Source organism: Mercenaria mercenaria, chromosome 16 (assembly GCF_021730395.1).
Source record: "Mercenaria mercenaria strain notata chromosome 16, MADL_Memer_1, whole genome shotgun sequence".
In the NCBI taxonomy this organism is placed as follows: domain Eukaryota; kingdom Metazoa; phylum Mollusca; class Bivalvia; order Venerida; family Veneridae; genus Mercenaria; species Mercenaria mercenaria.
In genome coordinates, this window is record NC_069376.1 from 58,390,840 (window position 1) to 58,462,928 (window position 72,089).

Sequence of the window (72,089 nt, forward strand, 5' to 3'; positions counted from 1 at the left end):
TTTATCCATTTTGTTCGTTCGTAACAGATGCACGTAATTTTGCGAGAGCTATGGTCAGAAAATTGGCCCGAAAAAAAAAACTGCTGGCAATGTTCTGTCGTATAGGTCGCAGGAACTTTTTCAGGCAGCAGAATGGGTAGAAAAAGTGCGACCTATACACATTGAAATACGGTAAATAAGCCATTGCTGCATGGGTGACCCCATGCTATCCCAGCAGAAATTGAAAGTAAAATTGTCGCCTCCGTTAAGATGGCTGCAAAATTGGGCATTGGATTAAGCAGGAAACATATTGTAGCTAGGACCAAAGTACTTTGCAAAACAAAATGGCCAAGATGGCCGAAGGTCTCTCACCAGAGTAACACACCATAACAATGTAAACATATCTGACCTAGTGACCCAATTTTTGACCCCATAGCACTATTTAATCATAATAACTGGGAATTTATTGAAAGAAACCAATCAAGAGAGTTAGGCGAAAACAGTGGTGAATTAGCTCAAGGTCATCAAAAAATAGAGCAGACAATGTCCAGTTCTCAGGAAAGAGATATAAATAATGAATCGGATGATGATGAAGGAATATGTAAGGAGTGTTTTGTTCACCCTGTGTGACAACAAATGAACAAGCATGGCTGGGAAGGGAAAGGCATCTCATGAAAATAATAGGATTGCAAGAAAAATCCCCTTTAAACATTTTTGGTCAATGCTGGATCATCCTAATGCTTGGCGCAGTAAAAAATATTTATCAAGAAAGGCAAAGGTTATGAAAAAAGACAATCTAAGTGTTGACACCGTAAGGGTACATCGTGAAATTATGCCAGACTGTGTTCTTGAACTTATATACTCTCACGATATCCAAAGCCCCTGTAGGAGTACCATACATTCCTGTACTAATACATGTATATGTAATAGTGTAAATAACTATAATCTATATTTGAGCCGTGCCATGGGAAAACCAACATAGTGGGTATGCGACCAGCAAGGATCCAGACCAGCCTGCGCATCTGCGCAGTCTGGTCAGGCTCCATGCTGTTCCCCAACAGTTTCTCCAATTCCAATAGGCTTTAAAAGCGAACAGCATGGAGCCTGACCAGACTGCGCGGATGCGCAGGCTGGTCTGGATCCATGCTGGTCGCACACCCACTATGTTGGTTTTGTCATGGCACGGATCATTTATATATTATTCATCTGTACATATACACTGCAAAATGAAAAGGATTATGTTCTTACTTTAATATATCCTATAAAGAAAAAATACCTTACAAAAATAATGTTACATCATAAAATACTAATACAATATACTGGAATAATATGAAGTGTATAAATGAGCTGTGCCATTAGAAAACCAACATAGTGGCTTTGCGACCAGCATGGATCCAGAGCAGCCTGCGCATCCACGCAGTCTGCTAAGGATCCATGCTGTTTGCTAACAGTTTCTCTAATTCCAATAGGCTTTGAAAGCGAACAGCATAAATACTGACCAGACTGCGCGGATGCGCAGGCTAGTCTGGATCCATGCAGGTCGCAAAGACACTATGTTGATTTTCTAATGACATGGCTCAAATGAATTTTATGTCTTTTGGCTAATCAATTGGATTTACAATACTTTATGTTGCTGTCTCTAAACACTGGCAAGTTCTGCATGATTTGTGCCTGTGTTTACATTTTGCTCTATACCATGTGCTACTGTTTAAAAACATAGATCACATGATCATTAATTATTCTGACTCCTCCCACAAAGTTCAAATTTCAAACTGTCAGTGCAATATTTTTCTGCTCAATGAATTGTGAAATGACAGTTTATTACTCACATAGGAATAAGAATAGGCTAAAGTGTATGTTCAATTTTTTAAAAAAATTTTATTCATGATTAAGGTTAAAATTGATAAAAAACCATCATTGAACTGAAACATGTTCAAAATGTAAGGGAAACAACCCATCCGTCATTGCCTCCCTTTTATATTCTTGTTGGGGGTTTAAGCGACAACACCTGGAAATTACGATCAGAAAACCAGAGAAACTATCAACTGTCTGGGCAAGGATGCTGAACCCAGTAGTAAATTTAGTATACAGACTACAATATATCTGTATTAATGCTTCTACCCTAAGTCCTATTTACTATCATCTTTCATGTTATGATTTTTCTGTGTCTGGTTGTGGTTGCTATGCTTAATGCTTTCTGAGGATTTCTTAAAGTTTCTGAGTTCCTAGCAGGTGTTAAGGCTTTAGCACTAATAAGTAAATTTGTAACCTGCCCTCTATGGTGTGTGTTGGAGGACAAGCAAGTGTCATTAATGGACATGAACAATAAATATCTGGAACTTGTTATTTTTTTAGAAGATGCATCAGGCAATATTGCCCAGTTTATGTCAGGGAATATGCTTCTGTTTGAAGAACATGTACAGAAAGATAGTGTTTTAGAATTTCTGCTTATACCTAGACAATATGATGACATTGTTGAAAGCTATTTGCAAGTTATTTCAGGAACACTGTGTCAGTTGGGTAAAATGCTCTACAAAGAGCATCTACCAGGTTGAAAAATAACTGTTATATATCCTGAAAAAATCAAAGGGAACCCCAAAACTTCCTGTTTTGCTGAAAATATTTTTGGTCAGTTGGACAAGTTAATGCAGACAAAGCCAAACGTTAGTACATTGGCAGCAGAATCTTGTATAATGCAGGGTACCAGATAAGATGCGTATTAGCGTAAATTACGCTTTGAAATAATGCATATACGCATGTCTGCTATTTTTTTTATCGTATAAAAACGTACATGAAATTACAGAAACGCATGACTTTTTACTAGCATAAAAATCGTAATCTGAATCATATGGATGCTTTACATAACAGAGCACGATCGGCATTCATTCTGCCACATTGAACAGACACAGGCATGAATATTACTCTATAAACCTAGGTTAAACTATATTATACACTCAATGCATGCGTAAATCAAATTGCTTGGAATTAATATTGATGGTAAGGTAGTGTATTTTAAAGCGGTGTCGATTTAAAATATCAACTTCCGGTGTGGAGTAAACAACAACATGTCTCTTTCTAAGAATGTATGAAGTGAACAAATGTGCTACGCATTCTGTAAACCAACAAAAAAATGATTCCCAAAACATCGTTAAAGGTATATTGAATAATCTATTGGATTTGGCAGTGAGTGTGAAGCCTAAGGAAGCCAATGGAAAAAAAGAAGCAAAAACTTGAATGCTGTATTGAAACTGAACTGCAAACAAATTCATTGGTGTTACACCCAATAAATATGTTATAAAACTGATTTCTGTTTTTTCTCATTTACAAATTTTCAGGAGTAAAATTACTCCTAGTCAGTTTCAGATTTTACCATTTTACTCATTCGCAAGAATTACGATGAGTAAATACTCATAGGCCAAAAAAATTATCTGGAGCCCTGATAATGTTTATTAATAACGGGACTATGGAATGGTTAAAATCAATGGAGGAAGGAGAGAGAAATAAGTTGATATTAGATGCATCAAGTCAAATAAAAAAGTACAAAATCAATTACAAAACAAGGCTGCAAGAAATTTAAGACAGAAGACGAGAAAAAATTCAGGAAAAAATAAAACTGAAAGAAAGACAGGAAGGAGAGAAACTTAGAAAACAAACAGAACTAGAAAATGCTTTTGTAAAAAAGCGCATGTCTCCCCCAATTCAAAGTCCTATAGGCAAGAAGTCAATAGGGGTCAGGAGCAAAAGTCAAAGAGACACTGATGGTTGGCAGCAATAGGGATCATCTACTCGGCATGTCCAGTCATCCTGCTAAATTTCAACACTCTTGGCCTAGTGGTTCTCAAGTCACTGTTCAGGCTCGTGTGACCTTGACCTTTGATCAAGTGACCTCAAAATAAATAGGGGTCATCTACTCTGCATGTCCAATCATCCTATTAAGTTTCAACATTGTAGGTCAAGTGGTTATCAAGTTATTTCCAAAAAATGATTTTACATGAACAGGCCACTGTGACCTTGACCTTTAATAGACTGACCCAAAAATCAATAGGGGTCATCTACTCTGCATGTTCAATCATCCTATGAAGTTTCAACATTCTGGGTCAAGTGGTTCTCAAGTTATTGATCGGAACTGGTTATCAATGTTCAGGCCCCTGTGACCTTGACCTTTAACGGAGTGACCCCAAAAACAATAGGGGTCATTTACTCTGCATGAACAATCATCCTATGAAGTTTCAACATTCTGGGTCGAGAGGTTCTCAAGTTATTGAATGGAAATGGTTTTCCATGTTCAGGCCCCTGTGGCCTTGACCTTTAACATAGTGACCCTAAAATCGTTAGGGGTCATCTACTCTGCATGACCAATCATCCTATGAAGTTTCATCATTCTGGGTCAAGTGGTTCTCAAGTTACTGACCAGAAATGGTTTTCAATGTTCAGGCCCCTGTGACCTTGACCTTTCACAGAGTGACCCCAAAATCATTAGGGGTCATAATACTCTGCATGACCAATCATCCTATTAAGTTTCAACATTCTGGGTCAAGTGGTTCTCAAGTTACTGACCGGGAATGGTTTTCAATGTTCAGGCCCCTGTGACCTTGACCTTTAATGGAGTGACCCCAAAATCGACAGAGGTCATCTACTTTGCATGTACAATCATCCTATGAAGTTTCAACATTCTGGGTCAAGTGGTTCTCTAGTTATTAATCGGAAATGGTTTTTACAGAAGATAATGAAAGAGAAAATAAAAGTGACAGTGATGAAAATGATGAAACTAGTGACAGCACTGTTGAAAATGTTTCTAAAAATGACAAAGCAGATGAAAGCATTGCTGCAGATGAAAATAACAATGACATTGTTAGTTATGAGGAATCAGAAATTGATATTTATAGCGACGTAAGCTTGGAATTTGCAAATTATCATAATACTGAAATGGACGATTTATATGATAGTTTCTATGCAAGGAACTCCAGAGAAGACGAGCTGAATAGAACCGCTGGTGATGATGATGATGATAATGACGACGTCATTATCCTTGACGAAGCTTGGCCTGAGCCACGGTCGCTGAGAACAACCGTTGAAGTCTGGACAAGGACAGGGCTGAGATATACCACCTATAGAGATGGGGAACCAATCTACAGTCGGGTAGAATATGAAGATGACTTTTGGACACATGAAATGAAAAATTAAATGAAAAGTGATTGATAAACATTTGGGAATACATTTGATGGATAAAATTTAACTTGAGTAGAAGTATACTAAGACTGTAACTTTTAGTGTTTCTTTTTTTTTTTGATTAATGTCGTTCTCCTGGTCGGAGTGTCGCAGAGTTGCGAAAGGTTTGTGTAATTGTAATTGTTTTAAGTCTCCATCCATTGTAATTGTTTAAGCCTCCGTTCATTGTACTTCTTATATGCCTCCGTTCATTGTTATTGTAATGAGCATATGTAATATGGCATGTATAATATGTGTAACACATTTTCTTACTCGTATTTCATGTAATTCTCGTGATTATCAGGAAAGTCCGTTTTTAACACCTCGATGGTCGTAAGAGGGTTGATCAGTAATTATTGTGTTCGTATTCTAAGGTCTTTTTACTTATGATTTTAAAACTATTTAATGTAGATTACGAACATTTGATACATCCCAGCATTTTGGCGAGAAAACTCACAATATAAGCTTGTAAAATATGTAAAATGGGTGGTTTGAAATGTGGACATTAAAAGGAAAAGATATATGTAAAAATTAAAGTGGAATATTCGAAACACGTGTTATTTATTAATGTGAAAAGGTGTAAAGTTATACAAAAGAGTGGCACAGGCATGCAGGCTAATCATGATCTACACTGGTCGCAAAGACAGAATCAATCATGTCCAGCATGATAAGGGTTAGAAAACAGTCAACATCAGCTAGGTAATGATCAAAATCAGTTATATGCAATCTGAAGGCCATCACAAGGTGGTATCCATACATGAAAGTGTAACGAAGAGGACTTTCTTGTTGATTTGCATCATGAAACAAGAGTGCAAGAATGTCACAATATACGCCCGTCACAGCAAATTTCTTTACTCTAGCACCTGTATTTGCAAATGGAATTTTAATTTTGTGGTTGTTTAGTAATAACTAAGTGTTTTGTTTTTCTAAGTCCACAAAAAAACTCCTTACCAGGTAGAGATACCTTAAAATACACCTAAAATTGGAAAGTAACATCTATGTTGTACCACAGAAAAGTGGTCTTGGTTTTTCCCTACGGTCAATTATAAAAAAGTTACAATATAAGTTATTTATAGTAAAAACTAAGGGAAGTTAATCTTAAAAAAAAAAAAAAAAAAAAAAAATCAAAAAAAAAAATTGTAAGTCCTCACAAAAATCTTTACCAGGTAGAGACTGGTCAAAATACACCTCAAAATTGGATGTAGCATGCATGTTGTACTACAGAAAAGTGGTCTCGATTTTTCCCTACGACTAGTAATGAAAAAGTTACAATATAAGCTATTTATAGTAACAACAAAGGGAAGTAATTCGAAAGAAGGGAACTGCGCATGACACTTCGTCTCATGATGGTGTATAATTGTGTCAAGTTACATCAAAATCCCTCCATGCATGAAGAAGAAATGCTTCGGACAAAGTCATTCTTGTATCTGACCTTTGGCCTCTAAGTGTGACCTTGACCTTAGACCTAGGGACCTGGTTCTTGCGCATGACACTACGTCTCGTGGTGGTGAACATTTGTGCCAAGTTATATCAAAATCCCTCTATGCATGAAGAAGAAATGCTCCGGACAAGGTTTTCATTCTTGTACCCTTTGACCTCTTAAGTGTGACCTTGACCTTAGACCTAGAGACCTGGTTCTTGCGCATGACACTCCGCCTCATGGTGGTGAACATTTGTGCCAAGTTATATCAAAATCCCTCTATGCATGAAGAAGAAATGCTCCGGACAAAGTTTTCATTCTTGTATCCTTTGACCTCTAAGTGTGACCTTGACCTTAGACCTAGGGACCTGGTTCTTGCGCATGACACTCCTTCTCATGATGATGAACAATTGTGCCAACTTTCATCAAAATCCCTCTATGCATGTAGAAGATATGGTCCGGACAAAGTCATTCTTGAATTTGACCTTTGACCTCTAAGTGTGACCTTGACCTTAGACCTAGGGACCTGGTTCTTGCGCATGACACTCCGTCTCATGATGGTGAACAACTGTGCCAAGTTTCATCAAAATCCCTTCATGCATGTAGAAGATATGCTCCGGACAAGGTCTGTGGACGCCGCCCGCCCGCCCGCCAGGGGCGTTCCCATAATACGTCCCGTTTTTCAAACGGGCGTATAAAAATGATCAGTTTACACGCACAAAGAACCATAGTCTGTTATGGACAGCTATAAGTTAAGATGTAAACAAGAAAAGTCTACTAAGAAACGACACTGCAACATAACTCCCACTTAGGTGATGAACAAGTACTTCAGTTTAAACAAGAGCTGTCTCTATTGGATGACAAATGCCCCCCATGGCACTTTGAATGAATAGTTATGGCCGATGTTAGAGTTTAGGACCTTTAACCTACGGACCTGGGTCTTGGGCGCGACACGTCGTCTTACTGTGCCACACATTCATGCGTAGTTACTTTAAAATCCATGCATGAATGACAAAGATATGGACCAGAGACGCCCATCAATGCACTATCATGAAATATGACCTTTAACGTCTAAGTGTAATCTTGACCTTTGAGCTACGGACCTGGGACTTGCGCGCGACACGTCATCTTACTGTGGTACACATTCATGCCAAGTTATTTGAAAATCCATCCATGGATGACAAAGATATGGACCGGACACGAATGCACTATCATGAAAAATGACCTTTAACGTCTAAGTGTGACCTTGACCTTTGAGCTACGGACCTGGGTCTTGCGCGCGACACGTCGTCTTACTGTGGTACACATTCATGCCAAGTTATTTGAAAATCCATCCATGGATGACAAAGATATGGACCGGACACGAATGCACTATCATGAAAAATGACCTTTAATGTCTTAGTCTGACCTTGACCTTTGAGCTACGGACCTGGGTCTTGCGCGCGACATGTCGTCTTACTATGGTACACATTCATGCCAAGTTATTTGAAAATCCATCCATCGATGACAAAGATATGGACCGGACACGAAAATTGTGGACAGACTGACAGACCGACAGACGGTTCAAAAACTATAAGCCTCCCTTTGGGGGCATAAAAAAAAACGTGGATGAAGCTAAATCATTTAGGCAGAAACATCAGTTTGATCAGGGTATCCAGAAGTTTTACATGCGTGAAGATGTGGGTTGATTGACCAGTCGCCAAATGTCTGATCGCTCCGCCTCTTAGGTCTATGGTCTGGAAATGCGAAACCTTCGACAAACAAGCTTCAAAATGACAGATACGATGATGCTGAAATGATGTCCATTACGATGTTGGCTAATATTTCTTTACTTACAAAAGATCATTATAACTAATAAGTTCGCATATCGTATTTTGGTATATTTCTCAAATTTGAACTTCTATACTGTATTTTCATATGTTCTCAAATTCTACACTTCATTTCAACTATGTAACCCTCTAAAAGAAAATATTATGCATATTTAACACAATATGAACTTCTTGAACAAATTTACATGAGGATTAGTATACTTTCTGTCACTTTATTAACATTTTGTTAATTGTTCTAAATTCTTGATATCATTTATTTATTCATTCAACTTTACTTGTGTTAATTCATTTCGGGTATACAAACGGTTGAAAGAGTTTCAAGCCTATAAGACATGCAGATTAATTAGGAACTGGTTAGATAGATACTGGTTACCAGAACATAAGGTATTTTTTCTTTTTCAATGCTATACAAGTTTTTATTGCCTGTATCTGTGTAAGAGAGGGGGAGAGAGTGGAGGGGAGGGGAAGCAGGAAGAGTGGGGTTGGGGAGAGTAGAGGAGACCTGGAGATTGCTTTATTTGGTATCTTTAATAGTTACTGGTTTTCAAAGTTATTGAAATGATTGCATGCAGCAATGTACCACTGTTATATATTTAAAACTTATTTAAATTGATTGCTCAATACGTTTATTCATCAAAAATCTTTGTGTACATGGGCAAGACACAAGATGGTACATCTGCGTCGGTCTACATACACATTTTGTGAAAGTGATTAAATTGCTTCTTAATGTGGATATCAAAGTATATCGTAATAATTATGTGATATTACATTTATTTCAAGAGATGGGTGTTCTGCTTCTGGCAAACACTTTTGAATGTGTCCATCAACACTACCAATGGTGTTGAAAGGCAGCATTGCTTGCTGAAACAGCAATATCTGAAGGAACATGGTTTTGGCGGAACATCAGCTTCACTCATTACAATTTTGATGAAGAAGTTTCTTCCTGACATGAAGAATAGGTTTGTGCTATTAAATGATGCTCATTTATGTGACCACTAGATTGTTTTATGTGAAATAAAAAATAGCAGATAAACTTTTGCTTGTAAGGCACCTAGCCTTTATCAGTCTCACACTAGCTGCATTTCTTTCCTATGAACGTAGTTGTTATTTGATCAACTGCGTTGGCATTGGTAAATATTTTTAGCTTGACTATATTTGGAGAGGTAAGAGCTATTGCTCTCACCTGGGCATTGGCGCCACACATAGTTTAACTTGCAAGTTGATATCTCAGGAACTTGAATGTATTGGATTGAAACTTTAAATAAGGCTTCCAGGTCTCGGACCCTACTAAAATAACCAAGTCAGAAAAGTCTTGATTGAATTTGATACCAATTACGGCTTATTCAAATTGGAAAATTTGATTTAAAGTTTTGCGTACAATATGTAATTTGAGTCAGAGCAACAACTAGCTTTATGTATTATCAGCAGTAAATAGCAACATATAGACTAAAGAAAATAGTGTAACAAAATTAAAAAGAACACTTGTAATGCCAAGCCATTGCAATATTTTCTTACTGCAGATATATCCAAAAGAATGTACAAGCTCTTGATCAGTGCAAGCAGTTTTCACAACACATGCCAGAGTTCCTCAAAAACAGGCCAAGGAAATTTGTCACTCACTGTCTTGATAGAATTCCTCCAAAGGTAGAAGAAATTGATGGTAATAAAATGCAGAAGCAGAATTCAACTCCACTGCAGTTCTTGGCCTCCAACCCATCTGGTAATGATTACACAGTTACCTATGAGTGTGATATTCCTGTATGCTCTTGTCCAGACTTTTCAAGTTTCACTGGCCTTGTAAGCATGTTTTAGCTGTGTTCTCAAAGTTTCCAGAACATGGTTGGGAAAGCTTAAATGGACTGTACACTAGTAATCCATCTTTCAATCTGGATTTCGAGATTATTATTATTATTATTATTATTATTATAAACTAAATAATATTTTGACGCAGTCTACTTTCGCTTTTGAATATCCGGTAATTGGCGTTAATTTTTTTGTTTACTGGTATTTTTATTTATTGAGAAGGTCGAGCAAACACTCGTGTTGTTGATACTAGTCATTTTACTCATTTTTAATTGAATAAATTTGAAAAAGACAGTATGATTCGTCATGCTTTTGTTCATTAAATAACTGGTACAATATATCGCAGTATATTGCAATATCCGCATACAATATTGCAATATATCGCAATACCAATTTTTGTGGCAATACCCACCCCTAGTTTAGTTACACCTTGGTTATAAGCTATGTTCAGCTTAACTAAAAATTCCTATACTTTGTATGAAATCAGGGAAGTTTCAAATCTTCCTATGCAGTACTCTGAAGACATTTGAAATTCTGCAAGACAAGTAAGTAACTTTGGCTGCCTCTTGGTGGCCTGCCACAGAAATGGTAGAAAGATAGTGACACTTTCAATCATCTACCTGTACAGACTCCGGAAGTAAATCAGTATGATGTGTGTTATGATCCAATAAATGAATGGATCCAAACATCAACCTATCCAGTGTGGAGCCAGAAATAAACCAGTATGTGATGTATTACATCAAATGAATGTACAGATTTAAACATCAACCTGTCCAGTGCAGAGCCACAAATAAACCAGTACGTGATGTGTTACATCAAATGAATGTACAGAATTAAACATCAACCTGTTCGGTGTGCACACTTGAAATAAACCAGTATTTGAAGTGGTCTGATCAAATGAATGTATCTATATAAACATCTCTTCTGTAAATAAGTATAATCAACAGTGGTCACAATGGCAATTACACCATTATCTTCTCAATAATCTTGAAAGCTGTAGTTAGTCAGCTGATTTTACTATGCAAATTCCTTTATAAAACCTGGTTGTGCCTACTGCTGTACATCATCAACTCTTCTCTGAAGTATGACCAAATCTATTATACATGTATCTAAGAATATATACATGTATCTAAGAATATATAATACATGTATCTAAAAATATATACATGATACATGTATATAAGAAAATATACATGATACATTATTTTACGTAATCTGCCTACTGTGAAATCATTAATATTCGTGGGGGACTAATTTTCATGGATTTTGTGGTTGAGTCAATCCGCGAAATTTAATCCCAATGAACAAGTAAAATTCCCATTCATTTTATGTTCAAAAGTTGAAATCCACGAATTCATATCCCCACGAAATTGCCGTTTTGACCAAAACCACAAAAATTCATGCCCACGAAATGAAATGGTTTTACAGTAGTTCTAATTCTAAAAATATAACATTAAAATATACTGCATCCACTGACAAAAATCTCTACAACAGTAACATTCTACTGTTATCTATTGCATAGTGTTTGAAATATTAGATTTCCTAAATAGTACAAAATCTACAACTTTCAAAGTACATTTATGTAGAACGAACTTAAATCTATGTCTATAAGACAATGTTCCAAATGTATTCAGATGTTCACACAGCTGTATAAATAAAATATTGTTAAAAAAACAAACTGTTGTTTCATTTTACCAAGTCAAGTAGTTAACATTCCATGTAACCTCAATACAGCATTATCACTTTAGAAATGAGCTGCGCCATGAGAAAACCAACATAGGGCATTTGCGACCAACATGGATCCAAACCAGCCTGCGCATCAGTACAGTCTGATCAGGATCCATGCTGTTCGCATATAAATTCTCTAACTGCAATACGCTTTGAAAGCCAACAGCATGGATCCTGACCACACTGCACGGATGCGCTGGCTGGCCTGGATCCATGCTTGTCACAAATGCATGTTGGTTTTCTCACGGTGTGGCTCAATACAATTTATGCACCTTAGTAACTCCAGACTATAATCAACACAACTTGTGCAAAAAGATAGTTAACAACACTGTAACATTTATACTACTGGTAAGTACAGTAGTCATGTTGCTGCATGTCTGGTGTGCATGGCATGTTTGAATCTAAATCTAATTCCAAGATCTTCCAGTTAGTGTTGCAACAGCAAAAACTGACTTTCAGCACTTGACTAACAACTGATTAACACATTTTTCAAACAAGTAAAAAGGCATAGAATGCTGTCAATCATCAAAATAGATGGGTACCTATTTTTGTGGATTTCACAAATCATTAATATAAATTTCCAGTTAATTTTATGCTCAAAAGTTGAAACTGACAAATTATAAGTCATGAAATATCTGCTTTAGCAAAAAGTGTGAAATTTTTGCCCACGAAATGAAATGATTTCACAGCATAACTAACATATATATCTGTTTACAACAAAGATCAACTTATCTTTCACTTGTGACTACCATGGTGATTGAAGTTGTCAAGTCTGTGAAAGATATTTCAATCCATACTGAAACAAACACATTTTGTCTATATATCTACAAACTTACCTTTTTCTCACATTGGAGACTATTAACACTGTGTCTAAAGCAGTCCTGCTATACTTTTCACTTACTTCTTACAAGTTCCTTATAAAAATGAATTTATTTTCTGCTGAAAGTTGTCAAAACTGTCCATCCTGAAGAATTCATCCCACATCAACAACATGTAGAGCAGTCTCTCCTCTTCAAGTTTAAAGCATTTCCACTTAAAACATTTACATTCAATGCATCAATGCAGACAAATCCTACAAACCTATCAAGTCATGTTTCAAACTTTCACTGCTAAGACATTCTGTGAGTTTATCTTAATAATAACTTTAAATTTTTTCTACAACTAACTTTTCATTTATATTTACTTTCGAGAAAGAAAGATAAAGTTTGGCCCTGATTCAATTGCTTTTTTATTATCTTGGCCTTTATGATTGAATCCTGATCTAATGTTTGAATACTTTGTTTTTTGTTGTACACATTTCTGTTTCTTGGTATTTACAGACACTTTATTCATCTTCTTTCTCTTTTTCTTACATGTAACACCTTTCACCAGGAACATTGCAGCCTGTATACATAATGCACTTACTCATATTTACCATTTATACAGTTTTTGTTCTTGCACATCGTCTGTTCAATGCCTGATCCATCATCCTACATCTACAAAGAGCTGTTCTTGCTCAGCTACTTTACGTAAAAGAATGTTCAACATAATTACAGACTGACTATATGTCTGAAATCCGACTGATTCTGTGTGTCAGAATACTTCATGGATTCCATGTATGACTGAATTAGGATATCATTAAAAGTTCCATTATGTTAATCATTTATATCTTCAACCTTGATCTGTGTTTCAAGGTACTGCTTTTACAGTGTGTTTTAACAACTGTTTTTCTAAAACTAAAAATCAGAAGTACCTGTTTCATTTTAACAACGCTAAAGAATCTGAGCTTTCCAATGCATGCATGTTTGATATAATTTCCAGTTCCTGTATATCCTCATCTGTTATGTTTTAAAAATTGTTTTGTCTTTTGATCAGAACTACCTGTTTCATTTTTAACAACGCTAAAGAATCTGAGCTTTCCAATGCATGCATGTTTGATATAATTTCCAGTTCCTATATATTCTCGTCTGTTGTTTTGAGTGCAAGAATCTTCTGGTTCAACTTCGACATTTTCAACAACATGCAATTCTCCAGACCCAATGCCCTAGCCTGTTTTCTCAGCTGAATCTATAAGCTGTTCTAATTTGCAATTTGATATTTCTTCTCAGTTCATTCTATTGACATTTTCACTAATCTATGTTACCTTTTCAAAATTACTCTTTTCTAGTGTTGTATCTAATATATCTTACATAAATTCTTCCTTAACACTTGCTGTTTCCAAACCATCTCCACCTGTTCCGTTTTTCCCCTTTTATTTACTATTTCTTATTCAAACTTCTTGGGTCAAAACTTTCGTTTTTACCACCTTTCTGAAAACTTGCAGCTCTTTCTTCATTTACATTGTCTATTGTGAAAATTTTATAATGCTCCTCAATTGCATTTTCATTCATTTATGGGAATAAGACTTTCAACAGAACAAGCTGCCAGAGTTTTTGGTGTAACAATGGACTGGTTATAGTTTTCTTTGTGATGTGCTTTATAACTGGACACAGTCACAATTTTGTATCTTCATCATCAATCAGGTTTACTACTCACGACAGTTGTCAAGCCTTATTTTGTAATGACAAAACACTGGCATGTAATGATCTCCTCTGAGCAAACAGCATAATAGCCAGATCCTCAGACAGGAAAGAAATAGCCATTTCTCCAACCTGTAATAGAAAATTGAGAGTATAAAATGTCAGCATGTAAACCTTACTCTGTGTTTGTATACATGTGTACATAATGTAAGAGATCCATAGTTGCCTTATATTCCTCACAAAAGTTTTACATTCAATTATCTTGGAAGAAGATCACCAATGGAACATTTCTTTGAAGAAATCTCAAGAATCAAACCAACCATGTAGGTGATGTTGCTTGCAGAATTCTTTATTTTTAGCTCTGGCAGAATAATTTGAACAATACCAAATAAACATTTGTGTGGCATTATTTTAAAAGTATGGACTTTCAGACAAGATTTTATCTTAAGTTTCTGCTATATATTTAAAGAGAAAAGTGACTCCATGCACTCTGAGAGGTCATGTTTTTGTTAAATTTGATTACCAGTAATTTTCAAACTTGAGAGAGGTCCATGCCAGTATATAACAGACCAAGTCTGATTTAATTCTGACCAGTAGTTTTAGAGAAGATATTAAAGTATAATTGTTGACACTGACAGATGGACAATAGACAATGGTGACAACACAAACTTACAAGTGCTCAGGTAATAAAGGGATCTAACTCAGTGTAATGGCTCTTCCTTTTGCTTGACAGAATATGGAAAGGTGAAAAATGTCAGAAAATATTGTCCAGCAGTTTTTGACAAGAAAATACTGTGAAATCATTTAATTTTGTCAGCACGAAATTACATAGTTTTGGCCAAAACAGCTGTTTTGTGAGGATGTAAATTTGTGATTTTTAAAAAAATAATTTCCACAGGACTAGATCAAGTATATCATTTTGTTCTCACATGTGAAACCTACACATGTCAAACAGCGCTACCATGGTTACCGAATCTGCAATCTACGCCGCAGGAGATTGCGAGTGATCATATGCCAATTAACAACCGCTTTATCTTATACGACCTCTAATTTGCAAAACTTAATAAAACTGTGAAATATTCAAAAAGTTGGTGCCAATTAAAGTGTCAAAACCATAGCACCTGGGATATAGTCTTGTTACAAAAGGAATGGTTTAGAATCAGAAAAGAAGGTTCCGTACATGGCTGTTGTTTTTATACATTAGTACAAGTATAATCATGAAAATGAAGTTTGCATCTAAAATTACAAGCTGTTGGACTGGTGCTAGCCTGGGAAGCAGTTGATAATATTTGTGCTTTGTCAGAAGAAATAATACATAATATCTATGCACTAAAGATCCGACTTAATTTGCACTAATTAGTGTTAATTGGCATTCATCGAGTTTCTGATATTTTCAACGCCTGGAGAAATCTGAAGTATTTCATTGACACAACTGATTATCGATTTTCTATAATTAACCTAATTAACATGTGATCATATAATGCGCTTGTTTGAAATGAAAACGAGGCAATGCTGCCGAAAATTCATCAATATTTGTAGATCACTAAGTCTGCATTTATATAACATTTTGATGGCTTTGACGCAAACTTACGTTTACTGACCCATTTAAAAGTTATTACAAAAAGCTGGAAAAGCTATGGGAGGTACAAACTGGTATTTGTCTATGATCCGGAAATGTTCGGAAACCTTCGGAAGTACACGATTCCAATCTGGTTTTTTTTCCGTGAGAATTCCGTTTCTATTTTTAACCATGGATTATTGCTTTCAGAAGTTATTGTTCTTTATCAAACACCCGCATATTTCGAAAGTAATATAGATACGCGCTACGGTCGGAAAACAGGTTTCCCCAGGCTGTCAATTTGCAGGTAGAAAAAAGTTAGAAATTGTCAGACTGGATTCCCAGGCTAGACTGATGCATGTGTTATTTCCTGCCGAGAAACTTGTAATGTGAATTGGGTAATAATGCATCAGATGCAAATCTAGCAAGTAATTTATAATATTTAATAGTTCCAAAGAACTTGTAGTTTACTACATGTTAGTAAAAACAAGTGAATGAAGTATTGTCATGCAATACAAAATCCCCTACTAGAAGGCACTTAATTTTCTCTATTGTTATTTATAGTAACAACAAAGGGAAGTTAATCATAATAAAAACAAGAGGGCCGTGATGGCCCTATATCGCTCACCTGAGTACCATTGCACTTAATGATAAGATAAAGTTTTGACATAGATCACATAGGCATATACATTAAATAGCATCAGGATAAATATTTTCTTGTAACAGTCCCTTTTGACCTATGGGTCACATACCAGTCAGGGCCAATCTCCATACCAAGTTTGAGGGTCCTAGGCTCAAATGCTGCATTTTTGTACTAGCATGACTATTCCTTACCCTGGAAGACTTAAATAACATTTAAAACCAATCTCATTAGATGCTGCTGAGGTATATTCATTTACATAAAATAAAGGGAGGTAATTTAACATAAATTCAGTCAAAAGTTATCTACCCTGATTGTCCGAGTCCATCTGATGGCATAAATGACATTTCAAATCAGTATCTTCATTGGTTACTGAGATAACCCATTTTAATTTGAAACAAAGGGAGGTAATTTGACATAAAATCAGTCCATAGTTATCTACCCTGATAGTCTCAGTCCAACTAATGACAATAATGAAATTTCAAATGAGTCCTATAAATACTTACTGAGATAAATCCATTTTTATTAAAATGAGGGGAGGCAATCATGCATTGGTATATGCATGTAGAAGATACAGAGCAATATATTAGAAAAGAAAGTAAAAGTAGAAACTTCTTACCATGGAAGACATAAATAACGTTTCAAACCAATCTCAATAGAAGCTACTAGGTATATTCATTTACATAAAAAAACAAAGGGAGGTAATTTGTCATAAATTCAGTCAATATCATGTATCTTCACTGATTGTCCAAGTCAATTTGATGGCATAAATGAAATTTCAGATCAGTATCTTCATTAGTTAGTAATATGGAGATATACCAATTTTAATTTGAAACAAGAGGGTCATGATGACCCTGGATCGCTCACCTGAGTAATATGAGCTACATGTTTCAAAAGTCAAACTGATGATAAAATATTAAAAAGGTCAGTAGGTCACATTCTAAGTCTATATAAAACTTCGGACCCCCAGGGCAGGCTTCTTTTCACCCAAGGAGTACAATTTGAACAATTTTGGTTGAGGACCATAAGACAATGCTACATTACAAATATCAAAGGTCTAAGTGTTGTGGTTTCAGACAAGAAAATTTCTAAACTTTTTTTCCTATACAAGTCTATGTAAAACTTGGGACCCCTGGGGCTGGGCCATATTTGACCCTAGGGGAATAATTTGAACAATCTTAGTAGAGGACCACTAGATGATGCTACATACCAAATATCAAAGCCCTAGGCCATATGGTTCTGTACAAGAAGATTTTCAAAGTTTTCCCTATTTAAGTCTATATAAACCATGTGACCCCCGGGGCGGGGCCATATTTGACCCTAGGGGAATAATTTGAACAATCTTGGTAGAAGACCACTAGATAATGCTACATACCAATTATCAAAGCCCTAGGCCATATTGTTCTGTACAAGAAGATTTTCAAAGTTTTCCCTATATAAGTCTATATAAACCATTTGACCCCCGGGGCGGGGCCATATTTGACCCTAGGGGGATAATTTAAACAATTTTGGTAGAGGACCTTTAGATGATGCTGCACACCAGATATCAAAGCCCTAGGCCCTGTGGTTTTGGGCAAGAAGATTTTTAAAGTTTTTCCTTTTGGTTGCCATGACAACCAGAGTTCTGCATGGAATGAAATTCTTTGAACAATTTTGAAAGGGGACGACCCAAGGATCATTCCTGTGAAGTTTGGTGTAATTCTGCAAAGTGGTTTTCAAGAAGAAGATCTTTTTTAGAAAATGTTGACGGACAAACGACACACGACGCACGTCACACGACGGACATTGAGCGGTCACAATAGCTCACCATGAGCCTTTGGCTCAGGCGAGCTAATAAAGGGAGGTACTTTGACATAAAATCAGTCCATAGTTATCTACCCTGATTGTCTGAGTCCAACTAATGACAATAACGAAATTTTAAATGAGTCCTATCAGTACTGACTGATATAAATCCATTTGATTAAAATCAGGGGAGGTAATCAGATATAAAATAACTCTAGAACTATGACTGGATCTGACAGATTCATCATGTAATCCAAGATTTATTGTTGTTGAAGATATCAGATACACAAATCAAACCATAAATGAACTCTCTATATGGCTGCAAAAGCCAAAATAGCAAATTTTGGACCTTTAAGGAGCCATATCTCTGAAATCCATGATGGGATCTGGCCAGTTTTTGCAAGTTTGTTTGTTTGTTTGTTTTGGGTTTAACGCCGTTTTTCAACAGTATTTCAGTTATGTAACGGTGGGCAGTTAACCTAACCAGTTTTCCTGGATTCTCTACAAGTACAAACCTGTTATCCGCAAGTAACTGCCAACTTCCCCACATGAACGATCAGAGGTGGAGGACTAATGATTTCAGACACAATGTCGTTTATCAAATAGTCACGGAGAATATACGCCCCTCCCGAGGATCGAACTTGCGACCCCGCAATCCGTAGACCAACGCTCTTACCTACTGAGCTAAGCGGGCGGGTTAGTTTTTGAAAGTAATTGAGATATTATGCCTATACAAATTGTGTGCAAGTTTGATTAAAGTTGATTGCAAAAAGTTGTCTCTATCGTGTTCACAAGCACAAAATAGCGGATTCTGGCCATTTAAGGGGCCATAACTCTGAAACCCATTACAGGATCTGGCCAGTTTTTGAAAGGAACTGAGATATTATGTCAATACAAGTTGTGTGCAAGTCTGATTAAAGCTGACTGCAAAATGTTGTCTCTATCGGGTTCACAAGCCAAAAATAGCAAATTTTGGCCCTTTCAGGGGCCATAACTCTTGAGCCCATACTGGGATCTGGCCAGTTTTCTAAAGGAACCAAGACATTATGCCAGTACAAGTTGTGTGCAAGTTTTATTTAGGTATTGGACCCGTAATAGAGTACCTCCTTTTTGAAGAGTATTCAATTCCTACCATAAACCTACGTAGACTGCAATTTTCAGGGGGGCGTAGGTTCAAGCCCCACTGGGACCAAAATTTTTTTCCCCATATTTTTCTTTTTTTCTAGTAAGTTTTTACTTCTTTCAAGACTTATTACGGATGTATTGTACAAAAGTAGAAAATTTTCATTTTATAAGCGATTTCTTCTTGTTAAAAGTGAATTTACCTCTGAATCAGGAGGGGTAGAGTTAGACATCTTTAAAAATACTGAGTTACATGCGGTAAAAGTTCTCTCTTTTGCATTCATTCTTTAGATTACATATTGTAGAAGAAATGCAGGTAGATTTTACTTCTGCCCCAAGGTTTTCTTTGAATGAAGTGAGCAAAATTCAAAACAGTCCCACAGGATTCAACCTTAATTTTTCACTGTTTGAGTTAGAATTCTGTCTCATTAAATCTGTTTACTTGAGACACCCTAGAAAAAATAATATTTACAGTCTTATTTTGTGTTTTATAATTGTTTAACAATAGTTTGATGTTTCTTTTATCAAAATTAATGCTATAATGAATTCTCTGCAAATGTTTTAGATAGTGGCCATCACATTGAAATTTTTCTCTACTTGAGCTGGAGAAATACCATAAATTAATCAAAATTTACTAAAAATGGCATGGTAAAAGTTGTTTAAAATTTGCAACATAGTGCAAAACATGGTCAATTTTAAGAATATACCAAGCAAATGCCATTTTTTAAACATTACTATTAGGGGTCCAATACCTTTTAAAGTTGATAGCAAAATGTTGTCTCTATTGTGATCACAAGCCAAAAATAGCAAATTTTGGCCCTTTGCCCTTTAAGGGTCCATAACTCTGGAACCCATGATGGGATCTAGCCAGTTTTTGAAAGGAACCAAGATATTATGCCCATACAAGTTGAGTGCAAGTTGGACTAAAATCATTCAAATACAAAATGTGGTCTCTATCGTGTTCACAAGGAAATTGTGGACGGACTGACGGACGACGATCACGAAAGCTCACCTTGTCACGTGACAGGTGAGCTAAAAATCTAAAGTTCTAAAAACAAGGGTGCCTCATGGTGGTGAACATTTGTGCCAAGTTACATCAAAATCCCTCCATGCATAAAGAAGAAATGCTCCGGACAATGTCATTCTTGAATTTGACCTTTGACCTCTAAGTGTGACTTTGACCTAGGGACCTGGTTCTTGAGCAAGACAATCCCTCTAATGGTGGTGAACATTTGTGCCAAGTCACATCAAAATCCCTCCACGTATGAAGAAGAAATTCTCCAGACAAAGTCGAGGAGTGTGACCTTGACCTTAGACCTAGGGACCTTCTTCTTGCGCATGACACTCCATCTCATGGTGTTGAACATTTGTGTCAAGCAATATTAAAATCCCTTTTAAAGATTGTTGAGTTACAGAAGTGACAGGAAAAAAACCCTTTTGGCCTTTGACTTCCAAATGTGACCTTGACCTTTCAGCTATGGGCCCAGGTTTTGTGCATGACATGTCTCATCCTTGGGAACATTTGTGTCAATTGATATTTAAATCCTGTGTTGCATGACAAAGTTATAGACCGGACAAGAAAAAATTCCTATTGATCTTTGTTTTCCAAATGTGACCTTGACCTTTAAGCTAGGGTTTTTGGTGTTGCACATGACAGGTCATCTCATCATGGGGAACATTTATGCCAAGTAATATTGTAATCCTTTGATGGATGACAAAGTTACTGACTGGACAGGTAAAAAATATGTTGACCACTGACCTCCAATTGTGACCTTGTCCTTTGAGCTAGGGGTCCTGGTTTTAAACCTCACAAGTCGTCTCATCATGGGGATATTTGTGCCAAGTAATATCTAAATCCTTTAGGAATGACAGAGTTATGGACCAGACATGAAACAGACCCTGTTCATGCCATATAAACATTTGACTGCCAAGTGTGACCTTGACCTTTGAGCTAGGCGTCTGAAAGTTTGGCACGACACATCATCTTATTATAAGGTATATTTGTGGAAAGTAATATTAAAATCACTTCATGGATGGCAGAGTTATGGACCGGACAGGAAAAAAAGTCCTCAACGTAGACCTTCGACCTCCAATTGTGACCTTGACCTTTAAGCCAGGGGTCTGGGTCTTGCGCATGACATGTCCTGTCATCATGGTGAACATTTGTGCCAAGTTATATTAAAATCCCTTCATGAATGACAGAGTAATGGACCGGACAGGAAATTGTGGCCAGACGGACGAATGGAATGACAACGGAAAAGTGCATTCCTATAGTCCCCAAAACTGGTTTTCAACCTGTAGGGGACAACTAACGACTAGTGTATAAACATTTTAGAGCAGGTTCGAATAAATGCAAATAACAGCTGCAGCATATATTGTGTGGTCTGTCACGTGAAGCTACGTCAAACTACTATTTTTAGTATCTACTTTTACCTTGACGAGCATTGTCGTAAACAAACCACGTGTAAATAAAACGGTTTTGTTCCAACGCATACCTATCTTTATCGTTGATGGAGCCTCCATAAACTGCACGAAAGCTGCAGGTCAGTTGTAACTGCCACATGCACACAACTATGGATCAGATCAGACATCTATGGCGACTTTTTTGGCGACGTAATACAATTTACATTATCTTTGGCAGTTTGTTCATTGGTGACTTAATTTCGTGGTTGGGCTGAGTCACAAAATCCACGAATTTCAAAATTAATCCTCCACAAATAATAATGATTTCACAGTATTTATAAGTGGCTATTCCCTCTGCTGGCCTTATCTTTGATAATTTCAAAGTTTTTGTACAGGGTCTCCAGACGATAATTGAAACTATGTTATTTCGAAATCCAGTCAGTATAGTATTTCATATAGGTAATGATAAGAAAGATTTCACTCAAATAAATAAATACAGCTAAGAAATATACCTTTGCGACATTTTTGGTTTGGCTAAAAGCTGTCCGTGGCTTCACAATCATAAATGCTGTATCCCTTGACAACAGTCTACTAAATTCATAGCTTGGGTCATATTTCCAACATTTTTCTGTTTATCAATTATTTTGAAGAAATGTAGGGTATCTTCTGTCCAGTACTAAAAAATAGAACAAACAGCATGACCAGATGCAAGTTCCAATTTGCACAAAAATAAGCATACAAAAAAACTTATTTCAAATTATTTTTTGCCATTCACTTGACAAGATATATGAAAATAAATCTGTCACAAAATGATTGACCACTTTTGTATAGAAGACAAATTAGATATTGAATTTACACAGCATCTGCTGCATAAATATCATACCTGGTGTTCACTTTGTTAAATATGTTTTGATCATTATACTGAAACAAATATTCACTATAGATCTAAACATACTTGATTAAAAGTTATGCTCAACAAGAGGGACACTATGGCCCTATGTCGCTCACCTGAGATAAACTGCTTGCTTCAACAGTTTTGAAAGATAATTATGCAAGGAAAATGTCTGTGAAAATATGAAACAGTTATATTTGTACAATCTTTGTAATGGGCCAGCAATTTCTGACAACGATTTTAAAATCAGGCCTGCTGTTTCTGACAAGAACATTTTTAAAGTTTGCAATATACACATATAGGGAAGACGTGACCACATCCCCTAGCAACCATGTTTTTTGACGAATCAGAAAAATTTGAACAAACTTTGTAGAGGGTCAAACAATTACCTTTTATGTGATATCATTTTAAAATCGGGCCAGCAGTTTCCTAAAAGAAGATTTTTAAAGTTTCCACCATAAACATACAGGGAAAAGTGACCACACACCCTGGCGGCCATGTTTTTGACAAATCAAAATAATCTGAATATTCTTGGAAGAGCGTCACACAAGGACATTTTGTGTGAAATTATTTTATAATCGGGTCCGAAGTTTAATACAAGAAGATTTTAAAATTTCCACTATATACATATAGGGAAAAGCAGCCACGCCCTCTGGCGGTCATGTTTTTTTAAGAATCCCAAAAAATTGAACAATCTTGGTAGAGGGTCACATAAGGACCATTTGTGTGAAATTAATTTAAAATCTAGTCAGCAGTTTCATACTATATACAAATGGTGAAAGTAACCAAGCCCTCTGGTGGCCATGTTTTTTGACAAATCAAAATTATCTGAACAACCTTGTTAGACAGTCACACAAAGACCATTCTATATTATATCATGTCATGTATTATTTTCATCATGTGCTTTTATCTTTACATTTTGTGCATCTTTTAATATATTTTGTCCTAATTTTTTTTTTATTATATTCTGTCAATACAGTCTTATATTTTGTAATGAAGTTATTATATCAAAACTGTGCAAACTTTGTAATGTAGTGGTAATTTTAACTTTATTACGATGTAGTGGATATTTTAATTTTACCGTGGTGAGGCAGGTTATCATCCCTCTCCTAGATTTTCAATTCCTTAATCCATATTTTGATACCACATTTACTTTCTAATAATAATTTGTAACTGTAATTTTATATTAATTTCTAAATTCTCCTTTCTAGCCTAAACAGTCCGAAACCTTATTAAAAACCAAATCTTACAAACTTTCCACCAAAACCTTAATCCCGCCTTCCTAACATGCCTGCCAAACTCTCCTGTCCAATCAAAACTCTTATTTAAACTGATACTCCTAATGATCTATATTAATTACTTTATTACCCAATGTGCAAGACTACAAGATCAAAGATAGTAACACCTACTTGATATCTCTTTTCAAGTTGACCAACATTATGTATAAACAGACTGGATGCTGTGTTCTTGCAGACACCAGTTTATGCATGTGTTTGACCAGTAAGAAGCATCTAATATTATTAATTATAACTAATTATACAACAGTACCTTAAATTTCGAGGGCTCAGAGTGAAACTAGTATAAGTGTATATAGAAATAGAAGCAGATAGACTAGCTTCCCTCTGAGCCCTCGCTTTACCCATGAGGTATCCAGCCCATAGATAATTAAGCTATAAAGTGTATGATTACTGAATATATATAACCCTTTCTTAAAATATTGTATTATAAAAAGAAATTCACAATTAAAATCATATCAAAATCAATCAACATATTCATTACTCTGTTACATTACTATGAAAACACAACATAGAACGATATAATACATAACACACAGTACATATCCATATTGGCAGGCTCTTTGTGAAATCTGCTATATCGGCAGTTTCATTGCATAGGCACTGACTATTCTTTGCTATAAACAATGTCCAGTTTGCTAAAAAAGGTGAACTAGATGCCAATGGGCAACATGTCGAGCCCGCCCTTTAACCCATAACTGTGTCCTTGACCTTTGAGATAGAGTCAGTCTCATTCAGTTAAATGTTCATGCAAAATATAAACAAGATTCCTCAACGCATGTCAAAGTTATGGGCTGGATAAGATCTGACATGACCTTTGACCTCAAACTGTGACCTTGACCTTTGAGACAGGAACCTAGGGTTTGCGCATGACACTCCATCTCACTGAGGTTAACATTCATTCCAAATATAAACAGCAAATTCAATGAATTGGTATCCCCCGCCGAAAGGGTTTGTGGTGAGGAATGGCAAAAAAATATACTCGTCAAAAAGTTAAGGATGTTACTAAGAAGCAAATAATTTCAGTAGTTAAAATCATTCTAACAGAAAACAAATGCCTTTGGGGCTGGGTGTGGGGGGGGATAGCGGGGATGACTGGGTGAGGGTATAAAACTTCACATGTTGATTATGAACATTGATGGAAAAATAAAAATGAAAAAAAAATGGCGGGGGGGGGGGGGGGGGGGGGGGGGGGATGCATGATCGGGATGGTGGGCATGACTGAGTGGAGAGTGAGGTGGGGAAAAGGTACAACTTTGCATGTTAAGATATTCATGGATGGTTTGAGGTGGGAGGGGGAGGGGGTGTGACCAAGGCAAGATGGTGACCAGGTGTGGGTACACAACTTCACATGTTTATAAAAAATGTTCATGGAAAAGAATGAAAGAAGTTTAATAAGATTCTACCAATTGGTTGGTTTGTAATGTACAAATCTGTGGATTTTAAAACAATGAAAGGGCAATAACTCTAAAGGAAACTGAATCCAAAAAAAATAAATTGACGGGCACCATCGCATTATGCTGGTTCATGTTTATTTCAACTTTTATGAAATTCTACCTTATAGTTACTGAGAAATGGCTGCAGACTGACATATTTAGGCATTTTTCATTAAATCAAGGGCAATAACTCTAAGGGAAATTGACTAATCCAAAAAGAAACTTGACGGGCATCATCGCAGTATGTTGGTTCATGTTTATTTCAAGTTTCATGAAATTCTACCTGCTAGTTACTGAGAAATGTCTGTGGACGGAGGGGTATAACAAGATTGCTCCATGCATGTCAAAGTTATGGTCCGGACAAACAAATACGGACAGACACATGCACGCACTTACACCGAACAGCCATTTGGACAACTATGTCTTCGCATTCACAAGCGTGCTCGACAATAATCGGACAAAAATGCTGCTCAAAAGTAAGTAGAGCATGGAACACTAGAATAACTTTACTATGTACTGTAGTGTTTACTTTTTAATTATCAGCAGTTTTGTTTGCAAACTCGAAATTAGTTGATGGTGTGATGACATGGAAACACTAGCCCGACCTTTTCCACAGTCTTGAACGAGTTTTTGCTTTGATACTATACAAATCAAGTGCACTATTAGTATTCATTTTTTAATATCCTTCCAAAAAATACTGACAAATAGGCCGAAATGTAAATGGAATTATGCAAAACCGCTTACTTGCATTTTTTTTCGGTGCACCGGTGGTCTCTCTGCACACCCAATTTGATGCATAGTCAGGCTTTCTGCATTACGCACAGGCAGGCTCTATGCTAATGACTATTTGGACACATTATAGCTTAATTAATTTGGCGCGTAGGTCTGAATTTTTATAACTGTCAACCATCTCACCTTTTTTAAAAACATTAAAAACCAAGCTGAAAATGAGTTTACTATCGACCCATAATATAACTACTAGTATATCAAAATACATATAAAAGATTTACATTGAAGTGACAATTTTTCAATTTATAGATGTAAGATTTTTTTTATTTAACCAGGAATCCTTAAGACGTCTGAAAAGTCACAAGGCAGTTTAAATTTCAGATGTTCAAACCTTTACGCGCACGCTTCGTTTCACAAAATTTACTACATATCTGTGCAGTGCTCTTAACAGCCGACTTACACCAAGAAATGTTATTTTGAAAAGTTGTTTCTCCTCTTAAATTTCTTTCACCAGTGTTTCACTTATTTGACCAATCAGACCAAGGTCATGGTCTGCACTGTTCCAATTCAGTCAATAAATTTTCAGTAAACACTCCTTCAAATAATAAATTGTATTGCCTAAAGTGAATGATGGACCAGTCCATTTTAGAAATTTAGCAGGGTAAATGTAACACAAGCACAAAAGTGTTGTATTTTGGTCAGTTATTACATACAAATTTCAGCTGTGCCTGTCAGTTTTCAAAGATGTTTTTAAGTCTAATTTCTGTGTATTCTTGATGTACATTTACTATTATGTCTTGTGTGATTATAAATTACGATAAAATTTGATTAAATTAGTGTCTGGGGCAGGGTCACACAGAACTGGCCTGAACTGACCGAAATTCTGTTCAAGCAGAGCCTTCTATCTCAAAGGCACTTCCCCATCTGCGCGCAATCTGACTAAAGTACTTGATCTTCTAAACAAAGATCTGCGAATAACCTATTCACATTCATCTTTTTGTATATTTTGATTTCCCATATTGCTATTTTTATTTTACGCAAATCTATTCTTATTTGACCAATCAGACAACAAGTTTGAACAAGCATTTAGCTGACCATCAAAATAGCGTCATATGACATAAAGTGAGAAAAATGTGCAGTGTGTCCAAGGTTCGAACCCAGGATCCCTCGCTTACAGGGCGAGTGCGCTACCAACTACTAACCAGCTGCCTGACACATATTCTCCCCTTATGTGACCAAGTCCGTACCATGACATATGATACCTCTGAATACACGAGGTGGTCGTCATTATTATAAACAGTATGGCATCTAGAGAGGTCACAACGTTTTTCTATTTTTATACCTACTGACCTAGTTTTTGACCGCATGTTACCCAGTTTCGAACTTTATCTAGATATCATCAAGGTGAACATTCAGACTAATTTTCATGAAGATCCATTGAAAAATATGGCCTCTAGAGAGGTCAAAAGGTTTTTCTATTTTTAGACCTACTGACCTAGTTTTTGACCGTAGTTGACCCAGTTTCAAACTTGACCTAGATATCATCAAGATGAACATTCAGACCAACTTTCATACAGATCCCATGAAAAATATGGCCTCTAGAGAGGTCACAAGGTTTCTCTATTATTTGACCTACTGACCTAGTTTTTGAAGGCACGTGACCCAGTTTCGAACTCTACCTAGATATCATCAAGGTGAACATTCTGACCAATTTTCATGAAGATCCATTGAAAAGTATGGCCTCTAGAGTGGTCACAAGGTTTTTCTATTTTTAGACCTACTGACCTAGTTTTGGATCATACGTGACCCAGTTTCGAACTTGACCTAGATATCATCAAGATAAACATTCTGACCAACTTTCTTAAAGATCCCATGAAAAATGTGACCTCTAGAGTGGTCAGAAGCAAAAGTTTACGCACGGACGCCGCGCGATCACAAAAGCTCACCTTGTCACTTTGCGACAGGTGAGCTAACAAGAGGGCCATGATGGCCCTATTTCGCTCACCTGTTATCATGGCACTTGAGGACAAGAAGGTCCTCAGAAAAAATATCTAAGTCCAAAGGACAGGAACAACAAAGGGAAGAATTTTAACCAAAAAGAAAAACAAGAGGGCCAAGATGGCCCTAGGTCGCTCACCTAAGAAACACTCCATAACAGTGTAAAACATGTTTGACCTAGTGATTTCATGGAAACAAATATTCTGACCAATTTTCATTAAGATTGGACCAAAAAATTGGTCTCTTGCGATAAAACAAGCATTTCCTTAGATATGACCTAGTTTTTGACCCTAGATGACCCATGTTCAAACTCGACCTAGATTTTATCAAGGCAATCATTCTGACCAAAATTCATGAAGATCAACTGAAAAATACAGCCTCTATCACATACGGCTAAAACAAGATCAGATAGGGAAAATGAAATGGGCCCATGTTATGGTGATGGCATTCCTTACTGTTGACAGATAGGGAATAAGTACTTTGTGCATGTAAAAGAACAGGTTTTGGGCTTTCTTAAGATGTATAATATTACATACTTTCCTGCGATTTCTTACACACTGTAATAGATAATATGGTCGAAAAATGGTGTTTTTTCATCGTTATGGTGTTGCAAATAAAAAATGGCAAATTTTAGCAAGCAAATGATCAAAGCAGTATTACATTAATGTGAATTGGCAATAACAGACTTAAAATGTGGCATTTCAAATTAAAGAATGTCAAATTATTTCTTTATCAGTGAAGGAATTAAGTTTTAATAAAAAAAATACGAAAACAGGCCTTCGTTATGTTTTTTTGGTTTTTGAAGGTCTGTCTCTATCACCCTATTACAAAGGCAACAGTGATATGCCAGATACAGTATGGTAGTGTGTGCTGTTGCTGATAATCATATACCACTCTGAATATAAGATTTTGCTTCAGGTCCAAATGAAAAAAATTGAGTCATAATTTGGTAACATGACTTTTTCGTAGTGTCCGTAGATCAATGTTTGCAATACGTAAATTGTAAGACCCACAAATAATATTTACTATTTTGTATTATTTTCTATTTGAGACTGTCTCAGAGAATTAGCAGAACTAAACATCTTTCTGCTTCTGCGACTGGTTATTTGTTGGGAAGCAACAGAAATTTGTCCGTAGACCGTAGTGTCCGTAGATCAATAATTTAACTGTAGATAATTTTCTTAAAACCAGTACATAATCAATGAGCTTGGGATATTATTGATGTTTTTAAGGATATACTGATTCCAAAGAGATAAAACTTTCATCTTTCAGCGTATTTTAGAAAAATATGTTTTTGTCTATCTTTTCAAGTGAAAATGAACTTTAGCAAGCTAATAAAACGAGTTTCACTAAGTGTACTTTAGCCAGATTGCGTTATTTACATACAGTATAACTATCCAATAAGAATCAGCAAACTAATAAAGTACATTTAACCACACTTGGTCTCTTAACAGAGCGATTTTTTATATTGTCACTTGATCTACGGACACTACAAGAATGCATGATATGTATACAATCTCTAATATACTTAGTGTTTTACAGCTTTTTGAAAAATTAACATTATAAAAGGTATATTATACCAAAATGAGGCCAAAAAGAAACATTACAAAAGATAACAATGAAGAGAATGAAAAGAATTATGTGCCTGAGAGTAAGAAGGCCAAATTATGTGTAGATACAGGGCAAAAGTTAAAAGTGACAGTGCAAAATACGAAAAGATGAAACTTAAGGACAGAGAGAGGAAAAAAGGGAAAGGGAAATGCAGAGAATAGCAAAACAGACTGATCCAGTACTGTGCAATGAACTAAGACGTCAAAAAAGAGAACAACAGAGAAGATTTAGGAATAAACAGAAGTTAGATAAATCCTTGATAGATATTTCCCTCTATTATAGTTCTTGATTCAAATAAAAATTACGGAACAGACATAATGTTGCGCAAGAAATATTCTCATATGCCATTCTCTGTTAAAACACTAAAAGTTAGAATAACGTCACGTTATCGTGCGGTGACGTTAATGTTTTTGTTGCAAACAAGAAAGAGTGCTACTATATTTTATCTACTATTTTAGTTTAAAGGCATATTAGAATCGAAATAATTCGGGCGGTAATATGTCGTACAAAATAATTGCACTAGGACTGCGCCCTCTTTAAATTATTACGCCCGACGTATAACCGCCCATCGTGCATAGTGTTAAAAAACTCTTTTACTATAAATTATTTCTTAAACAAGAGCTGTCGGAGGACAGCAACGCTCGACTATTCAACAGCCTTGTCACTTGAATGAATACGAAAATCGAAAAAGGGGCATAATTTAGTAAAAAAGTAAAATAGGGTTATGGAACCTGCATAGTGCTTATCGCTTATCAGCTCATGACTGTGGACAAGTGTATGAAGTTTCAATCCATTCCCATTAGTTGGTACTGACATACCAGCTTACATATAAGAATTTAACCCAAAAGTCCTTTGTAGAAAAAGGGGCATAATTTTGTAAAATGCGAAGTTGAGTTATTGACCCTTTGCACTGCATGTCATATCATGACAGTGAACCTGTGTGTGAAAGTTTCAATCCTTTCCCATTAGTGGGTACTGAGATACCAGCTTACATACAAAAATAAAGTTATGGGACCTGCTTTGTGCATGTCAGATCATGACAGTGAACAAGTGTGTGAAGTTTCAATCCATTCCCATTAGTGAGTACTGAGATACCAGCTTACATACAAAACCTTAACCAAAAAAATTCTAAGTCGAAAAAGGGGCATAATTTTGTAAAAAAGCAAAACAGAGTTATGGAACTTGTGCAGTGTAACTCAGTTTATCACAGTAAATAAGTGTGTGAAGTTTCAATCCATTCCCACAAGTGGTTACTGAGATACCAGCTTACATCAGTGGTTAAAGAGGGTAAACACCCACTGGTTTATGCTCTATTTTGGCGGTATCTGACCCTAACAAAAACTGACCAGGAAATACTACCGGTCGATTTTCTGAATAAAATGATTGATGTGTTTTAAGGCATTATATCTTATTGGTTAGATATGATTATTACCTTTCTTAAAAAATCTCCTAAGCTATCAATTCTGAGTAAACTGCTATGCCTAAAAAGTGTCGAATTCGGGACAAAACTGTTAAGACTTATTTTAGTGTTGTATGTACCTGTGTTTCTTCTCTCTGTCTGTCTTTCTGTCTGTCTGTCTACGTGTGTGACTGTGTGATAATTGTGTGTGTTTGAAGGTAACCAGCAAAACCACATCGGAATACAATTTTGTATCAAATTTTGTGTATTTTTTTTTTCAAATTTTCCTATTAAAAGATTTTGTTTCTAAGTGTATTCAAAACATATCATAGTTCACTGGAAGCTTAAACTTGTGTTACTGTTATTACAGTCTGGTAAATACTCGTGCACTAGTATGTAGTGTCCGTAGAATGCACCACTATACTGGTTCATCGAACTGTCACATGTGTTATTCTTTTTCAAATTGTTTGCTGTTTGTTCAAGGTTGATTGAGGTAGGTTTTTTGTTGTGTTGATGAGTTAATTGTTAGTACAAACTGTTTGGAATACAAGTTTTTGTCTCAAATAGTTAATATTTTTATTCTTAATGGACATGTTCAACAAAAGATTTCATAGCTGTGAAATAATTCAATAGTTTTCTACTGTTATTTTCGAAGTATGGCTGTTTGAAAGTCAATTTTCCAAACTAAATTGTAACAAAAAGGTTAAAATGATGGTGAAACTAAGGTTTAGACGCAGTATGAATTTCTGTAGTGTCCGTAGACGTTATAACAGTGATTCTTTAAGACAAGTTAATGATATTTAAAATGTTTAAAATGTTAAGCATTTGTTTGTGGCTGCAAGATTGTGCTTTTTATGCAAAATCTTTATACAGTTTATGCCAGGATAGAGGTTAGATATACATTTTCTACTTAAGAAACACCATCAGAAAAAAATTTTGACTCAGGTTTTGGAAATATGTAACCATAAAAAAGAAACATTCACATCAGTTGTATTTTTATGATTGTGTAAACCTTACTTTAGTTAGTCATTACATAACTTTCTCTGTATATTGCAACAGCATTGTTGGAATCATCATCAAATCATGTAACATGTTTTGTAGTGTCCGTAGAGATTTTAAAACGTCTTAATGAACCAATTTATTTTCAAAACTCATAAACTTTTAGTCCTGAGCATCTGTTTTGCATAAAAGCACAATGTCTTGTTAGAGAACTGAAGTAGTTTTCCTATCATTGTCAGCTTTTCTGTTAAAATAAAAGAATTTGAAAAGTTTAATAAACAATTTGTGTTATTATAATCATACTTCTTATGCAAATATTAACACAATGATGTCTTCTGTCGAGTGGTTTTCGAGTGAAACTTGCTAAATTGTACTTGTTTAAGCAAGTTACAGTCAAAATGAATCTTTACTTCAGTGTTTTCCATAAATTACACATTGTTATGCCTTGTGTTTGTAGTGTCCGTGACTCTGCTACCCTCATATAATTGCTGCCTTGTAAATTTTATAGCAGACAGCCCTAGTCAAAAAGGTTTTGGTATTTGGTCCCTGGTATATTAGACCATGACATGGGCTGAAAAAATGAGGATTTGAAAAACTTTATTTTTTTGGCAAAATTGCAACATAAATTCCCTATCTGATCTTGTTTTAGCCGATACAGAAGTTTTTTCTTTGATTTGACCAAGTGACCTAGTTTTTGACCTCAGATGACCCATATTCAAATTCGACCTAGATTTCATCAAGGCAATCACTCTGACCAAATTTCATGAAGATCAATTAAAAAATACATCCTCTATTGCATACACAATGTTTTTCTTCAATTTGACCTAGTGACCTAGTTTTTGACCCCAGATGACCCATTTTCGAAATCAGCCTAGATTTTATCAAGGTAATCATTCTGGCTAAATTTCATGAAGATCAGTTGAAAAATACAGCCTCTATTGCATACACAAGGTTTTTCTTTGATTTGACCTAGTGACCTAGTTTTTGACCCCAGATGACCCATTTTCGAACTTGGTCTAAATTTCATCAAGGCAATCATTCTGACCAAAATTCATGAAGATCAATTGAAAAATACAGCCTCTATCGCATACACAAGGTTTTTACGTGATATGACCTAGTGACCTAGTTTTTGACCCCAGATGACCCATTTTCAAACTCGGCCTAGATTTCATCAAGGTAATCATTCTGACCAAAATTCATGAAGATCAATTGAAAAATACCGCCTCTATTGCATACACAAGGTTTTTCTTTGATTTGACCTAGTGACCTAGTTTTTGACCCGAGATGACCCATTTTCGAACTCACCCTAGATTACATCAAGGCAATCATTCTGACCAAAATTCATGAAGATCAATTGAAAAATACAGCCTCTATCGCATACACAAGGTTTTTCTTTGATTTGACCTAGTGACCTAGTTTTTGACCCGAGATGACCCATTTTCAAACTCGGCCTAGATTTCATCAAAGTTATCATTCTGACCAATATTCATGAAGAAGAATTGAAAAATACAGCCTCTATCGCATACACAAGGTTTTTCTTTGATTTGACCTAGTGACCTAGTTTTTGACCCGAGATGACCCATTTTCGAACTCGGCCTAGATTTCATCAAGCTTATCATTCTGACCAATATTCATGAAGATTAATTGAAAAATACCACCTCTATCGCATACACAAGGTTTTTCTTTGATTTGACCTAGTGACCTAGTTTTTGACCCGAGATGACCCATTTTCGAACTCGGCCCAGATTTCATCAAGGTTATCATTCTGACCAATATTCATGAAGATTAATTGAAAAATACAGCCTCTATCGCATACACAAGCTAAATGACGACAGACGACAGACGACGGACGACGGACATCGAGCAATCAGAAAAACTCACCTGAGCATTGCTCAGGTGAGCTAAAAATCTTAAAAGGTATAGATATGTTAAAATACATTCTAAAAATTGGAGGTACCATCCATGTCGTACCACAGATAACTGCCTAGTTACTGGTCTCGTGTTTTCCCTACGACCAATAATAAAAAAAAGTTACTTAAAATAAGCTATTTATAGTAACATAAAAGGGAAGTAATTAAAAAAAAAAAATATTGTAAATGGACAAAAGAAGGATCTGCCAAATAAATCTGTTGACATAAATGAAATTTCAGATCAGTATCTTCATTAGTTATGGAGATATAACAATTTTAATTTGAAATAAAGGGAGGTAATTTGAATTAAAATCAGTCCTTAGTTATCTACCCTGATTGTCTCAGTCCAATTAATAACAATAATGAAATTTCAAATAAGTCCTGTAAGTACTTACTGTTATAAATCCATTTTGATTACAATCAGGGGAAGTAATCAGATATAAAATAACTCTGGAACCTATGATTGGATCTGATTTGTCATGGAATCCAAGATTTGTTGTTGTTGAAGATATTTTGGAAGTTTGTATCAAATAAAACCATAAATGAAGTCTCTATATGGCTGCAAAAGCCAAAAAGCCAATTTTGGACCTTTAAGGGGCCATAACTCTGGAACCCATGACGGAATCTGGCCAGTTGAAGAAAGGAAGCAAGATCTTGTGGTGATACAAGTTGTGTGCAAGTTTGGTAAAAATCAAATCATAAATGAAGCTGCTATTGTGCAGACAAGGTCAAAATAGCTAATTCTGGCCCTTTCTGGGGCTATCACTCTGGAACCCATAATGAAATCTTGCCAGTTCAAGAAATGAACCGAGACCTTATGGTGATACAAGTTGTGTGCAAGTTTGGTTAAAATCAGATCATAAATGAAGCTGCTATTGTGCAGACAAGGTCAAAATAGCTAATTCTGGCCCTTTCAGGGGCCATAACTCTGGAACCCATAAAGGAATCTGGACAGTTCAAGAAAGGAACCAAGATCTTATGGTGATACAAGTTGTGTGCCAGTCTGGTAAAAATCAAATCATAAATAATGCTGCTATTGTGCAGACAAGGTCAAAATAGCTAATTTTGGCCCTTTCAGGGGCCATAACTCTGGAACCCATAATGGGATCTGGCCAGTTCAAGAAAGGAACCGTGACCTTATGGTGATACAAGTTGTGTGCAAGTTTGGTTAAAATAAAATCATAAATGAAACCACTATCGTGCAGACAAGAAATTGTTGACGGACGCACGCACAGACGCAAGACGGGTGATCACAAAAGCTCACCTTGTCACTACATGACAGGTGAGCTAGAAATGCAAGACTGTTATTATAAGTACCATTTTCTTTATGGAATCTAAACTTTGCAGTTTTCATAGTGCTCAAATTAACAGTTTAATAACTTATGTTTAATGTTTTGCTCATTCATTTAAGTCAAGCTTCGCAGGTGGACTTCTGTAATGTTCGGCCTTACATGCAGACGAACGATATTTGATGTCAGTCATTAATATCACAATATTTACTACTGTTTACAGATCAAATTACCCCTTCAACATTTTTAAAATCGATAGAGTTGCATGTTTACATCATAACAAGAGGACCATGATGGTCCTGAATCGCTCACCTCTTCCCACATGACCCAGTTTTGAGTATGACGTCGTTTTTTACTATTATTTGACATAGTGACCTAGTTTTTGAGCTCATGTGACCCAGTTTTGAACTTGACCTAGATATTATCAAGATAAAAATTCTGACTAATTTTCATGAAGATCCATTTAAATATATGGTCTCTAGAGAGGTCAAAAGATTTTAATAATTTTAGACCTACTGACCTAGTTTTTGACCACAGTTGACCAAGTTTCAAACTTGACCTAGATATCATCAAGATGAACATTCAAACCAACTTTCATACAGATCCCATGAAAAGTATGGCCTCTAGAGAGATCACAAGGTTTTTTTTATTATCTGACCTACTGACCTAGTTTTTTAAGGCTCGTGACCCAGTTTCAAACTTGACCTAGATATCATCAAGGTGAACATTCTGACCAATTCTTATGGAGATCCATTCACAAGTATGGTCTCTAGAGAGGTCACAAGGTTTTTCTATTTTTAGACCTAATGACCTAGTTTTTGACGGCACATGACCCTGTTTCGAACTTGACCTAGATATCATCAAGATGAACATCCAGACCAATTTTCATACAGATCCCATAAAAATATGGCCTTTAGAGAGGTCACAAGATTTTTCTATTATTTGACCTACTGACCTAGTTTTTGACCGCACGTGACCCACTTTCGAACATGACCTAGATATCATCAAGGTGAACATTCTGACCAATTTTCATGAAGATCTCATGAAATATATGGCCTCTAGAGAGGTCACAACGTTTTTCTATTTTCAGACCTACTGACCTAGTTTTTGATCGCACATGACACAGTTTCGAACTTGACCTAGATATCATCAAGATGAACAATCAGACCAACTTTCATACAGATTCCATAAAAAATATGGCCTCTAGAGAGGTCACAAGGTTTTTCGATTATTTGACCTACTGACCTAGTTTTTGATGGCACATGACCCAGTTTCGAACTTGACCTAGATATTATCAAGGTGAACGTTCTGACCAATTTTCATGAAGATCTTGTGAAATATATGGCCTCTAGAGAGGTCACAAGGTTTTTCTATTTTTAGACCTACTGACCTAGTTTTTGATGGCACGTGACCCAGTTTCGAACTTGACCTAGATATCATCAAGGTGAACATTCTGACCAAGTTTCATGAAGATCTTATGAAATATATGGCCTCTAGAGAGGTCACAAGGTTTTTCTATTTTTAGACCTACTGACCTAGTTTTTGATGGCACGTGACCCAGTTTCGAACTTGACCTAGATATCATCAAGATGAACATTCTGACCAACTTTCATACAGATCCCATGAAAAATGTGACCTCTAGAGTGGTCACAAGCAAAAGTTTACGGACGGACCCACGCACGGACGACGGACACCGCGCGATCACAAAAGCTCACCTTGTCACTTTGTGACAGGTGAGCTAAAAACGGTGAAGCTGAAGTTATATTTGGAGTAATCCTGACAGGTTAACCCCGCCCCATCCGCAATAAATTATTCATTCACTGAATGCGTCCTTTTTATCTTTATCTTGACGTCACATAAAGCGCGCGCTCTGACTCTATCTTTGAAATGTCAAGCCCAGTATCACCATACTTGCATGCATTGTAAAGTACAATAAGGTGATAATGGATATGTTGTTTTAAAAGTAGAATATTTTAACTACTTTCAAATGAAAACAGCGTTTTTTGTTTGTTATGGCAATAATTATCGACGAAATTTCTAACCACGTAAGGTATACAAGGTTTTATAGAAAGGTATCATTGAACCTTCAAGCTATGCAACATGTAGATCTAATTGTCATATCCATAAACACCGATTAATTTGTTACTCAAACTTCTGCAGAGAGTCTTTCGTAGCTTAACTATCGCAAATCTAACCCCATTATAGATCTAGTTTTTTGTTTTATTTTTTTTTCTTTGGTGGGGTTTACGTGTATGTGAATTTATCTACTATTTATTCGAAGTCGTTTAAACACTATTTCAGTTATTTACAAACAGACAGCTGATACTGGTATCAGACCTGTATCCGAACAGTACCACTTTACCAGTATCCGAATTCTCGTAATTTCTCCTTTCTTGTAACCCTTCCTAAAGGGAGTATTACATGTTTTGGAACGCTGTTTCACAAGCAAGCATCGAGCGAAATTTCGATCATCAATGGCAAGTATTTACAGAGAAATTCAACCTTCTTTACTGAGCAATCAACTTTCTGTTTTGTTTACATCTGAAGGATTCCACATGACATGCATGCGCGGAAGACAACCCCATGTTTGTCCAATTCCTGGGAGGTAAATCCTGAGCCTATGATTTGCACTCCGTTGTAGAATTACTCTCCCTTTATAATTGGATAAAGTATTGAGGAAATTATATTTATTTTGAGTCACATGAGTATTTAGTAACAAGGTAAAGCGCTCGCCTCAGGTATGAGAGGTTGTGGGTTCGAATCCCATTCAACACTAAAATTTTTATATCTTTTTTTTTTACTTTTTTAAATATATATTAACACAGCTTAAGGACTTAAAGTCGATATAAAACTCTGATTTACTGACAGTACACTGTATACAGTATTGTAATCAAATAAACTACTGTCTACAAGCTAGACAAATACACAATGTGAAAGGTGCTTGCCTGAAGTGTTGCGATTATACAGGTGCTGTACGGTACCGTACGTAATGGAACGGAATATAGCCAAACACTGTACGATTTATGGGAAAAAGTAGTAAAGGTTAATTATATAATTTAAAATCAAAATTATAAAAGATTTTCAGTCATAATAATTTTAAAGCTGCTGACAAAACCATTTGTCGGAAACTGGTACTGTAGATAAACCAATTAACGCTAATTAGACTGCCCTTTCGGAGCCCCTGTTTTTGGACGCGTGCGCAGATAAGGCAGGTATGTTTACATCCTTGCAAAGAGTAAAGACTAGGGTTTAAAGATTTGTAGATTATTTTTGTAAACAATTTGTATTTAAAAATAAATATAATGAAAACCCTCATTTTTTATCGGTAACTGGTCGGAAACGCCTTGTCTTCTTTCATGGAAAGAACCAGTTATAGACTCACATAAGTCAAAATAATTCGACATTTAGTTTGTTATGCCCCCACTTTTTGGGGGGGGGGGGCATATAGATTTGCCCTTGTCCTTCTGTCCTTCAGAGAATGTTGTGTCGCGCCTAGCTCCAAAAGTATTTGACGTAGAGTCACAAAACTTTACAGGAATGTTGGTCAGCATGTGTAGTTGTGCACCTGGGGTCTTCGCGTCCGGCTTCATTCAGTCGTGTAGGAGTTATGGCCCCTGACTTTGTAAAAATTGGTCATTTTAATGTTGTGTCGAACCTAGCTCCAAAAGTATTTGACCTAGAGTCACAAACCTTTACAGGAATGTTGGTCAGCATGTGTAGTTGTGCACCTGGGGTTTATCGTGTGGATTCATTCAGTTGTGTAGTAGTTATGGCCCCTGACTTAGTAAACAATTGGTCATTTTAATGTTGTGTCTCTTGTAGCTCCAAAAGTATTTGACCTAGAGTCACCAAAGTTTACAGGAATGTTGGTCAGCATGTGCAGTTGTGCACCTGGGGTTTCGCATCCGGATTCACTCAGTCGTGAAGGAGTTATGGCCCCTGACGTAGTTAAAAATAGATCATTTTAATGTTGTGTCGCGCGTAGCTCCAAAAGTATTTGACCTAGAGTCACCAAAGTTTACAGGAATGTTGGTCAGCATGTCGTGGCCTCAACGCGAAACTAGTCTATCTGTTTCTATTTCTATATACACATAGACTAGTTTTGCATTGTGGCCACGATGTGCAGTTGCGCACCTGGGGTTTCGCGTGCAGATTCATTCAGTCATGTTGGAGTTATAGCCCCTGACTTAGTTAAAAATTGGTCATTTTAATGTTGTGTCGCGCGTAGCTCCAAAAGTATTTGACCTAGAGTCACCAAAGTTTAAAGGAATGTTGGTCAGCATTTGCGGTTGTGCACCTGGGGTTTCGCGTCCCGATTCATTCAGTATTGTAGGAGTTATGGCCCCTGACCTAGGAAAAAATTTGGGTCCTTTGTCATGTAGTGGGGGCATCTGTGTCCCACGGACACATTTCTAGTTCTATATTTGTGACAGTCAATCTAAAAGGACCAAATAATTGAGGATAAATCAAAGTTATTGGTTTTATCGCTTGCACATGTGTAACGCTAATCATGTTAAGTATATACATAGGTTTAAATCTCCAGAAATTTAGTATTTTGGGGAATTATGGTAATTTTTACATAAATTAATGAGGAATTGAATCCCCCTTTTGATACATACAAGTTTTATTTGAATGCAACAATGACAATTTCTTTCGAGTGGAGAAAATAACTCTTACCTGTTTCCTAGGATCGTGTCAAATTAGTTAGACTAAGACACATATTCCGTAAGAAATTACCGACTTTTTTCAACTAAAGAGGCATGGTCTGTTCCGGGAATCAAACTTATGCCCTTTAATCAATGATGAGCGAATCCGACAACTCGACCACGAGTCAGTCGCATTTTATAATTATTGTGAAAGCTAATCACGAGATACATTATTTAAAAGAAAAGCCTGCAGCAAAAGGTACTGAAATTTAGGCAGAAAAATGCCTGTAATGTATAAGAGGGTGTCTTTTTTTCACATCCACGCTGTGCATTGTAGCAAGATTCATTTAAACACCCGTTCCGACAGTAATTAAATCAGCATTTTATCTAGTAAAATTCTTGGTCATGCAGCCAATGTAAACAAGTTCATTCAATTTACTTGTATCGGAAAAAATACTTAAAGGGTGGAGTTACCTGTACAGACGAGGTCCAAAAATAGCTTCAGCATCGCTGCTTTTGTGACGTAAAGGTAAAAGTCTATCGATTTAAAAGAAGGCGAAAGGGCAATTTGATCTGCAAACAGTAGTAGTAGCAGTTTCACATTTTTTCATAAGAAAACTTTATTTATAGGAAAGAAATTGCATATTTAATTTTTTATTGAATTTAATTTCTTAAATGATAGATGTTTAAAGTATTTTACCTAAGTCTTGGAACAGCATAAAAAAAATTATTTTTTTCACTGTCCCAAGACTTATTTCCCGAAAAATAATTATTTTGAGAAGTGTCCCAAAAATATGGACACAATAATCGTCATCGGGTAACATCCCCCACCCACCCGTGTTGAAAGCGGAAAAAAAAAAACAACCATTATCGGTAATTATTCTGTTGATAAACAAAGTAATTGACCTTGTTTTCATCATCAATTAACAACCCCTCAAAGAGCTAAAAGAAGTGTGTCGGTATCATGACATTAGAAGTGGAGATCAAAGCGGTATAGTTTCCCCGAGATTTTCATGGCATTACGTCATGTTTTCACACCATGTTGCACATCACTGTTTGATCGTACCGCCTCGGTTCTTAAGTGCTGAGAAGTAGATCTAGTGTTGTAACAATCAATAAAAAAAAGCTTCTTTTTAATTTGTTAAAGCGAATGTGCAATATCCCGTATAAACTGACAGGTAAACGTGTCAAACTATAATAGTGGATATCTTACCTCTGTGACCTATTTGCCCTCAAGGAAATTACAAAATGGTTTGAGAAGAATATCTTATTATAAAGTGTCGTGTCAAAAAATACATGTACATGTACAAAGATTCATTCAAAACTTATTAAAAATACGCAACAACATCATTATTGTTTTTGTTTTTTAACCGCATTTTCTATTTACGTTCACGAGTTCACGTAACAGAAACCTGTTTGCCAAAAATCGTTTCACTTCATATTTTTAAATTGCTGCCGCCTTTTCATTATTTAAGATTTTTCTATTCTGTTTTTTGTACTTTCTGGTCAAAAGTCTGAATTTTATGCCCATAGTTTGTATCTTTTAGAAAGAAATATGTATTTAGGATTGCGCTGTTTGAAATTTTGCAAGTAATTTTATGAAAATTCGACCGTTTTTAGAATTTTGCCAACATTTCTGTGATACCTTTTTAAAATCGTTATAGAATTCAAACTATATTACTTCTCAATCGGTGTTGAAAATCTGAAGCGATAAAATCAAAAAATGAATGCGTGACGCGCGTTTTTTGTATACGTGTCGATGAACAAAAGTAACGGCGTTGTAAGTTAGACATTACAATAGGTCGCACGTGCTCGTGGAATGGAAAATTACCGGCATGGCGTTTTGATATCTGTATGATTCGCGGGTAAATTCCAGTCAGTGGTAAATAAAAATAAACAAATAACGGAAAATGGACTTCCTGGCTGCAGCAAAAAAAAAAATACAACACTTGACTGGTATGGTAAAAAAACACTTTACTAGTAAAAACACGACACGAAAATGTTAAAAAAAATAGTCTTTGGTTCTTATAATTATTTGATATGTTGATCGATACAACACCATACAATGTACAGTGTAACTTCCGAAAACCGGACCTTCTAAAAACCGGAAACCTTTGAAAACCGCACGAAATTTAAAGTCCCGATTTTTTCTATTCTAAATTCAATATATTTTTAACTTCTGAAAACCGGAACTTCTGAATTCTGAAAACCGGACGATTTTTGAAGGACCGTTTAAAATTTAACACTAAAGTTGACTTCCGAAAATCGAACAGCAAAATATTTGCTAGATTAAATGTGTCACCTGTCTTTAACATGTTGTTAATCTAAAAACGCCCGTGGTAAGTTGTCAACATGTTCTTTTGTTTATCTATTAGCTGCGCGCGTTTATTTTGACACGTGTTATAATCACAATGATCAATCGATGCGAAGTGAAATGATAATCGACAATTACATTAATTTGTTTTCAATTTATGAAAACGTGATGAATTAAATATCTTACATGTGGAAAAATTTCTTATTGTTTGAATGAAAGAAAGTTTCATGTTTTAAGTGATTCACTTAAATCGATTAAACTATATGCATTATCAACAACAATTAAATATTGACAAACTCAGAACTTCAAAGATGGTAAAATATTATTATTATTAATATTTTGTATACAAAAATAAAAATTTATCATACATCCTTGATTATCCTTAATGTTTGTATAAATTAATCAATTCATATATTATTTAATTATTAATAATAAATTAATTAATTACTTTATATATAACTTGTACAATTATAAAGGATAATAATCCCCTTCATCCTACGTGTAAGAAAACATAAATCTAGTGCACCACGTCCACTTTGACTGCAAACTTTCAAACTTCTGAATTCCGGAAACTTCCAAATACCGAACTTTTAGGTTGGTCCGGAGGTCGTTCGGTTTTCGGAAGTTACACGGTATTTGGGTTACATCTTGAATCAGTACAAACCTTAGTCCCAACACTTAGGGACGAAAAATACGCTGAGAAAATACATGTCCAAAAACTTTGGGTCAAGAAAAATAATTATTTTTCCACATTTTAGGGGTGTCCCAAGATTTAGGGTGTCCCAAGGCTTAGGTGAAATACGGTATTCACTGTTTTGACAGATTTCACATTAATTTTAGTTGGAATATAAAGCCGATGCTAACTCTACCTAAGACATCTGGTTCAGAAAACTGACGTAATCGTCTTAGATTTGCAAGAAAATTCTTTGAAGACATTTAATGTGACTTTAATTTAGTTTTATTGATAGAATTTTACACATTGTATGTATTAATGAAAAAGATCGCGATCCAACGATCTCAACAAATTCGGACCATGACGAATATCCATACTTGAATTTTTGGTCGAATTCGTGGATATACGAGTTCTCGGATTCTCATTACAGCCCTATTTTTCAAAAGTATTTTGTCATTACTTTTATGATTATTATCTGTTCAACATATTTCTCAAGGTAACTTCGATTGGGGTATTATCGGACAGAATTCGTAAAAATAAAGTTTCACATGACTTACCATAAACAAGACACAGAAATCCTCTCTCACTTTACAGCTGCATGTGTACTTTCCATTTCTCAAAAATAGATTGGTCGCTATTACGTCATATGACTTGTTACGTATACAATCAATCTGAGGTGTTCACAGTGGGTATTATCGGTCATGTCTGGGAATTACCGGACACTTATTTATGACACCAGTCATACACCATCACTTTGATTATGGCATATTCAGTAGGAAATAATTTGTGGAGTAATGCATTTCCAGGCAATTTTCAATTGTATTTGCATGATATATAGATCTACTCTAGTCTCTACACTCTTTTAAATTTTAGTTAATCACTGTAATAGTGTTCATAGGCGTAGCAAGGATTTTCTGGAAAGGGGGTGCAAATACGGGACGAATGAGGGAATGTGAAGGAGGGGGTTTCTTTTTGGTCTATGTCTCCACCTACCCCTTCATCAATTAACATTAAAGTTAGTGATGGGCCGATTGACGGCTAGAAAAGTCCAACCGATTCCGATAATCGATTATGTTTTCTCAGAGTCGATAGCGGGTACAAATCTACACGGGTATGAACAAAGATTCCAAAGGGAAATACGGTGCGTGAGAATTTATGTTTACCTAGAAATATCCGAAATATGGACTACCTGCATACATAACGGATAAAACAGAAGTATGCCGACAATCAAACCTTAGTATTTCGTTTCAGTTATCCAATGAAAATGGATTTAACATCTTACATTAGGCACAGCTGTTAACATGGCGGCATCCATAGCGTCAATAAAAGTGGGGCAAAATAAATTAAAGAAACTTTGATAAATTTTCTTATTTTACAAAGGTATGCCCGAGGGAATTTATCTGTTGAAACTGGACACTAATGCCGTCAAATTTCCGTGTCCATGATGTATTTCAATGGAAAGAACTTTGGTGTTTTTATGCAGTTGCAGTTGTCATCGAGTTGTCATAATTTTTTTCTGCCAAAATTCCGTTTACCCAATACCGCTGACCAATGTAGATTTTTATCTGATCATTTTTTACCAAGCTTCATGACATTGTTATATGCCATAGCAACAAATAGTTGGAACATGGTGCTACTCAGTAGTGTCAGGCTATGGTAACCATTGTATGAAAATATTTATATTACCAAAAAATAACTGAATTCATTTAATGATTTTCTACAATCACTATTTTTGTCAGCCAGAGAAAGACTGAAATATCTGTACTTCCTTGCTGTATGCTAGATATGTTACAGGTACAGGTATACCAGTCAACTGTCACAAATGACAGTTATGAGTCTATGATACTGTACACCAGATTGCAATTTATTGTTGTTTCCCTGTCTGCAACTAATTAGTCATTACTAAACAAGTTTCTGTTTACCAGGAACCAGCTTTAAAACATCTGATTAATGGTAGTTCTTTATTTTTCAAAAGAGCATATGAATTTTAAGTAAAACAGTCACTTTAAAGACATGACTATCTGAATAAACAAGTTTGAAAATAAATAACATTCAACAGATTATTTTTCCGATACACCGCATCGGTTTGCTAACCGATTCCAACCGATGTTCCATCACTAATTAAAGTTTTGCGAGCAACAGGCAGAAAATTTGGACTGTTGTAAAATTTATTATTAATGCGGTTAATGTATCCTCCCCTTTTTGTAAAACAAGTGTCCAAAAATACCCCTTGACAGGCCTCCACAAAGAGAAAAGCTTTTCTGCCATACAGTGTACATTTGTACCTTGCATTGTATGTTTATCAAACCGATTGTACAAAGTGGTATCAATTCACCACTTGAGCACATCATTGTACACTTTTTCAAAGAAATATTCCAACAAATGTTTTATCAGAATGTTAGTAATTGTAACAGGAAGTGGATTTATTCTGCAAAGGTGAATATTTTTGATTGCAATTTTGTTACCTTTTATCGATGTTGCCCCTGTATTCATTTGAAATCAGGCGGCGAAAGCTTTAAAAACACGTGACCGGTGTAATAATGCATTTTTATGATTATATCTTTTAAAATAACAGATGTTCATTGGTTTGTCCAATAATACCCCCATGTCCGATAATACCCCTATCGACTTTATACCTCGGGACATTTCAAACAAATGCAAAAATTGGAAAATGAAAGGGAAAGTAGATCTAGAGCTGTCAAAAAAAACTGCAATGTTTAAAAAAAAATATTGAAGCTGACTATTTCTCATTTCCCGGAGTACCTAGATACGTATGTTAGACAAACAAATTTAGTGAAAAAATGCCAATAGAGGACACAGTAAAATGACGTCATTTTCAACCTTTTCTCTCTTGTACACTTGCAAATGTTATTAAAAATTCAAGGCATGGCATATATACGTTACATTCATATGGCATTTTCACAACTATGATAGGTTTATACCATAATTTATGCCATAAAGCCAAAAAATGGGTAAATTTATGCCCAGCATCAGTACCACAGGAAGCACGAGAGCTTTCCAGTAAATGGCGAATTTCTAGCAAAGGGAAACAACTTTAGTAAAACTTTGGTTAATATAACCACTAAAGTAAGAAGGGTCAGGCACTACTATTTTTTTTAGCTCACCAGAGCACAAAGTGCTCAGGGTGAGCTATTGTGATCGCTCACCGTCCGGCGTCCGTCCGTCCGTCCGTCCGTCCGTCGTCCGTCCGTCCGTCCACACTTTCCTTTAAACAACATCTCCTCCTAAACCAACAGGCCAATTTTGATGAAACTTCACAGGGATGTTCCTTGGATGGTCTTCTCTAAAAATTGTTCAAAGAATTGAATTCCATGCAGAACTCTGGTTGCCATGGCAACCGAAAGGAAAAACTTTAAAAATCTTCTTCTCAAAAACCAGAAGCCCTAGAGCTTAGATATTTGGTGTGAAGCATTGCCTAGTGGACCTCTACCAAATTTGTTCAAATCATGACCCCGGGGTCAAAATTGACCCCGCCCCAGGGGTCACTTGATTTTACATAGAAAAATCTTAAAAAATCTTCTTCTCGAAAACCAGAAGCCCTAGACCTTAGATATTTGACATGTAGCATTGCCTAATGGACCTCTACTAAAGTTATTCAAATCATGACCCCGGGGTCAAAATTGACCCCGCCCCAGGGGTCACTTGATTTTACATAGGAAAATCTTCAAAAAAATTCTAAAAATAAAGCAGAAGGCCTAGATCTTAGATATTTCACATGTAGCATTGCTAGTGGACCTCTACAAAATTTGTTCAAATCAGACCCCCGGGGTCAAAATTGACCCCGCCCCAGGGGTCACTTGATTTTACATAGGAAAACCTTAAAAAATCTTCTTCTCAAAAAGCAGAAGCCCTAGAGCTTAGATATTTGACATGTAGCATTGCCTAGTGGACCTCTACTAAAGTTGTTCAAATCATGACCCCCGGGGTCAAAATTGACCCCGCCCTAGGGGTCGCTTGATTTTACATATGAAAATCTTCAAAAATTTTCTTAAAATAAACCAGAAGGCCTAGAGCTTAGATATTTCACATGTAGCATTGCCTAGTGGACCTCTACAATATTTATTCAAATCATGACCCCAGGGTCAAAATTGACCCCGCCCAGGGGTCACTTGATTTTACATAGGAAAATCTTCAAAAAATTTCTAAAAATAAACCAGAAGGCCTAGGTCTTAGGTATTTGACATGTAGCATTGCGTAGTAGACCTCTACAAAATTTCTTCAAATCATGACCCCCGGGATCAAATTGGCCCCGCCCCATGGGGTTACTTGATTGTACATAGAAAAATCTTCAATATTTTCTAAAAATAAACCAGAAGGCCGAGAGCTTAGATATTCGACATGTAGCATTGCCTAGTGGACCTCTACAAAATTTGTTCAAATCTTGACCCCCTCAGGGTCAAATTGACCCAGCCCCAGGGGTTACTTTATTGTACATAGGGAAATCTTCATAAATTTGCTTAAAATAAACCAGAAGGCCTAGATCTTAGATATTCGATGTGTAACATTGCCTAGTCGACTTCTACAAACTTTGTTCAAATCATGACCCCCGGGGTAAAATTGGCCCCGCCCCAGGGGTTACTTGATTATACATCGGAAAATTTTCCAAAAAATTTCTAAAAATCATCAGTTTGACATTTGAAACATATTACGCTGGTGAGCGATCCAGGGTCATCATGACCCTCTTGTTTTCAAAATTGAATGATGACAAAGAACTATCAAATTTATTTTATAGCTCTTTGATGATGACAATTAAAACGCGATAACATGTCAGATATCAAATAATAGTATTTTTATATACAGTAGGCTAAATTGATCCATAGAGTCTAATTTTTATAATTTCTCCTCGCACACAGTTATCCATTTTGTTGAATGCCATATAAAGGCCAAATGCCAACTTACATCTTCTATTCTAAAGTGTCGATCTAAAAGTCATGCATTCAGTCAAACACATGCAAAATATTCCAGATTTCACAGAAAACATTGTATTGCTTGATTTGACCATTTTATTCAATCAGCTTAAGTGTCGTTGACTCATACGGGTTTCCCAACACATTTTTAACCAATCCAATGCTTCGTTTCAATACCAATATCTAACTGAAATGAATAAGACGACTCTGTTTTATTTTATCCTTTCATGCTTCTAGGTTTATGACAATAGGTTGAAATAAAAAGTCTACATCCCTTTCTTGGAGTTATTTTGGCATGTTTACAAGTATGTGCTACTAGCTTTGAATGCGAAGTTTTTTATGCTTAGCACTTCTGTTCTAAAGTGTTAATTTGTTGACAGAACTTATATAAATTGTTGTTATGTATTAGATCCTAAAGTTATTTTTTTATCATACATATGTGTAATTCTAACTTGTTGTTCACTGAATTATATCTGCACAAAGAAGTATAAAATACTTAATTATTTTTATAGCTCTTTGATCTGCATCACTCTACGAAAAATAACTTTAAGTATTCTTATAATGAAAAGATAAGAATGCACGTAAACTAGCAAGACACATAGTTCATAATTATTTTTATTAAAGATCCCTTAAAAAGAATATTTAATATGCGCTAGAAGGAACCTTTTGGTAAGCTAAATCTTGTTTTTTGATTAACTGTGACACCTTTGGTGGGACTTGTTTTGCAAAGCGGCGTACGCCGTTTTACACCGATTTCAACTTCCGGAGCCGGCGCAGTCACTTTATTTCTCTCGTTTGCGCCTCCGGGGTATGCCGATTGCGCCGATTCACAGAATGCGGCGAGATATAGACAAATATGGCTGAAAACTCCTCGTAAGGAAATTTTGAAGTAAGTGAGCGATTATTATTATAAATTAAAAAAAATATGTTTGTGTGAAATAACTTTAAATACTTAAAAAAAAGATAAGAATGCACGTAAACTAACAAAACACATTTTTTTCATAATTGTTTTATTAAACATCTGTAACAGGACCCTTTAAAAGAATATTTAATATGCGCTAGAAGGAACATTTTGGTAAGCTAAATCTTGTATCACTTATTAATTCTGTAACTACAGACAGCTGTCACAGCAATAGCCGCCATATTTGTTTAACCTGATTGCTTGATTCGCTCATCCTATAAGAGTACGCCGGTCATGTGACCGGCTTACCCCGATACGCCAGCGGCGAATGCAAATCAAGCAGGCCCAATTTGTCTCATATTCCGGGTTACCTCGTAGCTCTATCAGTTCATTTAAGCAGTTTCTTACCACAATTTGTAAGACTGGGATTTTTAATAGATTTTATAAAGATAAAAGATAAAGGTAAACTTTATTTACCGTCTCTTTGTGAAACAACGAACATAAGCTTTGCATAATCTTTCAGCGACCTTACAATGCAATACAACACAACACAACACAACACAATGCAATACAATAATAGTATTATACAGGCAAAGCAAAAGTATAAACTGAATGGATTATGCTAATCATGACCAGAGGCCTAAAGTAAGATTAAGAAACTGAAAGGGAAAAACAGACACCAATATGTAAAATAAAAAGTGCTAAGAACTCGTATCTCTTCAAACCAGATATGAGAAGAAAAGATTAGCATGATCATCACAGATTTAAAATAAAACAAGCATATATAATTATAATAACGAAGGCAAGCATGCAACACACTTAAACACAAGAAGAAAAGCATAAGTTACAAAAAGCTTAAAAGAGGGTATTGGAGGAAAATCACATAATCATAGAGGCACAGGATGTACCTACTTAAGGACTGGAATAAGGATTATAATTTATAACTGTACTGGAAGAAGCGTGAACAGACAAGCAAGCAGGGATTGGAAAAGGCAAGTATGTCACTGCATTCTGGACAAGTTATTCTTGTAGACAAGGCACATAAGTACACTCCTTGCCTGACAAGAAGGATATAAGATTTTTTAAAATTATTAAAAGTATTGGTTTGCCGAAAGTTTTCAGGTAATGAGTTCCAAAATACAGGGGCAGCATACCTAAAACGGTTCTTACCAAATTTAGTTGTACTGACCTGAGGTACCTGCAATATATCAGAATATCTAAAATTATATAGAGTTTGAGAGTTTATTTATCAGGTCTGATAAAACTGGAGGTGCCGAATTGTTTGAAATTCTGAAGGTTTCTATAGCCATTGTTCTTTGTCTTCTTACATGCAGTGATGGTAATTTTGCTTTAACTAGTAGCTGGTCATAAGTACTAATATAATCATCATATACAAATCTAAAGGCTCCTTCTTGTATTTTTCATTTTTTAGTATTTGTAACACTACAGAAATGCCATGATAAACAGAAACAGGTATCAAAGTTTGATAAAAATGAATCTATGGAAAATCGTAAATCTATTCAATTTACTGAGATGTTTTTCAATTTGTTGTGCAGCTTTTTTACAAATTCTTGTCATATGTCGATCGAAGGTCAAGTTGAAAGCAGTTTCCACACCAAGTAATTTCACTATGTACATCATCACATTGAATTGATTTGTCACCTATCTGAAAAGTTGGATTTTTATCATGAGTCTTCTTACCTACAGACATTGCTTGGAATTTAAGTTTGCCTGCATACCGTTCACGTGGAACCATTCAATTAGAGTTTAGTTTTCTTTTTGAAGAACGGCAACTAGTTTTTTATAGTCAGGAGTATGAACAGACAAAGTGTTATCGGCATAATTATTGAAGAGACTTCCTTCCTTAATGAGATAAAAGATATCGTTTATAAAATCATTAAAAAGAAAGGGGTCTAAGATGGAATCTTGAGGAACACCTTTTTTAATTTTAGCCAATCTGCTAACCACGTTTGATACTTTAACTTGCTGTTTGATAGGTACGATGATTAGTTAAACCGGTAACTTTAGCTAGTAAATCGTCAAACGCTGATGATAAATTAACGATTAACTCAATTAGAAATGATAAAAAAAATGAAAAAGAAAGTAAACAAACAAATGTCACAATTGGGTCTTTCGGATCCAGATCTAGATGTATCCAGTTCGAACAGTTCAAGTTCGGATACAGATACGTCTAGTAGTTCAGTAGTGGAGGATGTTAGTAGTAGTAACAGTAGTGAAGAGACAGATCATAATGATAGTCCAAGAAAAAGCTAGGCAAAAATGCTAAAAAGTAAAAAAAAAAAAAATCAAGGTCAAAGAAAAAAACTGGAATAAAGGCTAAAAGTTCAGACAAAGTTAAACATGCTCAAAAATACCCTCACTGAGACTCTCAACTTAGATATGAGTTTTCAAGTCAGAATATCAAATTTCAAGAATTAAATTTAAATTAGTTTGTTGCTGGAGAATTAGAGATGATTTCGGATAAGCAGATTAAGTCCAAAGAACAAAAAGGTAGGCTAAACGTTATTACCGTTGAAACATGACACTACCAATAATTTTTCATATTACTTAAAAATAGTAAACAGGAGCACAGATTCAAGAATAATAGCTTTATATTCCAGTTATTTTGAGTATGAACACATTTCGAGTACGGATGAGTACGAACATAGTAACAAACTTTCAAACATTTTATATAAATTCCTCAAGAAATTAGATAAAAACATACCGACTGATATTCACCCAAATCATTAATATGATTCCTAAAAACAAACAGTCACGCAAGTTACACGCGATTCTTAAACATTTACGGTTATCTACCAAAACTGAATCGAAGTGCAGTAGGGGAAACAAGTGGAGAAGCGAGTACGACCATTTTTGCGGGCAGTGCATTTGGCGTTAGTAACTGATACAGCAAAACATTCTATGGATTATATTGCATCTTTTTTACTACAAGAAGAGGTTATTATGAAAGAAATAAGACGCAGACACCAGATGTAAATCTGCGCAGAAATACATATTTATATATTTACCACATTTATATAGCACTCTTTTCATGTACATGTACACGTTCAAAAGTGCTTAACAGAATAAATTGCAAACAATACAAACAAAAACGCATTCCACACAAAACACTTCTATCACGTCCCTTATATAGGCAAGGGACTGAGTGTGTAAAGCCTTAAAGGTGTGGATCAGAACTTTGTACTACAGCACCATGTATTTCACTAGCAACCAATGCAGCTCCTTGGTATGTAACAGAGGTTTCCTAATAAGAATGAACTCATTGCTTCCTATTTGTGATATATGATATATGATAATAAATAATGGCAAATTTTTTTTATCTATTTTTTTTTTAACATTTTGGGAAGTTCCTCGGCTCCAGTTTGGAAAAAATGACATTATTTATTTACAATTGCGAATTGGCGGAATATCACCCTCTGTTGTATGAGTATGAATGACTGTGCAATAACCCTTACAAAGTTATGCCCCTCAGACCAACAGAAAGCAGTATGGTCACCTTGACCTATAACCTATGAGCCCGGACGACATGGTTCGAGTCAGAGTTTACAATAAGGTTGCAATATGGACCCTGCCGAGCCTAACAGTACCTGAACCATAACGTTAGCACAACTAGGTATGAAAATACAGCCTCGCAAAAATGGTATCTTTTTAAGTCAAAATAATTCAATAAAACGGTGCCGAGTTTGAGCCTAATCTTCCACCGGAACGATCGTCGCATCCGGACCGAAGCGTTCTTTGGTCATTAAAGGGAAAGCCTAAACTGCCTTTTAGAAGTTATTTCATATTAATATCCTTACTATTTTTACAATTTTCTGAAGCTAAGGAAAACCAAAGAGCTATAAAAATAGTATTTTATATTTATTTGCGAAAACACACAATAAATGCCCTGGAAATATACACTCTTAATGACTTTGACATCTATTCTTACATATAATGCCTTATGATACATGGTTATTTTGATATTATCACATGTTACACGAATAAACTTATTTGAGCGTTATAACAGTTCAGTGTTTTTTAAAGTGTTGGGGGAATGGTGGCGTGGCCCGTAAGGAGGGTAAAATTGTTCGTGACCACTAAAATAGGATAACAAGAGGGCCATGAAGGCCCTGTATCGCTCACCTGACCTATAGAGCTAAAGTTCATCAAGATTAACATTCTGACCAAGTTTCATAAAGATATGGTTATAAATGTGATCTCTAGTGTTAACTAGCTTTTCCTTTGATTTGACCCGGTGCCCTAGTTTTTGACCCCACATGACCCAGATTCGAACTTGACCTAAAGATCATCAAAATTATCATTCTGACCAAGGTTCATGAAGATACAGTCATAAATGTGGCTTCTAGAGTGTTAACAAGCTTTTCCTTTGATTTGATCTTGTAACCTAGTTTTTGACCCCACCTGACCCATATTTGAACTTGACCTAAAGGTCATCAAGATCAACATTCTTACCAAGTTTCATTAAGATATGGTCATAAATGTGGCCTCTACAGTGTTAACTAGCTTTTCCTTTGATTTGACCTGGTGACCTAGTTTTTGATTCTACATGACCTAGATTCAACCTGGACCTTGAGACCATCAAGATTAACATTCTGAGCAAAATTCATGCAGATTACAGTCATAAATGTGGTCTCTACAGTGTTAAAAAGCTTTTCCTTTGATTTGATCGGGTGACCTAGTTTCTGACCCCAGATAACCCAATATTGAACTCTTCCAAGATTTTATTGAGAGTAATATTCTGACCAAGTTTCATTAAGACTGGGCCGAAATTATGACCTCTAGAGTGTTAACAAGCTTTTCCTTTGATCTGACCTGGTGACCTAGTTTTTGACCCCAGATGACCCAATATCAAACTTGTCCAAAATTTTATTGAGAGTAATATTTTGACCAAGTTTTATTAAGATTGGACCAAAATTTTGACCTCTAGAGTGTTAACCAGCTTTTCCTATGCTTTGATTTGGTGACATAGTTTTTGACCCCAGATGACCCAATATCAAATTCAACCAAGATTTTATTGAGAGTAATATTCTGACCAAGTTTCATTAAGATTAGGCCAAAATTGTGACCTCTAGCTTGTTAACAAGCTTTTCCTTTGATTTGACCTGGTGACCTAGTTTATGACCCCAGATAAACCAATATCTAAATCATCAAAGATTTCATTGAGGGTAATATTCTGACCAAGTTTCATTAAGATTGGGCCAAAATTGTGACCTCTAGAGTGTTAAAAATCTTATCCTTTGATTTTACCTGGTGACCTAGTTTTTGACCCCAGATGACCCAATATCGAATTCCTCCAAGATTTTATTGAGGGTAACATTCTGATAAAGTTTCATTAAGATTGGGCAAAAATTGTGACCTCTAGAGTGTTAACAAGCTTTTCCTTTGATTTGACCTGGTGACCTAGTTTTTAATCCCAGATAACCCAATATCGAACTCGTCCAAGATTTTATTGAGGGTAATATTCTGACCAAGTTTCATTAAGATTTGGCCAAAATTGTGACTTCTAGAGTGTTTACAAAATTTTCCTATGATTTGACCTGGTGACCTAGTTTTTGATCCCAGATGACCCATTATCAAACTCAGCCAAAATTTTATTGAGAGCAATATTCTGACTAAGTTTCATTAAGATTGGGCCAAAATCGTGACCTCTAGAATGTTAACAAGCTTTTCATTTGATTTGGCCTGGTGACCTAGTTTTTAAACCCAGATGACCCAATACCAAACTCGTCTAAGATTTTATTGAGGGTAACATTTTGACCAAGTTTCATTAAGACTGGACCAAAATTGTGACCTCTAGAGTGTTAACAAGCTTTTCCTTTGATTTGACCTGGTGACCTAGTTTTTGACCCCAGATGACCCAGTATCGAACTCTTCCAAGATTTTATTGAGGGTAACATTCTGATCAAGTTTCATTAAGATTTGGCCAAAATTGTGACCTCTAGAGTGTTAACAGTCAAATTGTTGACGTCGGACGGACGGACGACGACTGACGACGGACACAGGGCGATCACAAAAGCTAACCTTTGAGCACTTCGTGCTCAGGTGAGCTAACAATTGCGTCGTGATAAAAGCAAAATTTTTTTTAATAAATATGTTACACTAAAAAAGAAAATGATTTAAAAGCACATACATTGTCTCATGTTTATTGTTTATTTAAGTCTATGCCTGTATTTTGGCTTCATATGAAATAGCTATGTCGGGGAGCACTTAAGAAAAGCTATGATAGGGAGCAGATATTTCACATTTTGTTCAGTCTCGCAGTCCAGCTGAATATCGGGCCATGCTTGTAACATTCGAAGTCATATACGAACCTTGTTCATTCAGATGAACGTTTTTCATAGTATCCTGACCTAGTTAAACTGGCGTATGTCAAGCTACTATAGCCTACACAAAGTGTTAGGTTTGTGAATTTATTGTCTTACATGGTAGTGATAAAACTTAGAGTTGTAGTGGCAGAGGTTATATCCTTCTTACATTATAACACATGTCATGGAATTTAATAGATTCTGTCCAATTTCTTTAACTAACATGGTTCCCTCAAACAGTTGTCATAAAATAAAATGATAAAAATTAAACGTCAAAAAAAAAGTTTTTGTTTCCTTATCAGGAACTCTTGTCCAAAAATTATGATTGATGTACATTTTTCAGATTTACTTACATATTTTCTTAATTAGTTGTAAGAAATATTGTGTCCCTTGTATGTGTTTATTAATTTCAAAACCCTTTACGATGATTGTATAAAATATATAATTGGTTGTTGCATTTCAGAAGTTTTGTGTACCGTACCAAAAGAAAAACAGTGTATAAACTAATGACTGATAAAGATGGCGAAAAGACGTCTAAAGAACACATCACATATTTGTATTTGTATATAAAGCTTAATTTTAGAATACCTCCAGTGAATTATCAGCGTGAAGTTGGCAGTACAGCAGTAGCAGTTAACTGCTCCTGCTACTGCTGATCAGTGAATTACTATTCCATACACTATTTGAGATATGAATAAATAATCTTGTCCTGTTCAACATGGAAACTTCAAATATAACTATCTGAATTCTATTATGACAGACTCAACCAACTACACGTCGCGCCACACATGTGCTAGAAGTGCAGCAATCTGGAATTAACCTTTAAATATGTAAGCATATAGTTTTGAAAAAAAATCTTTATTATCATTTAAACACTCAATTTCTGTCAAAAACAGTCTCACCGTTCAAGACCATAGTAATGATTTTTCAAGCGTGTAACCTTTTTGTTTTAACGACCATCAAGCATGGTCTAACGTACATTATTTCTCAAATCAAAATTTGAATTAATTATGTGCACTTGTGAAAAAAATGAGTTGATCCCCTATATATTGTATTTCACCACAACTGAAAGAACTGTTTTCATTTTCAGTGACCATTCCTTCGATACGCAGGCCAGAGCACGAGTCGAAGGAAGAAACCGGGAAGAAACACTGTGTCTAAAAGTGGTAATGCTATACTCCGGGGTTCCTTTGATGTTCGATGGAAACAATCGCGTAGAAATGACAACAAGTTATTACCCACCATTAGAATGGGTATTGATGAGAAATTTTCTAGTTACACTTAACATTTACATGGATTGATACTTGTCATAATAAATAAACTTGATAAACAAAAAAGCTAGATTTTTCCTTCTTCGTTTTTTTTTTTGTTTAAGTCACAAAGGAAGAATGTTGGTCAGCTTTCAGATTTTATTGTGGAGGTCTGTGTGTTTGTTTTGGGATTTGGTACCGTTGTTCTACATTATTTTAGTTATGTAAAGGCCTTAACCTAACTAGTGTTCCTGGATTTTGTACCAGATGTATGTTGTTCTCGCAGGTAACTGCCAAATTCTCTACATGAATCAATTGTGAAGGACGAAGACTTCAAACACAATGTTATATATCAAATTGTCATAGAGAACCTACGCATTGCCCGAGGATCGAACACGCGACCCCGTGATAAGTAGGTCAGTGGTCTCCCTATTGAAATATTAATATTCAAACGGGCCTTTGTGGCGGAAGACCTTGAAATAACAGGCCTGATATTTTCTTAGGTACGTGCGTGCACCTGTCACTACCTCCTTAACAAACAATCTAGGTAACTGTAGGTTCAAGGTCATGCTTTCGTAGCATAACCTACTTTTTTATCACTGGTTTCATTGTTGAGCTTAAAAGTAAATTTTAATGTGTAACTCAGCTTTAACAAAAGGGCCAGGTATTAAATGAAAGACGCGGCTGAAATATAAAACAATTTAATCAAAAATAAAAATCACAGTACAATTTTGTTGAAGTGAAAAACTTCTTAAATAAGTGCACATAGATGTTCAAAATTTTATATCATTATACATGAAAATAAATAACAGAATAGAATAATATGGTTGCCGATCAGAACTAGGATTGGGGCAAACAGAGTCGCTAAGCGGCATGGCAATGCAAAATGATAAATCATAAGGGTTTGTAAAAAGTGTCAAATTTCTATGACATACACATTTATAAGATTTACAGAATGAATTAAATCACTTGCAAACCCGTATTTTTGCAAAATCATAATTATGACGATTTCATACATGTAAAGTTTCTACAATCGATCTAATACTTTAGACACATTCTAAAAACTTCACGAGAGCCACCAATTCTTCTAGTACATGTATGTGGCACTTCCAGGTACATAGTACTGTAATGATATAATCGTGTAACGCCGCAATAATAATTGAAACCCACATCAAAATAGACGACGTCTTTTTTTTCAAACGGACTACATTTTTCAACGGTGCTCAGAGTTTACATATGACTGCAAAGGCTACTTTAATGCTTGTAAACTTTGCCACACATGTCACAGGAGTATGCACATGTTGCAAATATTATGAGTGGCCGTTATGCTCTATCAAAGCACCGCTGTCCCTGGCCTTATACTTGCAAAATTCACCTTCCTTGAAACCTTTTCTCTTTTCGTTCCTCATGTGAATCTTTAATGTACATCTACTGGCGAAGTCCTCCCCACATGTGGAGCACACAAATTTATTTTTTGGGACTCCCATGGTTTGATGTTCTATGCATTCTTAATTGGTACGAATCCTGATTGATATGCCTTGCCGCAGCAAAAATAACGTCCCTCTTGAGCATGGACTGCCACAAGGTGTTGATTTAAATTGAAACTTCTGTTGAATTTCGCAGCGACTTCATCTTAGTGTTGTTATATTTTCTGGTCCTTCGGGATCTTTGATTTCAGATCATTTAGATTCGAAAATTGAAAACTGCTTAAGTCGGTGCTAGGGGGCATAGACAGTGTTGCGTTTTCCATTACTGCTCATGAACAGACTCAATCAAACCGAGTCTGCAATTTTCACTGTTTGCCTTGTTTTCGGTGCTTCCGGAGGATCTTCTTTCCAGATTATATTTGACAACACTCTGGCACGCGTAACTCTCCATATCTGAAACAAAGAAATTGTTATAGGTAAATCACTAAAGAAGTACATATCAAAGAATTATTTATATGAAATAGCAAATTAGATTTGCATGAAGAGATACAATACATTTATATTGAATGTGACAATTTTAAACCTTATAACAGATTGACTTCTGAAAGTTCTAAAAGTTTTTGGTGAAATAAGTATGAAACGGGCATTTCAAATGTTCAGCGTTACATGCATGGTCCGATTTTCAGCTGGATTGCAAGACTGGACAAAATCAGAAATATTTGCTCCCCATCATAGTTTTTCTAAATTTGCTCCCCGACATAGCAATTTCATTTGTAGCCAAAATATAGGAATATACTTAAAAAAAACAAGTTCTCTTTGGCTGTTTTAATGTTTAATGTAATGTATTGCAATATCTTTCACACAAGGATTCACAAGAAATAGCAGAAATCAGCAGATTTTGGCATGGTATTGGTTTCTGCTCCCCATCATATCGCTGTTTTTCACCCGATGGGAATGCGCGGTTGCACTTTCTGACGAAATAAAAGGATTCCCAACAAAGCAATTATGAGCAACGTGTACATGTCTATAAGAAGACGGCCCTCGTCTTTGTTCCATGAAATTCCGTCAAGTAATCAGAAAATAATCTTTAAAAATGTTACCTGAGCTGAAGGGTTTTTCATATATTTTCTGCTCATTAACATAGCATTTGGTCACGTGGTATGGCCACAGTGGTAAACATTATCATGTAGACATCTAGAAAGGGTTTTGTTGGTTGGAATATGTAAAAAAGAAAAAAATATTGAAGGGACATTTTTTTTTCAGAAATACTGTAGCAGGCTTATAAAAACACTTTTTGGACAGGAGAACGGACCCTAATTTCGGCCACAAACACTGACTAAAAGCACTGTAACTTATTGATTTAGATATACAGAAAAACTTGAAAACCTTAACGTTAAATTTATTTATTTATTACTGTGTATATTCGAGTTATAACTTTTAATCATCAGAATAGTCTTACGATTCTCACGTCGTACATTTTTCACGGCCGTACAGTGAGGACCGTAAGATCTTACTATTTTCACGGTCTTACCTTTTTCACGGCCGTACAGTGAGGACCGTAAGATCTTACTATTCTCACTGTCTGACGTTTTTCACGCTATATTGGCTAAGGGAAGTAGTCGGTTCGGGCCTGAATTAGGAGTTTATTTACAGTAGCACATTGGTCCCAGTTGATGATCGATGGTTAGTTTAGATTTACGTCATTTCCGCTCAAGCTTGCGTTCTAAGTGTTTAGCCTCATGAAGTTGATCCGGAAATCACGGACAGCTAGGTCGACAGATAGTTCGAAAAGTGATAGTCTTTGTGCGTAAGGGAGGATGTTTATCTATCAGTAAGGGCAATTCCATTTGATCACTAGTTGATCCACGTCTGTGCCTTCTGGAAACATATTTATTGCAAGGGACGCTCAGATGTCTTGTTTGAAAGAACTTACGTCAATAGAGCGTAATTTCCAAAACAAAACCGGTTTCCGCACCGGAGCTAGTTTTGTGGCGTTGAAGTGAATTGCACAGTGGCCTTGTGACATATTACCAGTATGGTCACAAAGACCTGGATCGATGACCTCGACACCTGATATTTTTTGTTGTCGTTCTTGGCTATTTCATCATCTAATGTATGGCCGCGGGCATGAGCTGGCCCATTCACATGTTGATGCATACCATATGACTGAAATACACTTTTAAACCTGACGCAACGCTTTGCCCGCAGAGCTACCTGCACATGTGACAGTATATCAATAAAGAAATATATATGTAAAAGTGAAATCGCTATTTACGTTCGGACACCGAAAATAAACAGAATTTTCATGAGTGCCAGGTCAATACTTACGGACAATATTTATACTCAATGTCTAAATCAGTAAATAATACAAAGTTGTTACTTGGTTTAAGTATTCTTTTATTTGAGCATAACTGGCCTTAACAAACACAGACTGAAAAGTTTGACTAGATAAGAATAATGACATATTTCAAGTATATACATAGTTGAACTTAAATCAGATAAAGTATGGTATAGAAAGTGAACAAGTATGCCTCCTTCTTTCTTTGGAGTAGAGGCTTGAGATTAAAGCCTAACGCCACTCCACTAAAAAAAAGGAAAAGACCGGCTCACCTATAACCAGTAGGCATTACTAAACAAGAAGAAGCGGCGGGGATGCATGATGAATAAGCACGTTGTTACTCGGCAGTGTTGATCTAATCACGGACTAGAAACAAAGAACTGTGTTTCGGCGGCTGACACATACTTCGGTGCGATTGAACTTATGTTTCAGTGGCTGGATTTGTTCACGTGATGCATTTACTATAATGAGCGTGGAAAATTTGTGTATTCGTCACATGAGGAATTTCTGAAAACGAGACTCCGGAAGTTGACGTGTTCCTACGCTGAACGGAAGTAAATTTTGTGTATTCATTAAAGCACACAAGGAAATTCAATGATGCAAGCATCAAAGACGCCGCCAAGTGTTGTGTCTGAAGTACATTTTTTGCAATATGAGAAATCACCTACCGGTAATTATTAGTTTGGTTAGTCTGACTGGTTACAAATTATCAACATTAGCTCATAACACAATATATGTTAAAAAGCATGAAAAATAAGCATGATAGAAATGTATTACCATGCAAGACAAATCCTCTACCTGCAATGACATTGACTTGACGAGTAGGTGGTCCCTTTACATACAAAATTAAAGTAATTATTTCACCAAGGTCAGCACCTGTGAAAAGTTCTTATACACAGGAGCATGTGTATGAAGTTTCACAGAAATGCAGTTTGTTGGGAAATGAGGAAATGTTGAAAGTTAATTATTTCAAAGTTGTGGTTCACAGAAACCATTATTTTTTTTTTATCATATAATGTAATGAGTGTTTTCTATTCACTGAGGAAGTTTCATGGTCCTTAGTCACCTACATTATAGATTTCAGAATGCGGATTATACAGTTTCCGTTGCCAAAACAACCAAAAATTTTGTCCAAGAAAAGAATGATATAACATGAATAATCTCTATATTGCCCCTATTCACAAAGCAAATGTCATGAATCTTTCTTATATACTTTTGGAATATCATAGAATTCATTTCTTTTGGACCAACGGTAAACTTGATTCAAATCTGATATTGCAAGAAATTTAGCAAGCATAATAACCCACTGCCAAAGTGTAGAAAATGTTTTAATGAAAATCTTTTTTAAAAAATTAGACAGGAATGGACAGATACAAAACCAAACTATCTATAAAAGTAAAAAAAAGAAAAGAAAAAAGAAACAAGTAACAAGATATAATACAACCAGAGCAATTGACTAGTCATATAAAATTAATGAAAATATAAATTCAACAAGGAAATCTATTTGAAAGTCACTGATGCTTTGATAAGTTATGGTCCCATGGCTTTTGATATTTCGATCAAACCACATTTTAAAGAAGTATTAACTTGTCACTGACAAATTCAGCCAAATGATGGCCCTTTATTGCACACCTTAGTTGACAGTGAATATCTGTAAACAATAAGTATATGACACATAAGGAAAAAAAAGTCAAAGGTTAGAATCAAGATGAGTTTATCAAATATTTAGAAATATTCTGACCAGTTGTACATGTGGTCACAATTGGGAAACTCTATGCTTCAAAGTTAAGGTAACCATAACAATTATATAAATATACAACTGTAAAATGAATCTGCAAAAATGTGCGCATTCTGACATTACATCACTGTAATCAACAAAGAAAATAAGACAAAAGATTAAAAATAAGTTAACAAATATATGCTTATTGATTCCTTTATTTAATTTGTTAATACGTTTCCTTCAAGGAATTTTATGCAGGCAAAATGTAATTTTCCGTATTTTTATTTTTTTTAATATTCTCTTCAAAGTTTACTGAAAGGTTATTGTGAAATGCATGAACGCTCCCTTGTCCGCATTTCACGCGTTGCAATATGGTATATCTGCGGTGTGTTCTATTTATAGAAAATTAGATAGGTAAGTAGGTCATGCTAAGGTCAGAAATAGAAAACATGACTTACAGAGTAACCTCCCTTATCAATAAATCGGATCAACATTTTGACGAAATTGTTAATAAAAAATCATTTTCTGCTCTACAAATAAGGAGAGGAAATACAGATAACATTGTTTTATATCACATAATAAATTGCATTACATAAATGATTTTTCTTATGTTTTCTTTTTGCCATTTTTTGTTTATTCACTAAAATCTATCGTGCAATATCGAGGGTCCTTTTACAAACTATTCACTGTGTTAAGTTTATCATTCCGAAACTATTCATTACCATATTTACAGGTCCAAAATAAAACTGTATCCCAAATACTCGAAACCGCCTCCTGGCGGCGTCGAATGATACATTAATAAAAACGAGGCTCCGAAGGTTATGCTAAGGTAAACGAAAGTACATGTGTGTATTCGTTACGCGCTAGCTGTTAAATGAAATTACGAAACGAAAGTAGATTTGTCGCAACTATACATTTCTTATAAACCACGTTTATTACATAAACTTCCATCAGTACATTACTTTTTGCATCATAAAGCATGACACTGCAGATCAAGTGCACAATAGATAGTTGGGTTATTAAAGCATATATTATAGGTGACCCGACGGTCAATGGTAATGCGCTTGACTGTCAATCCAGAGGTCCTGGGTTCGAATCCCAGTCCAGACACTGGACATTTGCTATTATTCTTCTTAGTTGCATTCTTTGCTTCCAAAGGATCTTTTTGCAGATTTTATTAACTATCACAACAGCAATCTTTAAGTGCCGCGTGGTGGCTTTAAAAAAGTATCCCCGTACTTGGATTCAGTGTTGTTATATTTTCTGTTCCTTTAGGATCATGGAATTCATTCAACATATGTGTAATAGAGTTCCGCTTAAGACTGTGCTAGGAGGCGTGAGAGGTGTTGCATATTTCATTACCTCTCATGAACAGAATCTATAAAACCGAGTCTGCTATTATTCTTCTTGGTTGCATTTTGTTTTGCTTCCAAAGAATCTTTTTACAGATTTTATTATTTATGAGATGCTCTTGAGTGTCTCCCACCTAACTAAGAGGCCAGTTCTGGTTCTTCCAAGGAAAGACGGCTTTGCATGTATCGGTGCCCGTTAAAGAACCAGGTTGTCTATTCGCAAAGAGTTTGGCTAAGTTAGCCGGACAAGCCTGTATCTAAAGGCGATTTCTCTCTCTGTGTTCTGGGGGCTTTGCCTTACTCTGTCCCTCTTGTCAGATCGTTCTGCGTCTGTACTAGTAGAGGATAATTTTTCGCCCTGAGTGGCTGCCTTTGTGATATGTAAAGCGTCTTTGAACGTGTTTATCATGCAAAAGGCGCTATATAAATCTAGTATTATATTAAAAATTAGAAAAATAAAATTTATTCATCTGTGTAGTATCTTATAGCAAATTACAGTTTAACAGACATGATTCATTATGTTTATATCCGTCATATTTTCAAATTTTAGCAAATTAGGACCAGAAATAAAGAAATAAGAGCACCTTTCCGCGTATTTATTGAACAACCCTAGTACTTACCGTTCGCGAACATACATTCAAGTACAGTTTTAGAAATAGTAAAAAAAACAAGCACCTGTCAGTTCTAGATGTGTCAGGAACAGAGTTTGATATTGAATGTGACAAAGTGCTACAATCATGTTGTCAGACTATCTTGGCTTTCCATCTGTCTCTCTGAGCATATCTTTAAAACACATATTGAAGATATATACATTGACTGCTAGTTTCATATCTGCAGAAGAGCACAGAATGAGTAGCAAAAAGTTCAATTTGACTGACGTTATTAGACTTTTACAAGATGAGGACATGTTTGTTTTGAAAATGAGTGTGAAAGTGAACAGGCACTTACAGATTTTAAGTGTGAGTCTGAAACTGAATAAACACTCACAGAAATCAGTGTGGGTCTGAAAGTGAACAGATACATATAGAGTTACAGTGTGAGACTGAAACGAAACAGACACTAACAGAGTTATAGTGTGAGACTGAAACAGAACATACACTTACAGAGTTATAGTGTGAGACTGAAACGGAACAAACACTTACAGAGTTACAGTGTGAGGCTGAAACGGAAAAGACACTTACAGAGTTACAGTGTGAGGCTGAAACGGAAAAGACACTTACAGAGTTATATTGTGAGACTGAAACGAAACAGACACTTACAAAGTTACAGTGAGTGTGAGACTGAAACGGAACAGATACTTACAGAGTTACAGTGTGAGACTGAAACGGAACAATCACTTACAGAGTTACAGTGTGGAACTGAAAGTGAACAGATACCTATATGGCTGTGTAGTCATAGCGATATTGCATGGTGCTGTGGTTCGTTAAGGGAGTGCCAATGGCACAGCACCTCTGTCTTCAAATCTCTAGGTTTCTTTCGGGGTTACCTCACCCTTAGTTCCGAGTTAAAACCATATCCTGGGAACACAGGAGCTATTTGTCCCATAGCTGGGGGTCTGTTCATAGGCATCAGGGCGTGTCTACACACCGGTGGGCCTGGCATGCCACATGTCTTGGGGCAGACCTCCTCCGAGTCCCCTGCAGTTCTGCCTGAGGCCACAAGGTGCTCAGTTACCGTGTGGCGCCAACTCGGAGGCACTGCAAAAGAGCTTGTCTGCAGAGAGGCGATGTACTGGCAGGGAAGACTTACGCACTCGGCTCCTTTTTCAACAGAAGGCTAGCCAGTGGTGGAGGCTGAAAGCGGAAGGTGACAAGCACACAACACACAGCACACCACACTTAACGCATCAGCAGACCAATGCTCTGTAAAGACATTAGAGTGGAAGGTAGAGACATTAACCGGGTTGTCAAAGACTTCAACGCCAGTATACTTAAGGCTGCTTACAGCACCATTCCAAGGGGAGCAAGAAAGGACTATAAGCCCTACTGGAGTGACGAGTTGGAGAATCTACAGGCAAAGTTATCAGAAGCCAGGGAGGAAGCAGAAAACAATCCCTCACAAGAAAGTAACCTCTCTCTACAGCAAGCCAAGGCCAAATTCCTCAGGCACAAACGGGAAGCACAGAGGAAGAGCTGGAGAAACAAAACAGCCTCGTTCAACCTAGAGCGAGATGGCCAAAAGCTGTGGAGATTGACGAGACAGCTGAACGATGAAGAAACAGGAAGAGGCTCAGCAACTTTGAAAGAGAATGGTGAACTGTTGACGGGTAAACAAGCGGCAAACACTTTTGCCTCTAACTACAAAGATGTTTCCAACATCCCCAGCAACAGGGTGTGACAGGAAAGGCCGTACCGGCGACAGTAACCATCAGAACAAATCAACACCCTTTACAATATTTACAAATTTATTTACAAAAGATGATTATTAACAATGAATAGATATGAAAAGAAAAAACAACTGATTATAAGAAAGAAAAAAAAGAAAGTTCATTTATTCTAGATACAAAAGGTCTTAAATTCCATTCTAATCTGACGTGACACAGTTCTTTAATTCAATTGTAAAACTTTAAGTAGCACAAAAACAAAAGCAGCTTCTAAATTCAAAATACAGTCCCTTTAAACCGTGAAACGTTGATTCCGGTTGGCTCCCTATGGTGGTAGGTGATTGCATCCCTGAGCTGACTTCAGAGGATAACAAAAATCATCGCCCTTTGCGGTTTAGGGCACAACCATGGGACGAAAGCTCTGCGCTGGGAATATCACATCCAGGCGAGTGAAGACAAGGAACCTGGGGCATTGTACTTCCCGGGTTATGACATCACCAGGAAAATCGTCTGGCGGAGAAGCTAAATTTTACTATGGTATGCACCTTGCAAAACAAAATTGGCAAAAGCTGCTCTTATGTGGGTACATTACCTCCGTATGGCTGCCTTTTTTAAATCTTAACGTGCATAACTATAAAAACTATATTTATAAAAATTGAAAATAAAATTATCATCTGTGAGTATCTATACAAATGACAGTTAACATCATATTCATTATTTAATCCGTCATATTTTCAAAGTTTACTTAAAAGACAAATTAAGCTAGAAATAAGAATGAAAGCACCTTTCCGCGTATTTATTGAACACCCTAGTACTTACCGTTCGCGAACATGTACATCAGTACATTTAGAATAGTAAAAAACAACACCTGTATCTAGATGTGTCAGAACATTGAAATGAATTGACAGTGCTAAATTTGTCAACTATTGGCTTTCCATCTTTCTCTATGCATATCTTTAAAATACAACTGAATATAATCATGACTGCTAGTTCAATCTGCACAAGAGCACAAATGATAGCAAAAAGTTCAATTTACATGACGTATTAGACTTACAATGAGACATGTTTGTTTTGAACAATATGGAAAGTGACAGACACTTACGATTTTAGTGTGATCTGAAACTGAAAAATCTCACGACAATCAGTTGGGTCTGAAATGAACAGATGCATAAGATTACATGTGAACTGACAACGACCTACAAGTTATAGTTGAGACTGAAACAAATTCTTACATCTTATATAGGTGAACTAAACGAACAACACTTACAGATTACAGCTTGTGAGCTGAAACGGAAAACCTACAAGTTACAAGTGTGAGTCTGAAACGGAAAACCTTATAAATTATTTGTAACTGACCGAAACAGCCATTACAGATTACGTGATGTGAGACGAAACGAACAGATTACTTACAGATTACGTGTGAGACTGAACGAAATTACCAAATAAAGTTACAGTGTGAACTGAAAGGAACAATACCTATAGGCTGTGATCATAGCGAATGCATGGCTGTGTTCTTAAGGAGTGCCAATGCCCACACCTCTTCTTCAACTCTCAGGTTTCTTTCGGGTTACCTCACCCTTATTCCGAGTTAAAACCATATGAATCAGACATTTCCATACTGGGGTCTGTTCATAGCATCAGGGCGTGTCACACCGGTGGGCTGGCAGCATTCTTGGCAGCCTCCAGTCCCTGCAGTTCTGCCTAGGCCACAAGCGCTAGTTACTGCGGGCGCCAACTCGGAGGCACTCAAAGATTGTCGAGAGGCGATTACTGGCGGGAAGACTACGCACTCGGCGTCTTTTTCACCAGAAGCTAGCCATGGTGGACTGAAAGCGATTTGACAGCATTCACAATGCAACCACACTTACGCTCAGCGACCAATGCTCTGTAAAGCATTTAGAGGGAAGTAAGACATTAACCAGTGTCAAAGACTTCACGCCATAATACTTAAGCTTTACTATACTCCAAGGAGCAAGAAAGGACTATAACCCTACTGGATCACGAGTTGAAATTACAGGCAAATTATCAAAGCCAGGAGAAACATCTCACAGAAAGTAACCTCTCTCTACAGCAAGCAAGGCAATTCCTCAGCAAAACGGAAGCACAGAGGAAAGCTGAGAAACATTTAACACTCGTTCAACCTAAGCAGATGCCAAAAGCTTGAGATTGACAAGACAGCTGAACGATGAGAAACAGAGAGGCTCGCAACTTGAAAAATGTGACACTGTTACGGATAAAAAGCGGCAAACACTTTGCTCTAAATACAGATGTTTCCACACCCCATCACGGGAACGGCAAAGGGAAGCCCGAAGAGAAAAAAGGGAAAGGCAGACAAGCCAAGTGACACCAGAATGCATGAGGCAGAGTCCTAAACTGCATGAGCTACAGACAGCTCTTAGGCAGTTGAAGACAAAGAAGTCGCCTGGACCAGATGGAGTCACAAATGAAATGTTGACCCATCTAAGCACTGCAGTAATTTGCACACTCCTGGAAAATTACAACTACAGCTGGACACAAGGACTGCTTCCACAGATATGGAAAAAGGCAGTCATGATCCCCATCCACAAGAAAGGGAAGGATCCAAAGAATGCTGCAAGCTATCGCCCAATCAGCCTAACCAGCTGTGTTGGAAAGTGGTACATAGAGACTAACACCTATTTGCAACGCAACAAGCTGGCTTCAGACAATTCCGCTCCAACTGAGGACCAGACCACTTATCTATCGCAAGAGATAGAGGACGCCTTCCAAGAGCAGAAAGTCGTGCTTACAGCATGGATTGATCTGCAGAGGGCGTTTGACAAAGTCTGGACTGATGGACTCCTCGTCAAGCTGATGCGGACTGGAGTAGGAAGTCACATGCTGAGGTGGATTAAGTCATACCTCCACAACAGGAGAGCAATAGTCAGTTTAGAACATGCCAACAGTAGGAAGTTCCTGTTGCGTCATGGTGTCCCACAAGGCGGAGTCTTATCCCCTTCACTCTTGCTTTTCATAAATGATCTGGTGTCTGAACTACCGAAAGGAGTTAAGGCTGCTCTCTACGTTGACGTTCTGGTGTTATGGTGTAAGGAAGAACATGCCACTACAACCACATACAGGATGCAAGAAGCCATCAACAAGCTTTCAGCTTGTGCATAAGATTGGTGTGTATCGATCAATACAGAGAAATCGTCCACCACACTATTCTCCATGTCGTCAAAGCAGAGGGCGGGTAAAATCAAGATGGGAAATACTTCGCTGATTGAAGCAGACGAGGCAAAATACCTCGGAGTGACCTTTGACAAACGGCTAACCTGAAAGCCCCACATTAGTCAAGCAGAAGGGAAGGCCCGTAGAAAGCTTGCCATGATGCACAAACTTGCTGGAACAACTTGGGGAGCAAATGAGCAAATACTCAAGACAGTATATCAGGGAACAGTGAGACCCCATCTAGAGTATAGCTGAACTGCCTGGTCCACTACTGCCAAAACTAACCAACAGGCTTTAGACAAGGTTCAGAGCCAAGCATTGGGGATCATGACAGGTGCTACAAAGTCTACACCAATCTCCTTCATGGAGAAGCTAACAGGCACACAGCCCTTACAAGACAGAAGACATGCAAAGGTTCTGCTTCAAGCAGAGAAGTTCAGGTCTTTTCAAGACCATCCCATGAAAGCCAAGCTTAATGACTACACAAAGAATCGGCTCAAACGTAGTAGCTTCATGCATGAGGCAAAGAAACTCAACCGAGAGTTCAAAACTGAGCTGAGCATACCAACGACTCCCCTAGGTAGTGAAGATATTATAAACCCACTAGCGAATGATCTTTAGACTTGCTGTTCCTCGTCTTGACCGCGGGAAGCAAGAGGATGAATGCATTCGGAAGAGCCTCACTCTTGCTATGATCAATGAAGACTATCCTCCGGAATCATGGACTTACGTCTATACAGACGAATCAGCCACATGCGCCGTCAAAGATGGAGGAGCAGGAGTTTTCATTCAATACCCATCTGGCAAGAGAGAAACACTACATGCAGCCACAGCAATTACATGGCAGAGACTGAAACACTCATGAAGGCCGTCTCAGTGGTTGAAGATTCGGCAGAAGAAAGCTCCTCAGTCGTCTTTCTCACAGATGCACTGTCTGTCATGGAAGCTCTGATCAACAATAAAGCTCCGCAGCTAGAAAGGAGAATGCAGAGCCTGAGTATAACCTGCAAAGTAGCACTTCAGTGGATTCCATCCCATTGTGGACTTGCAGGCAAGAGGCAGACAAACTGGCTAAGCTAGGAGCTCAGTCAGAACAACCAACAGAACCTGTGAGTTACAAGCAGAAAGTCACCATCATCAAGGCTTTTCATCTCCTTTATCGGTCTGAACAAGTGATGTTGGTTAGGCTCCGCTCAGGGCACAACAAGTTCAATGCTCACATGTACAAGAAATACAGACTGGCATCATCGCCAACTTGTCCATGTGGTGAAGTAGATCAGACTGTGGAGCATATACAATATATATGTACTTCAGAGATGTAAAAGGCATGACCAGGAGCGAGCTGCGACTTGGCCGATAAATACCTCAATCTACCAGAAACTGTATGGAGGCATTGAGGATCTGTACAAAACCACAAGTTTCATCGAGGCTACTGGTCTGATTGTGTAGTCGCGAACTACAAGAAGAAGAAGAAGACCTATATATTTACAGACTGAAACTGAAACGGAACAGACACTTACAGATTTTCTGAAAAATGAAAATATAGAATTTGCCGATAACAGTGGAACCTCTGAATTAAATGATAGCCTAGAAGTTAATGGTTTGGGTGAAGACGAAAACCTTGTAAATGAACATATGAAAACATTGCCATCTCAAGTTGACTTGAATAATAATAATGTACCTGAGATCGAAGTTAACCTTAATAGTGAACATACGAGAGAACCAAATAGTTCACAGGATAGAACGGTGATAGAAAGAACTGAATTTGAAGCAAGAAAAAGATGCAGAAAGCGTTTGCGGAATGAAGAGGACTGCAAACAGAACATTAGAAAGTGAAGGAGACAAATGGGACAGAACTATGTAAATTCGAAGGGTAAAATGGAAGGGTCCTGATAAATTAAAACTACAAAAGATTGTAGAGGGAAATGTAAAACCAGATGTGCTCATTACTTTTCTCAGAATGAGCGAAAAGACATATTTGAAAGTTTCTGGAACCTAAGTGACACAGAAAAAAATCATTTTATGGCAACACTACAGATTGTCAATTCAAGGAAAGAAAACGAAGTACATCTGGCAGAAAGAAGAAGTCGATCAAGTACTTTTTCATAAAGGATATGGAACAAATAAGGGTTTGCAAAGAATATTACTTATCGACTCTATACATAAGCAATAAACGGATATAGTCCTGTCAATCCTAAAAAATGGCCTGGCATTGGATTGTATAGTAAATGTTTAAATTAATGGTATTCTGTCAGGGAATATGTTGTTACTGAAGAATCTGAATGATTGATTGTACTTTAAATGTTTCAAACATATTTATATATCTTTATTCATTGATTTAGCCAATCTAAGATGGCATCTAGGACGGCTGGAATTCAAAATGGCGGCTAAAATGGCCGCTACAATTGCCTTGATTGTTGCATTGATCAGCATTGTCCTCTTGACATGTACAAAAAATCGTACATGGAAGTCGAGCCTGATTTTAGTTACACCATTATGTTAAATATGGGTTGTCAGTCTCGCAACCGCAATTTATTATCTTCAGTACTTCTGATGTGATGGTGCCAAGGCTTCAGTGAGTGCTACTGATACAGGAACCAGTGTCTTCATTTCCTCGTTGCTACGCCAACCATATTCACATGGGTCCATATTTGGCGTGTCTGCATGAAGAGCATGCTTCCATGTACAGGCCTGTAAATGTGCATGTTTTATGTTTTCAACACATTTTATTAATGCTTCTTTTGTAGGTGCCAATGAAGCCAGTACTGGCATGGTTTTGTTGGACTTGCCAACTTTGGCTGCCCATAGCCTTTGTCGCGGTACAGACATGTCGTTTGAAGTTGGTTGACTATAACAAGCTGATATAAACCTTATTGATTCAATTATTATAATGTCATTAATGTCAGTTGTTATATCACCCAAAGATTTTAAGGGATAACCAGCTTGCAACAGCTTGATCACCTTTGATTTGCCAATGCCATAGTAGCCTGCCACAGAGTCACACCCAGAGTCAGCATGGACCGTGAACCAATGAAACGGTGGCGTAGAGGTAAGCTGCCTGACTTCCACGCCCGTTACCACGGGTTCGAAATCTCTTATATCCTTTTTTAAAATTTAAATAATGTATTGTTATGTTTTCTATACCTGTTTCATTTTTACATTATTTTATGTATC

At 36.4% G+C, this 72,089-nt stretch overlaps 1 protein-coding gene and 1 long non-coding RNA gene across 3 annotated transcripts; one reads left to right on the forward strand and one right to left on the reverse strand.

Annotated features, from left to right (window-relative positions):
* Window positions 1-9,086: 9,086 nt before the first annotated feature.
* LOC128549740 (uncharacterized) lies at window positions 9,087-10,290 on the forward strand. The gene is made up of 2 exons (XM_053527187.1): window positions 9,087-9,395; window positions 9,957-10,290. Exons 1-2 carry the CDS (start codon window positions 9,364-9,366, stop codon window positions 10,246-10,248), a joined length of 324 nt encoding a protein of 107 aa, XP_053383162.1. The 5' UTR covers window positions 9,087-9,363; the 3' UTR covers window positions 10,249-10,290.
* A 210-nt stretch (window positions 10,291-10,500) lies between these two features.
* On the reverse strand, window positions 10,501-46,179 carry LOC123541484 (uncharacterized). 2 transcript variants are annotated; one of them, XR_008367907.1, is made up of 3 exons: window positions 46,104-46,179; window positions 22,483-22,646; window positions 10,501-14,597 (listed from the first exon to the last, which is right to left on the reverse strand). It is a non-coding gene; the product is annotated as an uncharacterized LOC123541484 (long non-coding RNA). The 2 variants fall into 2 exon arrangements; XR_006684533.2 differs by lacking the exon at window positions 46,104-46,179 and adding an exon at window positions 43,719-44,553.
* Between the last annotated feature and the right edge of the window lie 25,910 nt (window positions 46,180-72,089).

Excerpts from the sequence above, each read along its gene's own strand:
- LOC128549740 (XM_053527187.1), top strand. The coding sequence starts at position 9,364 with ATGAAGAAGTTTCTTCCTGACATGAAGAATAG. Across the intron at positions 9,396-9,956 it reads CTTCCTGACATGAAGAATAG|ATATATCCAAAAGAATGTAC; the intron begins GTTTGTGCTATT and ends TTCTTACTGCAG.